Source organism: Pan troglodytes, chromosome 9, assembly GCF_028858775.2.
Source record: "Pan troglodytes isolate AG18354 chromosome 9, NHGRI_mPanTro3-v2.0_pri, whole genome shotgun sequence".
NCBI classification, from domain to species: Eukaryota; Metazoa; Chordata; class Mammalia; order Primates; family Hominidae; genus Pan; species Pan troglodytes.
This window is the reverse complement of record NC_072407.2, coordinates 71,673,419-71,742,784: the sequence shown is the minus strand read 5'-3', so window position 1 is coordinate 71,742,784 and position 69,366 is coordinate 71,673,419. Positions and strand designations below refer to the sequence as shown.

Below are 69,366 nucleotides of genomic sequence, written 5' to 3'. Positions count from 1 at the left end.
TGGAGATTCAGAAGAGAATTCTAGCGGCCGCAGGGACACCGTCCCAGAGCGGCGAAGAGAGGGCCCCGGAGGGAGGCGGCTCTGCGGCTCCCCGGAGGAGCTGGGCCGTCCGCGGCGCAATGGCGGCCCCCGGTGGCGGTGACCGGAATGGGGCCCGCGCAAGGCCCGAGGGTCAGGGTGTGCAGGGCGCGGTCTGCAAGGTGCCTTCGGTGCCCCTTTACCCGCGCGGGGCCGGGGACTCGGAAGCCGCGAGGTTGCCCTGAGCGCACCCAGCAGCTGCGCGCTCACGCTCGCCCCTCCCGCAGTCTGATCTGATGGTTGACCAGCTGCCCTCCACCCTGCCCCCTGCAACTTTTGCAGACAAGCCCCCAGGAAGCAAAAGAACATCGGCTACACGCAAACATCAACAAAGCCCCTACTGTGTGTGCCTGGACCTCAGCAAAGGGCAAGGGAGAGGCAGGCTCCATCACCTCCACAACTTCCTGTTCCTGTATTCGAATTTATTATGTTCACTATATTTATCTATCAATACATTTCTTCTGTTTCCTATATGCAAGTATTCATCCTCATGTCGATTCTGAAAAGGGGGTACCAATATCACTCCCATTTTACAGATGAGCAAACTGAGGTGCAGGAACGTGAATTTCACTAATGCTGTCAAGAAACGTTTGGAATTTGGCAGGGCACAGTGGCTCACGCCTGTAGCCCTAGCACTTTGGGAGGCCAAGGTGGGTGGATCACTTGAGCGCAGGAATTCAAAACCCCATCTTTACCAAAAAATATAAAAATTATCCAGGTGTGGTGGCATGCACCTGTAGTCCCAAATACTTGGGAGGCTGAGGTGGGAGGATCGCTTGAGCCTAGGAGGCAGAGGTTGCAGTGAGCCGTGATCGTGCCACTGCCTTCCAGCCTGGGTGACAGAACGCGACTCTGTCTTAAAACAAACCAAAAACCAAAAAAACGTGTGGAGTGGTGGAGACTGCATCTCAGAAGCCAAAAATCCCTGGCTTCCTGGACCAGCACAGCCCACTGACCAGAGGCGGACATGGGAAGGCGGGTAAGGAGAACTGCTCACCCTTTATTGCACCAGACTTCATGCCAGAGACCCCATACTGGGCATAGCTGGGGGCACCAAGGTTTAGAAGGAGCCACAGTCCTGCCTCTGGGATGTTGCTGTCCAGTTGGGAAGGGGAACGGTCAGTGCAGAAGAAAGAAGATGGAAACAGCAAGGCCACTCCTCACAGCTCTCCCGGTGCGGGGGAAGGAGCCCAGCAAGAATTTCTGCTCCACCAAGGGCGGAAAGGAGGAAGCTCCCCCAGGCTGCGGGGATGAGAGGGAACATGTGGAGAAGGAGGGGCTGCAGCCTCGGGAGGGGAGGCGGAGGGCAGAGGAGAGGAAAAGCCAGGGAGGAGCCTGAGGCCGGATGAAGGGGAGGCCGGATGAAGGCCACAGCCCTTCGAAGACAGACACTGGAGCCCCAGGGCTAGGGCTTTCTTTCTTCTTCTTCTTGCTAGAGCCTTCTTTCTTCTTCTTCTTCTTTTTTTTTTTTTAGACTCTCGCTCTGTTGCCCAGGCTGGAGTGCAATGGCACAATCTTGGCTCACTGCAACCTCCGCCTCCTGGGTTCAACTGATCCTCCTGCCTCAACCTCCTGAGTAGCTGGGATTACAAGCACCCGCCACCACACCCAGCTAATTTTTGTATTTTTAGTAGAGACGGAGTTTCACCATGTTGGCCCCAGGCAGGTCTTGAACTCCTGACCTCAGGTGATCCACCCGCCTCGGCCTCCCAAACTGCTGGGATTACAGGTGTGAGCCATCACACCCAGCTGCGCTAGGGCCTTCTAAGAAATAAGGGGTGTAGGTCAAATGGGGGACTCTCTTAGAGCCTCCCGGGGGGGTGCATGAGTCCTACACGCTCCCACCTAGAGGGACAATGCCTCAGGCCATGGCAGGGCTGGGTCCCCGGTAGCCACTATGCATCCTCGGCTGCCTCACTTCCCTCTCCAGGGTTTCACCATGCTGGCCAGGCTGGTCTCAAACTCTTGACCTCAGGTGATCCACCCGCCTCGGCCTCCCAAGGTGCTGGGATTACAGGCATGAGCCACTGCATCCAGCAGGTGGCAGCCCAAGCCCAGGTTGGATCCCTCATTCCCCCTTTCCTCTTCACAAACAGGGAAATACAGCTAGCCCTAAGGGGCTGGGCCCAGTTTTGGTAAACGGTCTTTGAGCTCTGGAAAGAAAACTGTTTATCCAGGCACCCTCTCTACTGAGATGACCCAAAAGCCATGGGCAAACACCACAGCAAACATGGCCTGTCCCCCTCCCATGGCTCAGAGGGGCCTTCTCCTCCCACTGCCACGCTGCATTCTCACCTATTCACTCAACAACCATTTACTGAGCACCTGTTATGTGCTACACCCTGTGAAAGTAAGAGCTACACTTTCGGTATCTGCTAAGATTCAAACTTTCATCATTTATTTTAAATCTTTATTTACTTCAGGAACCACAATTTTGGAGAAATTATTATTTTCAGTAAAATGTGGATATGACATATCTCTTTGACAGCATCTATTGTGTTTTACATTTTGTTCAGTTGGGTGAGGAGAGGTGACTGATATATTCCACCTGTTACATACATAGAATATATAACATAATATATAATATACACATTAGATAACAACTCTCCCTTCTCTCTTTCTTTTTACATTGGAGAAGCCACATATTTACAGGGTTCAAAATAAAATCCTAACAGCATTAAAGCATTGTGGCAGAGACAGAGTTGACCAAACGTCCGTGGGCTCATCTCCATTTCCCAGGCTCCCCTATAGTTTGGTTAGGGCCTTAGGACTGGTTCTGGTCAATGGAATGGAAATAAAGTGTTCTCCTGGGACAAGGCAGCTAGGAGCTAGCCTGCTTCCTCTGTCTCTTCCCCTACTGGGGCAATGAGGGGGCCTTGGTTCCTGCAAGGTGAAGGAGAGCTGCCCCACCCATAGTGGACTTCGTGGAAGTGGGAAATAGCCCTTCCTGGTTAAGCCACTGAGATGTCAGGGCTTATTTCTTATTGCAGCACAGCCTGGCCTAACCTGACTAATGCAAGTTAGACAGTGAAAAGTAGGCCTCCTCTCAGACTTTCAGTCCGCTCCCAATACAGGTACTGTTGCCACATCTTTGTGTCACTTTCCCAAAATGTTATCTCTTCTCTAGATGCCTGAACAAGACTCCCCTGGGAGCCTTAGGGATGGGCAGAGGCTGAGCACTGCTGGCCAGAGCCCTTTGGCAGCCAGGTGGGTGCCCAGAGGAGCCCTGTTCTCAGTTACTGCTCACAGCACCAGACCTCCACCCCAACCCAGGTCTCCTGCGCTAGGGCCACCAGGGAAGCAGGTAGAAAATGGCATTTGACAGGCTCCCAAACCCAAGCACACCTATTAGAGAAGGAGCAGAGAGGAGGCGCAGCTGGAAAGATCGAGTGTAACTCAAGCCTCGCATTCTCCTCCTCCTGCCTACCCCACAGGGTCAAACTTGGATTTGAGGCCTGCCGGCAACTTGCCTCCTTTTCCGAATGTGTTATTTATTTATGATGAATAGAGCATGAGATGAAACTTTAGTTCCTTGAAGTGAACTGTCATTTAATGACTTCCTTTTCAGAATTTAAAACTGCTTCTTTTTCTTCCGGACTATGAAAGCCGCACTTGCTTCATGCTTTTTTTTTTTGAAGCAGGGTCTTGCTCTGTCACCCAGGCTGGAGTGCAGTGACATGATCGTGACTCACTGCAGCCTGGACCTCCTGGGCACAAGTGATCCTCCCAAGTCAGTCTCCTGAGTAGCTGGGACTACAAGCGCATGCCACCACGCCTGGCTAAGTTTTGTATTTTTTGTAGAGACAAAAACATGGGTTTCACCACGTAGGCCAGGCTGGTCTCAAACTCTTGACCTCAGGTGATCCACTCGCCTCGGCCTCCCAAGGTGCTGGGATTACAGGCATGAGCCACCACATCCAGCAGCTTCATGCTGTAAAAAATATAAACCCGAATCACAAAATACAGAAACATACAAAGGAAAATAATTAAGATGACACATAATCCATCACCCAAACATGACCACTGCAACCTCAGGGGTGTGGTCCTTGCAGATTATTCTCTACATAGATAAAAACCTGTTGCTTTGCTCGAGGGCCTTTTTCTTGAACCAAATTAAGAACAAATGATATTTTGTTTTTAACTTTTTTTTTCTAATAAAACGGATGTGTTTCCAGGTTAACAACTATAGATCTATATTGTCAGGTTTGGTTTGGTTTGGTTTGAAAACTACTTAGTATTTTGCTGCTAGAAGAAGTCCACCAAAATGTTAATGGACACTATACCTAGATTTTGGAATTGTCGTAATTTTTTTAATGACCTCTTTTTTTTTTTTTTTTTTTTTTTTGGAGCATGGGACTACAGGCTAAAAATTTAAATATAAAATTTAAAAAAATGTATTCTGGTAAGTAAACACTGTTTAACATTAAACTTCGATGAACTTGTTTTTCACTTTAGTTATATTGACCTGGTTTTTCTTTGAACTCTCACAAGAATGTAAGCAATATTTATACTTTGTTTACTTATTTATTTATTTATTTATTTATTTGAGACAGAGTTTTGCTCTTGTTGCCCAGGCTAGAGTGCAATGGCAAAGTCTTGGCTCACTGCAACCTCTACCTCCTGGGTTCAAGCGATCCTCCTGCCTCAGCCTCCCAAGTAGCTGGGATTACAGGCGCCCACCACCATGCCTGGGTAATTTTTGTATTTTTAGGAGAGACGGAGTTTCACCATGTTGGCCAGGCTGGTCTCGAACTCCTGACCTCAGGTGATCCACCCATCTTGGCCTCCCAAAGTGCTGGGATTACAGGCATGAGCCACCGTGCCCGGCCAACATTTCTATTTTAAAAATGCTTTTTTTCTTAATGTGGTAGATTCCTGGTAGGTGATCATATTATCTCCTTTATACCTTTTGTTATAAGTTAAATATTTACTAATAGTGTTTTGAAACCACTGAAATAAATACAATTAGTGAGCCACCACGCCCAGCCAAGGGGAGATATTAATTCAGATTCTTCCTATGCTTTTTATATGTTCAGTTGCTAAAACATAAAATTTGCAACTTATTTAAGGATGTTGACGTAAATATTTGGACTTTAAAACTGACTTTTTCTACTTTCAAAGGAGTGTGTGTGTGCATATGTGTGTGTGCATGTGTGTGTGTATCTGTGTCTGCATGTGTGTGTCTGTGTGTGCATGTGTGTGTCAGTGTGTGTGTCTGTGTGTGTCTGTGTGTTGGTGTGTGTGTCTGTGTGTGTGCATGTGTGTGCATGTGTGTGTGTCAGTGTGTGTGTGTCGGTGTGTGTCGGGGGGGGTGTGTGTGTGCATGTGTTTTTAAACAGCATCTCTCCTTTGTTGCTCGGGCTAAAGAGCAGTGGCACAATCATAGCTCAATGAAGCCTCAGCCTCCCAAGTAGCTAAGACTGCAGGTGTGAGCCACCATACCCAGCTAATTTTTAAATGTTTTGTAGAGACGGGGTCTCACTATGTTGCCCAGGCTGATTTCAAATTCCTAGCCTCAAGCAATCCTCCTGCCTCGGCTTCCCAAAGTGCTGGGATTACAAGAGTGTGCCACTGCATGCAGCTCCAAAGGCCCTGCTTTAACAATCTGGTCCTTATTTGAAAATAAAGCAATTTGTGAATAAACTATTGGAAATCCAGGATAATGGAATCAGGCTCTTTGCCTTTATTTTTTATTTTATTTATTTATGTTTTATTTGAGACAGAGTTTCACTCTTGTTGCCCAGGCTGGAGTGCAATGGCACGATTTTGGCTCACTACAACCTCTACCTCCCAGGTTAAAGCAATTCTCCTGCCTCAGCCTCCTAACTAGCTGGGATTACAGGCATGAGCCACCATGCCCAGCTAATTTTGTATTTTTAGTAGAGACAGGGTTTCACCATGTTGGCCAGGTTGGTTTCGAACTCCTGACCTCAGATGATCCACCCACCTCGGCCTCCTAAAGTGCTGGGATTACAGGCGTGAGCCACCACACCCGGCCCTTCTTTGTCTTTAATGCTAAGACAGTCTGGCTTCAAAATAAATATTTTAAGAACAAACCCGATGAACAAATTGATGACTGGGGACAGAAAATCTCCCCAAAGCTTTATTTCAGATTAATAATTTGTATCAATAGTGTTGATTTTTGTAGCACATATAATCGTTCAAGGCTTTGCAAATATTTTTGAAGTTAGAAATTAAAACCTACGCTCTTCTGTATAAGCCTCCATGGCCATGGGCTTTATTCTGTAAGTGGTCATTTATTTTTCTCACCGCGTTATCTATTTTCCTACGCCAAAAGATATATTTATTTTATTTTATTTCAGCTAATGAAATTTATGCTCAAAAATGTGTTTTAAATATGTACTGATAAGAGAACAGTTCCCTTATTTGGGAGGTGTTTGTAATCTAATGTTAAGTGGGCAGGGAAAAGGATATTACATTGTTTATATATTAAATTATGTTTATATGAAAATTCAAGGGAAAAATAATAAAATTAGCAAAAATCAGTTGGTGGACAGGGTGAACTTTTTTTTTTTTTTGGCGTGCTGTCTTTCCCTTTTTCCTATATTCCAAGTGTTTTGTGATTTCATTTGCTTATTTAAAAAACCTAAAAATTAAAGACATCTTCAGAACAAAATAATACGAAGTCTATTTAATTTCATCCACCAAAAACATTTTTTTTATGCTTATAACATAACTTATGTTCATTGTGCAAACAAACATGAGATGTTCCAAAAAATATAAATGAGGACATTAAAAAATCACTGTCATTCCAAAATCTAGCTATATTCTCTATGAACATTTTGCTGTACTTGCTTTCACTCTTTTTTCTCTTCCTTTTTTCTTTTCTGGTTTTTTGTTTGTTTGTTTTGTTTGAGATAGGGTCTCGTTCTGTTGCCCAGGCTGGAGTGCAGTGGCACGATCACGGTTTACTGCAGCCTCAATTTCCTGAGAACAAGCAATCCTCTCGCCTTAGCCTCCCAAGTAGCTGGGACTACAGGAGCACACTACCGCGCCTGGCTAATTTTTTCTATTTTTTTGTAGAGATGAAGTCTCACTATGTTACCTAGCTTGGTCTTGAACTCTGGGCTCAAGCAATCTTTCCACCTTGGCCTCCCAAAGTGTTGGATTATACGTGTGAGTCACCTCACCTGGCTACTCTCATTCTTTTGAAATAGTGTTTAGTGTGATTGGAATTCGAGTATATGTAGAGTGTTTTTTTTTTCTTTTTCTTTTTCTTTCTTTTATGTTTTTGAGATGAGATTTCACTCTGTTGCCCTGGCCTGGCTGCAGTGGAGTGGTATGGTCATAGCTCACTGCAGCCTCACATAGAGGATTTTTTTCTCTTTTTCTTGAAATATCATGGGCATTTTACATGATGTTACTTTTGTTGAAATATTATTTGTAATGGTTGCTTAGGAGTCTTCAACATGAATAGCCTATAATACATGTCATAATTCTACCATTTTGTCAATGTAGCTGCTTTCCTTGCCTTGCCTTTTACAAATCGTGTTGCACTGAACAACACTGTACATAATATTTTGACTTGTCTTTGATTATTTCCTAGAGATGAAGTCTTAGAAGTGAAATGACTAGGTCCAGGGGCAAAAAAACTTTTTTATTCTATTTTATTTTTGAGGCAGAGTCTCATTCTGTCCCCCAGTCTGGAGTGCAGTGGCACGATCTCGGCTCACTGCAACCTCCACCTCCCAGGTTCAAGTAATTCTCCTGCCTCAGCCTCCAGAATAGCTGGGACTACAGGAGCGCACCACCACACCCGGCTAATTTTTGTTTTTAGTAGAGACGAAGTTTCACTGTTTGGCCAGGCTGATCTGGAACTGGTGACCTCAGGTGATCTGCCCACCTTGACTTCCCAAAGTGCTGGGATTACAGGCGTGACCCATCACGCCCAGCTAGTAAAAACAAACAAACAAACAAACAAAATATATATATATATATAATGCCCTTCCTATGTTTTTGAACTGCCTGACCAAGAGGTGTCTTCAATGTATGCACTTGTGCTCATTAAGAGTATCTTTTAATTCTAAAAAAGGAGAAAAAGAACTTAAGCTATTTTAAAAGGTAAAAAATGCATCTCATTATTCTTTCTCAGCATTGCTTGGTTACTAGTGAGGCTGCGTCTGCTTTTCCTGATGGGCCAGCTGTTGCTCTTTCTGTGAATAATGTTTCAAGTCCTTTTTTTTCCCCATTAGGATGTATTTATTTAAATAAATACATGTATTTAAATAAACTCTTTACCAGAAATATTATTTCTTTAGTTACAATATTTATGACAAATATTTCCCCATATTGTTCTTTAACTTTAAATTTTGTTTCTTATCACTTTTGGTACACACAAGTTTGCATTTTTACATGGTAAAATGTTGGTTTTGCTTGCTGAGAATTCCTTCATGGCTTTTATGTGTTAAAAGAGCATCTTCGTACTTGTCTGAATGTTCCACCTAGATTTTTTAATGTACTTTATTTTATTTTATTTATTTATTTATTTTTATTTTATTTTATTTTTTTTGAGATAGAGTCTCGCTCTGTCACCCAGGCTGGAGTAGAGTAGCACGATCTCGGCTCACTGCAAGCTCCACCTCCCAGGTTCATGCCATTCTCCTGCCTCAGCCTCCCAAGTAGCTGGGACTACAGGTACACGTCACCATGCCCCACTAATTTTTTTTTTTTTTTTTTTTGTATTTTTTGGTAGAGACGGGTTTTCACCATATTAGCCAGGATGGTCTCGATCTCCTGACCTCGTGATCCGCCCGCCTCGGCCTCCCAAAGTGCTGGGATTACAGGCAAAATGTGCTTTATTCATTTATTTATTTAGAGATGGAGTTTTGCTCTTGTTGCCCAGGCTAGGGTGCAATGGTGCGATCTCGGCTCACTGCAACCTCTGTCTCCTGGGTTCTCCTGCCTCAGCCTCCCGAGTAGCTGGGCTTACAGGCATGCACCACCACGCCAGGCTAATTTTGTAGTTTTAGTACAGGCGGGGTTTCTCCATGTTGGTCAGGCTGGTCTCGAACCCCCTAACTCTGGTGATCCACCTGCCTGGGCCTCCCAAAGTGCTGGGATTACAGGCGTGAGCCACCGTGCCCAGCCAATGTGCTTAATTTTTTTAAGTTAACTCTTTAACTCATCTGGAATTATTTTGACGAATGGTGTGAGGCATAAATGGAACCAAGCTTTTCCCAAACAACCAATTTTCCATTATAGTTATTAGTTAATATTTCCTTTCTCCAATTAATTTGTAATTCTTCTTTTTACCACATGAGAAGGCTTTACATCTATGAGAGTCCATTGTCTGGGCCATTTACTTTATTTCACTGGTCTGTCACTTCTTGAACCAACATACCACAATATTTATATTGACACTTTATCTTTTCATATCTGATATGAAAATCATTCTTTTTTTTCTAAAACATCTTAGTTATTTTTATTAGTTTATTCATACGGATGAAAAAGTTTAGGATTTTGACACATTTTACCAGATCTCATGGAATTTTCTTTGGTACTGCACTTGTTCAGTTTTCCAATCCTCAATCATGGTAGAGCTGTAGTTTTCCTTATATGGGTCCTGCTCAAATTGTTAGAAATTCTTATTTCTAAGAAATGTATTATGACTATCATAAGGCGATTTTCCCATCACCACCCCTGCTCAGGTTACTACCAATTATTGTTGGAATAACAGAAAGTGTTTTTTTCGCTATTCATCATACACATAGCTACTTGCTGCGATTATGGATTCTGAGAACGTCTTAGGTGACTATTTGGGTTTTCTAGGTGGGCCATCATATCTGCAAATAGTAGTATTTCTGCCTTTCTTTTTTTTTTTTTTTTTTTTTTTTTTTGGTATTTCCACTTCTTGCTTCATGTTTTACTGCATTGGCCAGGGCTGGTAGAAAGATGTTCAGTGGTCACGTGAGGTTTTACTACTGACTTTTTTAGGAATGCTTCTGGTGTTTCTCATCTGAGTTCCGTTGTCGCTTAGACTTTGAAATCGCTTTTTAAAAATCGTGTTCAGGAAGCACATCTCATGGAAATGACAAATATGAGAACTAAAACCGACAAATTTCTCCCCAAAATCCCACACGCAGAGCCTCCTGGCCCGGAGCCTCCTGAGGCGTCGGTTCTTTGATGACTTCCCATTTCTTTTCCCTTTTTTTTTTTTTTTTTTTTTTTACGGAGTCTGGCTCTGTCGCCAGTCTGGAGTGCAGTGGCGCGATCTCGGCTCACTGCAACCTCCGCCTCCCAGGTTCCAGTGATTCTCCTGCCTCAGCCTCCCGAGTAGCTGGGATTACAGGCGCCTGCCACCATGCCCGGCTAATTTTTGTATTTTCAGTAAAGACGAGGTTTCACCATGTTGGCCAGGCTGGTCTCGAACTCCCGAACTCAGGTGATCCGCCCGCCTCGGCCTCCCAAAGTGCTGGGATTACAGGCGTGAGCCACCGCGCCCAGCTGATGACTTCCCATTTCTTCCTTGGTTCTTTCGGAGCCACTTTGGGAAATTCGGTTCTATCTGCAGTGGTAAAATACAGGTCGGCTCTCCCCGCGCGCGGCCAATGGACGCTCCCAGCGCGGACAGACAGGCCCTTTGCTGGAGCTGGGCAGGGCGAAAGGACCCCAGGGCGGGGCTTCAGTCGAGTCCGGCCCCGCCCACCGCTGCAGCCGCGCATGCGCCATGTACAGGCTGCTTTGGACCCTCCCGCGTGCCGTTCTTACCCGGCCTGCCCCGCGCCGCCGCTTCCGGAAGTGGGTCTCGTCTCCTCCCAAGCGGAGTAGTTGTGCCTGAACCTGCCGTGTCTGCTACGGCACCGCAGGGCTGCAGAAACCCGGGGGCCAAGGGCGGGCTGCTTGCCGCTATGGCTGGCAGTCAGGACATATTCGATGCCATCGTGATGGCGGATGAGAGGTGGGTGGTGAGGCCGGGCCCGCACCCCGCTCTGTCTGGTCGTCTCCCAGCGGCTTCGCCGCCGGCTGCGGCCCAGGGCGGCTGCTGGAGCCTGGCGTCCCTTGGGCGTGCGCATTGGGGAGCGCCTGGTGGCCGTGGACGCAGGGACAAGTGTGGGCCTGATGCTCTGGTCCTCTTCTCCTGGCCCGCTCCGGCGGGGCACGTGCCCAGCTGCTCTTCCAGACCCGCCTTCCCTGTCAGGGCTGCCCCAAGCATCTGCTCAGCCTGGTGGTTCCCCTCCTCCGAGGCCGCCCCGTCCTCTGGGAGGGCAGACCTTTGCCATCTGGGAGCTGCCTTTTTTTCTGGTTCCTTAATCATAGGACATACGGCAGTATTCATGGATGTGCTGATAGATGTACCCGACCACACCCCTTTTCCTCCAGAGCCCCTGGGGAGCCCCTCGTGCTGCGACAGTGGGGGAGCTGTGAGTTGCCTCCTGGCTGACTTCCAGTGCCCGGCCCAGAGGACACGTCCATAGATGTTAGTTAAGAAAGCGGCCGAACATTTAGCAGTCAGTCGCTGACGTTTATTTAGCTCGCGCTGTGAGTCAGACACAGAGCTAAACGTTCCACCCTGGTTATCTACTTCAGCCCTACTTAGTGAGTGGATCCTATTATTCTTCGGAATTTACAGACTAGGAGGCACAGTCAGTTTCCAGGGTCACACAACTAATAAGTGGGGAGCTGTGCACCCTGCTTCATGGGGCGCTGCAGCCCACTCCTTGCACGTTTGGTGACTGCAGGTTAAGATAGTGCTAGTTCCACTGTTGGGCCTCAGGGTCAGTGCTACTCCGGGTACCAGTCGGAGAACATTTTGTGGTGATCTGATGCCATTTCTCTCTGTTGCCCTACCCATGTGATGTCAAACCGTGTGTATGTTGCAGTTTTTTGGAAGCGGTTGACTTGGGCTAGTGCTACTTGAACACTCACAGAACTTTGGCCCCCTAACTCTGGCTGCAAACCAGACTTACCTAGGAGACTTTGAAAAGTAGATTCCGGGCCAGATGCGGTGGCTCACGCCTGTAATCCCAGCACTTTGGGAGGCCGAGGCGGGCGGATCACGAGGTCAGGAGATCCAGACCATCCTAGCTAACACGGTGAAACCCCGTCTCTACTAAAAATACAGAAAATTAGCCGGATGTGATGGTGGGCGCCTGTAGTCTCAGCTACTTGGGAGGCTGAGGCAGGAGAGCGTGAACCCAGGAAGCAGAGCTTGCAGTGAGCCGAGATCGCACCACTGCACTCCAGCCTGGGCGACAAAGCGAGACTCCGTCTCAAGAAAAGAAAAGTGGATTGCAGGCCAGGTGCGGTGGCCCTCACTTGTAATCCCAACACTTTGAGTGGCCAAAGCTGGAGGATCGCTTGAGCCCAGGAGTTTGAGGCTATAGTGAGCTGTGATCGTACCATTGCACTCCAGGCAGGGCAACAGAGACCCTGTCTCAAAAAAAAAAAAAAAAGGAAGAAAGAAAAGTAGATTCCAGAGCCTTGCTCCAGACGTACTGAATCTCTGGGGGTGAGGCTTTTGAGTTAATATCTTTGAATTTTCCTTGTGTGTTTCTAGTACCCTATCAGGTTTGGGAATCCCTAATTTAGCCCTTTGTTGTAGATGGAGAAACTGGGCTACAAGAGGTACAGTGACTTCCAGAGGCAAATAGGAAGTGGTAGATCTGGGACTGGAATCTGTGTCTTCTGACTTGAATTTTAGGCTTTTCCTCCTTTACTCTGGTTTGTCTTACTGGGTCCGGGTAATACAAGAGAGAGAAGTTTTTCTGGAGAAAGTATTCTTTCTCCTGTTGATTTGATGAAGCATACTTCTTCTTCACAGGTTTCATGGGGAAGGGTATCGGGAAGGCTATGAAGAAGGCAGTAGTTTGGGTGTGATGGAGGGAAGGCAGCATGGCACGCTGCATGGAGCCAAAATCGGGTCTGAGGTAAGTGGGAACCCCCATCTGGAGATGAAGCCTCTTCATTTACAATTTATAATTTATTTCGATATTCAGTGTGATGGAGTAAGAATTGTCAGGCCTTTTAAAATCACAGTGCCGGATGGGCGCTGTGACTCACACCTGTAATCCCAGCACTTTGGGAGTCTGAGGTGGGCGGATCGCCTTGAGGTCAGGAGTTGGAGACCAGCCTGACCGACATGGTGAAACACTGTCTCTACTGAAAATACTGAATTAGCTGGGCATGGTGGTTTATGCCTGTAATCCCAGCCACTTGGGAGGCTGAGGTATGAGACTCGCTTGAACCTGGGAGGCGGAGGTTGTGGTGAGCCGGGACCATGCCATTGCACTGCAGCCTGGGCGACAGGATGAAACTCCATCTCCAAAAAATAAACAAAAAAAATCACAGTGCCTTTGCATGGTAGTTAATGGACTAGATGGACTGTTGCTGGAGAAATATTCTTAGTACAGAACCAAGATTGCATTTTGCTGTAGGTAGATACAATTAAATTATGCATGCTGGATAAAAGAAAACAAGTACCTGGTCTCCTGAGTTTACTTGGGAGTGTCATGGTGCTGGCTCATGTACTAAGCCAGCTGAATCATTGTCCAAAGAATGGGTGCCCTCTGTCATGTGAGAATATTCCATTTATGTTTACATTGAAATTTCATTAACTTCATGATTTTTTTTTCTCTTCTTGCCCTTTGTCCTAGATTGGCTCTTACAGATAAGTGGCCCTTAGTGGCAAAGTCTGAGTTGAGGCAGTTATGACTATATTGGATGTTCGATGCTGTGAAACAGATCACCACAAAATTCATGGGCTTAACACAGCAAATATGGATGATCTCACATGTTTCTGAGGGTTGGGAACTCAGGAGCAGCTTTGCTGGGTGGTCCTGGCTCAGGGTGTCAGCCAGAGCCGTGTCACCTGAAGGCTTGACTGGGCTTGGAGGATCTGCCTCCAAGGTGGTGCTGTCACCTGACTGTGGGCATGGACATCTCCATGGGGCTGCTTGTATGTCCTCATGACATTCAAGAGCGAGTGGTCCAAGAGAGCTGGTGAGGCAAGTGACACTGGCTTTTATCCCTAGACTCAGGAGCTTTGTGCTGTTCCTCCACATTCTGTTGGTTATGAAAGCCACCCTGGTGGAGTGTTGAGGGACCTGCACAGGGCATGGGTACCAGGAGATGAGGACTGGGGCATCTGGGAGGCTGGCTGCCCCACCGATGACCTAATTTCCTAATTTCCATTGCCTAATGCTCAACAGGTGCTTCCAGAACAATAGTGTGAGAAGCACCGCTGCCTTCTGCCCCCACCTTTTGTTTTGAGATCTTGGTAATGAAAGTGTAGCTAGTTGCTTATTAATTTCACTCTTAAATATTTTTCACATTCACAGATCGGGTGCTACCAAGGTTTTGCTTTTGCATGGAAATGTCTACTGCACAGTTGCACCACTGAGAAGGACAGGTAAAGGTGAAGATGTCTTTCTTTCTCAGCGTAGGAACCAGGAGTTCTAGTTCCATGGGTTACCAGCATGCCCTTGAGTAATCAATCTGTCTGTTCCTCATCTGTAAAATGGAGAAAATTATCAGTGTCAAGCTTGAGTGTTGTTAGGAGATTTAACGGAAATACTAAATAGAAAGTGCCAGGCACATTTTAGGTGTTTGGTGAACACTGGCTGTTGTTGCTTCTCAAGAGTTCTATGCTCCTGCCTTTTACCTGGAGTCATTAGTGCACCGCATGGCTTTTAGATACCCTACCAATAAAATAATGTTGACATTGATTGTATTTTCGCATTCACCTTTCCCCTGAGCTTCTAATAAACAAATTAGAACAGTTTTGTAGCACTTGGGCTCAGAGATGAGGACACCAGTGTCATCAGTTTTTTAATGTAGCCAACTAAGTCTGTTAACAAGAAAATGCCTTTAAATGTGTTTAACTCCTTTCTGGAACTTGTCAACACTCAGTAAGTGTTAGCTGTCATTTGAATTGTTTTTAGCCTTTAAAAACTCTTCCCGGCCGGGCGCAGTGGCTCACTCCTATAATCCCAGCACTTTGGGAGGCCAAGGCGGGCAGATCACGAGATCAAGAGTTCAAGACCAGCCTGGCCAATATGGTGAAACCCTGTCTCTACTAAAAATACAAAAATTAGCCGGGCGTGGCGCCGTGTGTCTGTAGTGCCACCTACTCGGGAGGCTGAGGTTGAAGAATTGCCTGAACCCAGGAGGCAGAGGTTGCAGTGAGCCAAGATCATGCCACTGCGCTCCAGCCTGGGCGACAGAGCGAGACTCCTTCTCAAAAACAAACAAACAAACAAAAACTCTTCTTCCTGCATTGTACTTACTGAAGCCCCATGTGATCCTGCTTTATCTATCTTCATTCTGAAGCTGGAAATGAACCCTTGAGATGGTTTGGATACTCTGCTGTTCATGGGCGGCAGCAAGCGCGGGACCTGAGCTGGTGCTCTGCGTCATTCTGACACCTGGTGGCCTCGCCTAGCGTGGGAGGGGCACAAGGAGAGTGGATAACTCTCTCCCTGACTACGTGACTTGTGCTTTTATTTGAAATATCTTGAATTTCTAGAAATACCTTGAATATCTTGAATATTCAAATGTTTAAGAATGAGGATGCTTGCAACTGATACGGGTAGTTCTTTCTGCTCCGTTTGTACCAGCAGTTGGGAGTCGATGGGATTCTGGGTTAGCAGAGGGGCACTTGAGGACATTTTCCTCCTGGTTCTCAGGCAGCGGCCGGCAGTTGGGGATCCCAGGGGAATCGCTGTTGGCAGCCTGTGCTGCCACTAGGTGGCAGTCAAAGCTGAGCGTGGCTCTCAACTCCAGGCCACAAAAGGATGTGTGTTCTTGGAGTTCTCCGCCTGTCTCCCTTCTCCCATAGCGGCAGAATCTGCCGGCTCCTGGAGAAGTGCTCCGCTGTGTGCCAGTGGTCCCATCCCAGGAGGTTGCCAGCCCTTACCCCAGAGCAGGGGTTTGCTGATGTCTGAAAGCAGCACACTCAGTCTAGCTAACAGAGAAGAACCGCTTTGGTTGACGAGGAGCTGGTGGAAGCCCTGCCAGACCCCCCTCGCAGCCGCCCTCATCCCATCCAGTAGTACCCAGAGGTCTCTTTGGAACCTAAGGCTTTATTGTAGAGCAGTGGTTCACGGATGTTTAGATCTTATATGTCAGGGTTTTTTTTTGTTTTTTTTTTTTTTTAAATGGTGAAGGGCTGATATTGCATGTTTTACCTGTAAATTTTTCCAAATAAGGATGTTAAGAGAAAAACACCTGCCACCGCATTGTCATTCAGCAAAATGCTGGGCATTGTAACACCAAAGAAACCACGGAGAGCGGCATCTCAGGCCAAAAGATGGTGCTTTCCGTTGAGTAACTAGCTTTCCAGTAAACTGCGTGACACTTCTGTCCCCAGCTTCAGCAGTCTGGTGAAACCCTCCTGCAGACCAGCGCGCACCAGGGCTGAGCACGGGGGCTCTGGCACCATCACTTTGTTTCATTAGCCCTGAGCTGCTCACACCTGCCTGACGTGTGCCGCCTCTGATGGTGCGCCCGGCTGGGTGTGTCTGAGCAGCATCGCTGACCAGAGAAGTCACCGCTTGCCAAGTGGAAAGTGCGTGGTCCTCTGCATCGGGTTAGCATACAGCCACCTCCCACGTTTTGGCGTCTCCCTTTGGTTTCCCTGGAAACCAGGTGCTTTGTTGCTAAAACTGACTTGCTTTGACCTTTCACAGTTTTGTATTTTCTCAGAGAGGTAGCCATGGTTAGCTCTTGTAAACTGGATGCTGCTGGCAAACTTGCTCTTCTCTGTATCCAGGAGCACCAGCTGTTTGCAAGTACACAGGAGGTCTTGGTTGCTTTGAATTGCTGTTGATTCATCCTAACCGTCAGTTCTTTAAAATGCCCGTTAATCGAGTATCTTGCCTACTCTGGCCACTCACATGGTCCAATGCGGCATAGAGGCAGCATGCTTCTCAGGACCACCTGTGGTTCATTGAAAAGACCTGGCCCCACGAGATGTACACATGTGTAGATTATTTTTAAAACCCTGCAGGTGAGAGCCCTGATCTCTAGGATCCAGAGGAAACCAAGAGACCAAGAGACTAACATTTATTGAGCACCTACTCTGTGCTAGAGTCCAAGCTTCATGTCAATATTTTTTTTTTTTTTTTTTTTTTTGGGACGGAGTCTCACTCTGTCCCCTAGGCTGGAGTGCAGTGGCACAATCTTAGCTCACTGCAACCTCCACCTCCCAGGTTCCAGCAATTCTGTCTCAGCCTCCCGAGTAGCTGGGACTACGGGCACACACTATCACGCCCATCTAATTTTTGTATTTTTAGTGGAGACAGGGTTTCACCATATTGGTCAGGCTGGTCTCGAACTCCTGACCTCAGGTGATCCACCCTCCTCGGCCTCCCAAAGTGCTGGGATTACAGGCATGAGCCACCGGGCCCGGCCCATGTCACTTATTTAATCCTCTTGAAAGTCTGTGAGGTTGCTGTTACTCTCTCCATTTAAAAAAAAAAAAAAACAAATTAATTTCTCACCATCTGGAGGCTGGGATGCCCCCCATTTTACAGATGAGGCCAGCAGGGTTGAAAGCAGGTAGAGAGGTGTTGGGGAGATGTCATGCCCAGGGCTGCTGTCTCCTGAGTGCACAGCCTTTCTGCAGAACCTCCTTGCCTCCCCAGCAAAGCTGTTTCCTCCCTGGGGAGGGGACAGTACTGATTTCCGCCTTTGGAGGGAGGGGTTTGGTGGTTTACCTGCAGCTGAACTCTGGAAGGCTTTGAGCACAAAGATTCCAGATCCTGGAAAATCCCCAGACCCAGAGCAGGCCTGCTCGTGCCCAGCCCCAGTCCCTCTTGCCCAGTTCTGTCTGTTTCTGCATGTGTGACCTCGAGAGTCAGCAGGGCTTCTGGCTGCCTCAGCCCCTCGGCCCCGTGGTCGGAATGGAGGCGTGTCTGTAAGCTAGGCATACACTTGCTGTCGAGGTACTGGGTATGGGCCTAAGCACGTTGCTAGGTAAATAAATATGATTTCGTGTAATGAGAAAATAATCATCCAGCTTTTGAACGAAGGCATTCTTAGCGCACCTGCTGGGTTTCAGTAAGCCAGCAGCATAGCTGTTGCGTAAGTTGAGCCTGTGGTGTGCACATGACTGAGAGTCTGTATTTCTGTGCTTTACAGCAGAAAGATGAAGGTCTTAGAATCATTGATTGGAATGATCCAGAAATTCCCTTATGATGACCCTACTTATGATAAACTCCATGAAGACTTAGACAAGATCAGAGGAAAATTTAAACAGGTGCGTGCACTGTGTGTTTCCTCCTGCTGGGAGCACCTGATTGTGCCTTTCCCAGGTGGGGCAGCGCACTCCCGGGGCCGCTGCGGCAATGGCCTGGGGCTGCGTGCACCACGGAACTGTCCGTAGAGGCGCCTCATCCTTGAGTCGCAGTGCAGGAAAACTGAAGACAGTCCAGAGAATAGGAGTTAGAACTCATTTATGGGCTGGCCACGTAGACAGGAAAAGCTATAGCTAGAGATAGAGTTATCTTCTCATTTTTCAGTAAAAATGCACAAGATTAAAAATTCCATCTCTTTTGTGTTTTCAGTTTTGTTCGTTACTCAACGTTCAGCCAGACTTTAAAATTAGTGCAGAAGGTTCCGGACTTTCATTTTGAGGAGGATGGATGAACAGAGACCGAACGTCGAGAAACAGATGTGTGTGTGACGTGTTTAGAAATGCGGTGAAGGGCCAGACGGTGCTGGGAAGGCAGTTGTTCAGTGGGAGGGTGAGGGTTCCGGTTCGGCCGTGGGAGGGCTTCCTTCCCTGGGGTTTTCTGCCCGTGTCACCTTGGTGCCCGCCTTGGGGCCTCTCCACACACGCCCTTTGTTGGGCTGAAGCCATCCCTGGCAGAGCCCTCGTGCATTGACTTGACGGCCTCTCCGGCAGCACAGGCCTAGCTGGTTCTGGGTTGGGGTTGGCTCTGGATAGGGTCAGTCACCAGGCCTGGACTGAAGGCAGTTGTTTTTATTATTATTATTATTTTTTTTTGCAATGAGAGAGATGGTTGGCCCTGAATGAGGCTCATGGGAGGTTTGGACGGGTGCTGTGCCGCATGTCGAGGCCGATTGTGTGCCAGGCGCTGCGGGACGTGCCTCCCGTGTGTTATTTAATCCCTTCAGGAGCCCACAAGATGGGTGTTATTCTCATTTTACAGAGGAGGAAGGGGAGACGCGAAGGGATTGCCTGGTCTAAGGGCACCCAGCAGCAGAGCTAGGACTTCCGCCCTAAGGCTGTGCCTCACTGCCACCAGGCACAGCCGCCTCCGGAATGCACAGGCGAGTCCCTATCCTCCCTCCCAGGCCACATGGGTCCTGCTGAGCCTCACGGAGCACAGGGGAGTCCGTAGTGGCCAGTTTGCCTGGGCATCTGGCTGAGAGGAAGAAAGGCCAGCCTGATCCTGAGGGGACCCAGACATATCCTTTGCACTGTCCCTAGAGGGGCGATGAGCTTTGCAGCATTAAAAAATGGTGAAGGGGGGAAATATTTTGAACCAAAGACCAAATGTTAGGCCGCCGTTACATTTGCAGAAGCTTTGAGAACCATGCGTACAGCCTCCTGCATTCTCCCCTCTCCTAGGAGCTCTTTTGTCTCTGTCCTTACGAGGCATCATACAGAGGCAGTGGGGTGGGCACAGATGAGCGGAGTGGATGGTTCAGTGGGTCCCCACGAGGCGAGTGGTGGTCATATGTGATGGCACATGTTCACACACCCTCCTGTGTACACCCCAGGGTCACCGAAGTCCCCACACGCTGGCTCTCCACACCCCTCCTGTTCCAGAAAGCATGTCGGAAAGCAGTCCAGGAGATTATTAAGGGGTCGCCATGAATCCACTTCGGTTTTAAAACCATTCCCGAACATCCTAGTGGATTGTGCTGTGCTGCCTAAGCTGCTGGCTGCAGGAGCCAGAGAAGTGACCCCCGCGGGAGCAGCGGCAGGTGGACCTCCACGGTAGCTCGCTTTGTTTTTGTTTTGTTTTTTCTTTTAAGACGGAGTCTCACTCTGTCGCTGAGGCTGGAGTGTATTGGCGCGATCTCGGCTCACTGTAACCTCCGCCTCCTGAATTCAAGTGATTCTCCTGCCTCAGCCTCCCTAGTAGCTGGGATTACAGGCGCCCCCCACCATGCCCAAGTAACTTTTGTATTTTTAGTAGAGATGGGGTTTTGCCTTGTTGGCCAGGCCGGTCTTGAACTCCCAGCCTGAAATGATCCACCTGCCTCCATCTACCAAAGTGCTGCAATTGCAGGCATGAGCCACCACTCCCGGCCTGCTTTTTGTTTTTGAAGACAGGACTTAGGTCTCCTCCTCCCGAACTCTAAACCTGCGTGTGTGGCTGTGCACCGCTCGTTTGTAGCCTCACCTCAGGTCTGGGGAAGTCTGCGCTGGCATCTCCTCATTGTGCCTTCATCAGAGCTGGTGCCTTCGGGCCAGAAAGACTCTCATTCTTTCTAGATGGTGGGATCAGGGGCCTTTGCTGTGTTTCCCTTGGTGGATTTTTGTGTTTGTAAGTTGTCTATTTTGATAATGTATTATTTTTATAACTGGAGAAAAAGTAAATAGCATATTTTAAAGTGAAAGTTTGTCTGGGACCATTTATAACACAACGTCATTTATAACACGGCATCATTTATAACACAACATCCAGCCAGTTTTTTTCTTCCTCCAGGGCATTTAGGATCTGGATATGAAGGAAGACATGGGCCTTAGATTTCCGCCAGCTCGTCTCCTTAACCCAGCGTAGACACAGCCACTGCGAGAGTGCGCCCATTGTGTTGAGGACTGGTCAGCTCCTGCTCACCTGGCCCAGCCACCTGTCAGCAGCTATTACTAATCCACCCTCCCCGAGACATCTCTATCCCCACTGTCCCCCACCTTCTCTCCCCTCTTCTCTTTTTTCTTCTCCCGTCTCTGTCTCCTGTTCTCTCTCCCTACTCCCTCTCTGCCTCTTTGGCACAGCTGGCTGAGCAGCAGACTGCCACTTCCTCCTCTGGTTTGCCTCACATGGGAGCCAGGGCTGCCTCCTCATCTTCAGGATTCTCACACACTCTGCTGACCTGCGCCTGCCTGGCCCCTTTCTAGAGGACGAGACCCAGTTTCCAGGAGCCCTTGGTCACCGCCGACATTGCAGTATGGACAGAGCCCACTGTAACAGGTGCTTCCATCGTATCCAGGCAACGCCATCCTCAGCCTTTACACAGGGAATGAGCATGTCTGTGTCTCCTCTTCTGCTAATGAGGTGTTAGTAGAGGGTCCGACCAGTCCCCAGCACAGTGGCCCACTCTTAGAATGGCTGTGTCTGCTGGGTTAAGGAGATGAGTTGGCAGAAAGTCCTGCGGGGGCTTCTGGGAGAGGTTACGTCATTCCAAAGAAAAGGTGCTGGTGCTATTTTGGACATCATCCTGTTGGGATGCGGCAGCTAGAACTGCTCCAGGCATCTTGCAGGCTGGCTACAGCTGAAGCCACCCCTGAGCCTGGCAGAGCGAAGAGCTAGGAAGAACCTGCGTCCTCGGTGCCACTGCTTGCTGTTCCCACCAGCCCTGAGCCACCTTGCTCGCACCTGTGAGCGCTACCTGTCCCAGTCCTGCAAGGCTGTGGCCCTGGGTGTCCGCTGTTTGCGGACAAAGTCTGCTTGCTGTCTTCCCCATCCCTGCCAGGCCCATCCCGTCCCGCTAGTTCCGGACATCAGCCTTTGTCCAGAGTGGCTTTGAGTTTGGGAGCTCCTGGGGTTGGATTGCATCCCTTGCGGTTGGTTTCCCAAGGCTCTGGCCTGCTCCTTCCTTCCTGTCAGAAGCTCCCAGTGTGTCATCTGCCACTGTCTCAGCTCAGGCTGCCACCACAGCACCACTGATGGGTGGCTTCAACAGCGGTCCATCTTCTCTCGGTTCTGGAGGCTGGAGTCCGAGATCAAGGCGTCACAGGGCTGCTCCCTCCTGAGGCCTCTCTCCTTGCCTTGCAGACAGCTACCTTCCCCCCGTGTCCTCACGTCTTTCCACTGTGTGTGTCCTCATCTCTTATAAGGACCCCAGTCAGATTGCATTCGGGCCCACCCTTACAGCCTCATCTGAACTTAGTTACCTGTTAAAGACCTCACTCTCCAGTCACATTCTGAGGCACTGGGGGCTAAGGCTTCCACATGAGTTTTGTGGGGACACGGTTCAGCCCCTCACAGGACTCTGGCTGTGGCTGCTGGATAGACTGCTGAATTGGGACTTGGGAGAAGAGAAAGCCATTTCATGTAAAAGTTGAAGTTATTTCAATTAGTTTTTTCTAGAATGTTAACATCTAGGCACAAGTAAGAGTAGTCAGTCCTCCACTGAACTCTCCACTTTGGAGTCACCTCTCAGAGTCACTGGATGGCCAAAGGGAACTGCCCAAGGGCCACACTGCTGTCCTAAAACACGACCACATTTCACTTTATTTTACATTCACCCCTTGACATTTTTTTCTCTAACCAGTGGCAAGAAAAGAATGAGGAGATATGGAAGAAGGGACAAGAGGCCTATTTGCTGAGTGGCTGCTGGTGGCCTGCCCTTTACCAGGATTATCCACCAGTGCTGGAGGCAGGGCTACCACCCTCACTTTGCAGAGATATGAGGCCCGGCTGAGAACAAGTCTAGTGGTCACAGTAAGTGGCCAACTTCAGGCTTGATGGGGCGCAGCAGGGCTTGAGCAGGTTGCATGAACGATTCGCTTCCTGAGGCCGTTATTTTAGACATGTCTTCTTCGTCAATGCAGAGGCTTGTTTTTCTGGGAATTTGCAGCCTGTCTTCAGGACCAGTCTTGCATCTGGCACAGCAGTCCCCAGCCTTTTTGACACCAGGGACTGGTTTTGTGAAAGACAGTTTTTCCATGGACAGGGCTTGGTGGTGGGGGATGGTTTGGGGATGAAACTGTTCCACCTCAGATCATCAGGCATTATATTCTTGTAAGGAGCACGCACCTTACATCCCTCACGTGTGCAATTCACAATAGGGTTCCCGCTCCTATGAGAATCAAATGCCACTGCTGATCTAACAGGAGGCGGAGCTTGGGCGGTAATCTTCTCTTGTCTGCTGCTTACCTCCTGCTGTGGGGCCCGGTTCCTAACTGGTCATGGACTGGTGCCGGTCCACAGCCTGGGGATGGGGGACCCCCTGATCTAGCAGACTGAGGCCAGATTGAGGTAAAAGCAGATGAATTTATGGAAAAGGATCCATGCTGGCAGCCTGTAGGAGAGGCAGTGCCTGGATGGGTCTTTAGCTGCCCCAGACCCCGTGAGCAGGTCTCTCCTAGCGACGCCTCTGGCACTTTGGGAGCCCAGGGGAGGGGAGGGAATGAGAAGGTGGGCAGAGGAGGAGATGACCTTCGTACTGAGCTTTGCGAGCGTTCATCTGGCCTCACAACACTGCAGAGAAGTCTCTCCCACTCTACCTGAAAACGCCAATGTAATCTGGAGATACCAAAAAGTGTCATGAACACGCAAGCTTATCCTAATTCCCACCGTTATTCTGGTCCTTAATGAATCAAATGAGGAACTGGTTTGTGACTCAGGAAACTGAAGTCACAGAGTTCTTGAGATCTGAGAAAAATGGGTCACTGTGTTTGGTGCTTCACAGGACGTGGGGCCTGCAGGCGAGGAGCCAGGCCTCAAGGGTTCAGTGAGTTGTCCAAGCCAGCGTGACTAAGGGTTCCGCTGGGACCTCTCAGATTAACTTCCAAGAAGGAAAGCCGCTCCTTGCGCATACACTTTTTCTTAACTCTTCCCGGCTGGTAAACTCAGGTGGCATTGAGGCCTTGGTGTCTACCCCTTGGTGACACCCCCATCAGGATAATGCCTTGGCTGTGTCTCCCTGGCACCCTTTACCAGAGCAGCTGGGCTTGGGTTGCAGGGATGGAAGCCTTTATCTCAGGCGATACCTGAACATGTAGAGTATGTGATGCTTGCTGAGCTAGAGGCTCATGGATTGATGTCCCTCTGCTGGTTCCAGTGAGTATGTGCCCCTGAAATTCGAGGGGACTGTGGAGGCTGCTTCCAGGCTTTGAGAGCCCAAGTCTGTTGCAAATTGAATTGTATCCGCAAAAGGAAACGTTGAAGTCCTAGCTTCTGGTACTTTAGCTTCTGTGACTTTACTTGGAAATAGGAAATAGGGTCTTTGTAGATTTTTTTAAGATGTAAATTGGGCCAGGCGCAGTGGCTCACGCCTGTAATCCCAGCACTTTGGGAGGCTAAGGTAGGTGGATCACGAAGTCAGGAGTTGGAGACCAGCCTGGCCAACACAGTGAAACCCTCTCTCTACTAAAAAGAATAATAATTAAAAAATTAGCCAGGCATGATGGTGGTGCCTGTATTTCCCAGCTACTCGGGAGGCTGAGTGAGGCAGGAGAATCACTTAAACCCGGGAGACGGAGGTTGCAGTGAGCCAACATCACGTCACTGCACTCCAGCTCGGGCAACAGAGCAAGACTTTGTCCCCCCCCCAAAAAAAAAAAAAAAAAAAAAAAAGATGTAAGTTAAGGTGAGGTCATACTAGAGTAGGGTGGCCCCTTCGTCCAATATGACTGGTGTTCTTTTAGTGGGACGGGAGCCAGTGGCACAGAGGAGAGACTGCCACGTGAAGACATGGGGCCGATGGCCCTGTGAGGACAGAGGCTGAGTTTGGAGCTGCGCATGGACCAGCTGAGAAGAGCCAAAGGTCGCCCGAAACCACCAGAAGCTGGGAGACAGCGGGCACTGCAGACACTGCTGGCCTCTGGAACTATGAGAGAAATGTTGGTTGTTTTAAGCTACTGAGTTTGTGAAAATTCATTACAGCAGCCACAGAAAACTAAAAGGCCCCTCTCCCTGCCTGGGCTTCGTTTGCTGGTCTGGAGGGTAAGGGTGCCGGCCACACCATCCAGACACTTCCGGCCTTGCATGTGGGGCCTCCTCAGGGATTTGCCTGGACTCCCCCAGGTCTCAGCCGCCACTGAGGGCAAGTGGCGGGAGCCCCCGAAAGGCGCTGTGACCGCAAGGCTCACTCTCCAAGAGGCCTCTGCCTTCTGGGAGGCGCAGCTGCCCTGCACAGAGGACTGAGTCAGGGTCCACCAGAGAAGGCTGGCTTGAGCCTCTCCCCTGGTCTCAGCCCCTGCAGGCACTATCCGGCCTCAGAACTTGGGAGATGGATGTGGTCAGGCCCTTTCTCCAGGTCAGTTTGGTCATACGCGTGCTCTGTTACACACAGAGTGTGTGCCATGGAAGAGGGACCTGTCCCTTCAGACAGAGCAGTTCTAGGCATACTTCTGGGCACTGGTGGCCCCAAGAGGAGTCATTCCCTGACCCTGTGGAACTCCCAGCTAAGCAAGACAGGCATGTTGAAATTCCAAGATCACATGGTAACTTTGTCAGTCGCTCCTGTTGTTTATATCAGTCATAACACGTTAGATCTAGAAGAGGTAGAAAACACACACAAGCGGCCGGGTGCGGTGGCTCACGCCTGTAATCCCAGCACTTTGGGATGCCGAGGCGGGTGGATCACGAGGTCAGGAGATCGAGACCATCCTGGCTAACACAGTGAAACCCGGTCTCTACTAAAATACAAATAATTAGCTGGGTGTGGTAGCGGGCGCCTGTAGTCCCAGCTACTCGAGAGGTTGAGGCAGGAGAATGGCGTGAACCTGGGAGGCAGAGCTTGCAGTGAGCCGAGAGCAGGCCACTGCACTCCAGCCTGGGCGAGAGTGAGACTCCGTCTCAAAAAAAAAAAAAGAAAACACACACAAGCTGTAATAGTTAAGGGTCTTTGAAAACCAAATGACACAGTGCCCATATCAAACTGACTTAATGAAGGACAATGATTGGCTTCTGGAACAAAAGGGGGATGACTTCAGGAGAGGCTTGATCCAGCAGTTTAATCTGGAGACCCATTCCCTGCTTTCCCTCAGGGCTGGCCTTATGCTCAGCCTCCCCTGTGAGGTCCTGGGAGCAGCTCAGTCTTCCCTTAGGGCTGCAGGGGGGCAGTACCACCCCTAGGCTCGTGTTTCCCTGCTGGGAATCCTAAGGAAGGGGGAAGCATTATCTTTTTCAGAAGCTCCAGAAAATGTCTCCTCAAGACTCAATGGCTCTATTTGATTTCTCACCCATCCATTAACTTGCTGCTCTTCTGGTGGGTGTGGATGTGCAGTTGGGTTTCAGCCTATGAAGACCTGGCCTGGAGCTGGGGATAGGGTCGGTCCCACGCAAACCACAGATCTGGGAATGGTGGTTCCCTGGAGCAAAATCTGGGTGCTGTCAACACCAGGAGGGGGCATCCGTGGTGTCAAGAAGACCCAGAACTGTCTACTTAATGGGCCAAAGGAGGGAAGTAAGATCGGCTTTGGTGCCACCACCCAGGCGGCCGCTGTGGCATGGGGGCCTGTGCTTCCAGACCTGGGCAGTGCGTGGAATGCTGATGGTGATTATGCGGATGCGCCGAGGGGATGATGGCGTTCCCTGAGTGATCACTGCACCCCAAGCTCAGTGCTCAGCAGTGCTTCACACACATTGAGCCATAGAATCCTCAGCACCCCAGAAAGAATTCAGTTATTGGACAGAGATTTATGGAGCCCCCGTTCTGTGCTGGTCGTTGTCGTGAGTAGGAGATGGAGACGACTCCCCATCATGGGCTGTGTTCTTGCAGGATTTCCCCATGTTATAGGTGTGAACATTGAGGCCCAGAGAAATGAGGCGCACAGCTGGAAAGCTGCAGATCCGAGATCCAACCCCAGGGCCTTTTACTCCAAAACGTGTGTGCTTAATGTGTGCCTATACATGCCGGTGAGTTTTCTTTTTAAACAGCTGGTCACCCTCAGATGTCCACTGCCGGCCTGTTTGGCTGCCCTTCTCTAGGCCAGCAGCCAAGACACAGTGCTGCCCGCAGGGGCGACCTACTGGGAGCCCCAAAACAGGTGGAGCTGGCGAAGCAGGGCCCTGAGCTGTGTGCGTGGGGCCTGGCTGCAAATGGCCCAATGAAGGCTCCGTGCATTTCCCTTTTTGAAGCTTGAGCCTTTTCTTCTCCATGAGGCTGACCCACCAGGCTGGCTTGGTCACACACTAGCTGTGCGGTCCTGGCTCAGTTACTTTACCTCTCTGGGCCTCGGTTTACTCATCTACAACAGGGGTCGGCAAACTACCACCCTCAGCCCGAATCCAGTCTGCTGCCTATTTTTGTAAATAAAACTTTATTGGCACACAGCCATGCTCACTCATTCACAGAGCGGCTGCAGCTGCTTTTGCACAGGGCAAGAGAACCTGTGGCCCGCAAAGCCTGAAGCCTCTCTCTGTGGCCCTTTCCGGAAAACCTGCCAATCCCTGACCTAGCAGATGGGATGATTGTGTGCGGGAGAGTGTAGGCTCTGGGAGGGCAGGGCTGTGTCTGTGGCTGCCACCAGAGTGTCCCCTCCCTGTCACCAACCCATGGGGTCGTTGCAAGACTCAGAGAGAAACTGTGTTCAGTGTTGAGCACAAGGCACGCAGTGCGTGCTCAGTAACCTCCAGCTGCGATTCCTCCCGTGATTAAACAAAGGCAAGGAGGACTGCCCCGACAGGCTCAGAGGGCCCGGGGTCTGGAATAGGAGCTGATCCTCGGGTTAGACCACTCAGCTCTTAAAGTGGCTGCCGGTTGAGAGGCTTATCTCAGCTGCCGCTAGGTGCAAATTAAAAGGATTAATGGACACCGCCGTCTTTGAAAGGCTCAAGGCCCACCGAAGCCCCTTCAGCAGAGGGCTCTGCATTCTCTCTTCCCCAGCCCTCCTTGTGTGCCCTCGTGAGTGGCGGTGACAATGCTCCCGGATGTGGGCCCCAAGGCCAGCAGCCCCAGAGCTGCCCGCCCACCCGTCCGCCTGCTATTGTCTGCTCAGGCCTGGCGGTGTGGCGCTGGGCTTGTGGGGCCCTGGCGGGCAGGGGACTGTGGGAACGGATTAGAGGTCCTGGGCTTGCTTTCCTCGTCTTGCATAAACTCTTGATCAAAGACATTCCTGGGATGACAGAGCCCTGTGAGCTGCGAGGCTGGCCCAGCGTGCAGGACGCACACCCCACGCTGCAGCCCCTGCACAGGCCTGCCCTTGCTGGCCCTCGCTGGCCCTGGCTGCAGTGCTGACTTTGGGGACTAGCCTTATGATGGGACTGGTGATGGAGCGGGTGCCAGGAGGCAACACAGCCTTCCCCACCAGATTCAGAGGCCAGGCCCCCAATGCTGGGCAGAGCGAGGCTGTGACTGCTTCCTGGGGTGCTTCAAGGAGGGTCACGCTGCATGCAGGGTAGCCGGAGGGATTGCTGGATGCATGCCACTGCTGCTGGGCCTGGCTTCTCTGGACTCCCATGGGCACTGCCCCACCCTCTGCACAGCCCTAGCCACTGTTATCCCACAAGCGCGGTCCAAAGTCCACGTGCCCACTCTGCCCAGCCTCCTTCCTCTGTCCCCTCAGGGCCTTTCACTCCTTGTGACAACTCTAGGTGCTTTCTGGGCTCCTGGGGAACCCCCGACCCTTCCAGCCATGGAATCAGCTCCCAGCATGCGGGTCAGGCTGGACCCATGGCTCTGCAACTCAGCCCAGAAGCTTGGGGCTGCCCTATAGGAGCCGACACGACCTCCCTTCCATTCGGCCCCCTTCCTAGGACCCACTGTGTGCCAGGGTGGGGAGACGGAGGCAGAGAGAAATCTGGGAGATTTCCGTCCTGGAGGGGCTCGGCCAGAGCAGGAAGGTGCCCAGGCATGACAATCCCGGACTCCCAGAACCACCTGCCTGCTGTGGGGTGGGGAAACCCTCAGAGAGCCCGTCCTCACAGTCAGAGCAGAGATGAAGGTTCCTGTGGACCGAGGCGGTGGGCCAAGCGCAGAACAGGAAGCTCGATGCAGTCTGGTGTGTCAGGAGCTCCTGGGCAAAGACATCGAGCTTACTGGGGTCAAGGCTGGGGAGAGATGGGGCTGAGTCCCAGGGACCTTGGACAGAGCTGAAGGGAGATAGGAAGGCTTGGGGTTGGGGGCAGTGGATGAAGAATGGATGAGGACTGTCTGGCTGCAGGGAGATGGACCAGGAGGCAGGGCAGGGCCCCTCGTGAGCAGGTAGGGGTGGCGGGCGTGTGAGAACAGGCTTCTGTGAAGGGGCTGCAGGGAGAGCTGACTGCGGAAGGCTTTGTCTCTGAAGTTCCTCAAAGGTCAGTTTTTACCATCACCCTCTGGGTAGCGCAGATACTCCAACAAGGGACAAGGTCTCCACTGAATCCCAGGAGGGGTTGCAGGCACAGAGGTGATGTCAGTGGAGTTTGAGAGTTGGGAACAAGGGCCTAGAGTGGCCAGACGATGCCTTTGATATGGTTTGGCTGTGTCCCCACCCAAATCTCATCTTGAATTGTAGCTCCCATAATTCCCACGTGTTGTGGGAGGGACCCGGTGGGAGGTGATTGAATCATGGGGCGGTTTCCCCCATACTGTTCCCATGGTGGTGAACAAGTCTCAGCAGATCTGATGGTTTTATAGGGGTTTCCCCTTTCACTTGAGTCTCATTCTCTCTTGCCTGCCGCCATGGAAGACGGGCCTTTCGCCTTCCGCCGTGATTGTGAGGCCTCCCAGCTACGTAGAACTGTGAGTGTATTAAACCTCTTTTTCTTTATAAATTACCCAGTCTCGGGTATTTCTTTGTTAGCAGTGTGAAAACGGACTAATACAGCCTTGGAGCTCGTGGCATAACCACGATGTATAGACCCACCCATCACTGGGGGATGTACAGAACCCCCCATCGTGGCACAGCCAGGGGTGGGGGGTGTACAGACCCCCCCATCGTGACACAGCCAGGGGTGAGGGGTGTACAGACACCCCCATTGTGGCACAGCCAGGGGTGGGGTGTGTACAGACCCACCCATCACGGGATGCCACAGATGCCGAGACAGAGAGAATGGGTTGTGGGAGAGCTTGCAACTGCTTCACTCTGGGCCCAAGCCCTCTCTACACACTTGGCTGTGAACCCACCTGACCCACTCAGGGCCCCTGCCCTGCCCTGCCACCCTGCCTGAGCCCCGTGCTCGGCTCCATCTCTCCCAGTAGACATGTCGCTGCCTTTTGGCTCTGCCAGACCTATCAGCCTACACATCCCTCTTTCATCTTAAAAAACCTTCCAAACACTAAAGTAGATCCCTAGACCCATGTGCTCCTCTCCCTGCACAGCAAAGTGGCTCTCCAGCTTCTTCCCCACATCCTTGCTCAAACCTAACAGGATCCGATGGCTCCCTTGCCTGCTCCGTGAAACAACCAAAGGTGCCCTGTGCGATGGTCGGAGCTCTCTGCACAGGCCTCCTGCTACACCCATGTGCTCTCGGGGGATGAATGTAAACCCAGCTGCAGGCCGGGGGTGGGGACATGGCTTCCCTAGGACCCCAGCCCTGACACAGGACCTGGCCATTGCCTGGAACTGGACAGCCGCAATGGTGCAGACCTGGTCCCTGCCTTCAGAGTAATTTGCCCAGGAGAAAGGAGGAGCTGGGCCTTGTGAGCCACCCGAGTGGCCACCAGTGTCACCTCTGGCTCCGACTGTCCCTTGAGCTCTTTCTGATGTGACCTGTCAGGGGCACCCTGCAGGCTCCCCCACCCACTCAATATAGGACTCCCTCGAGGAAGGCTCCCAGAGTCCCCACCCTCAGGGGAGAGGCTGGTGGAGACCTATAGGGGCCAAGCGTTTCCCTCCACACCCCACCTTCCTCCCAGGGCAGGCGCCTGTGCAGCCAACACACCGACCACCCCGGCCCCACTGTGAGCCCTGGGAGGAGTGCTCTACAAGGCAGGAAGGGTAGACAGCAGGTGCTTCATAAAGGCCATGGAGATTCAACCTGCAGCTGACAAGTAGCACCCACCGGTGGTGTGGGACCTGAGCTTCCACTTAGCTTGGGATGAGGACAAACCAGCCTCACAGATGGGTTCAGGAGTAGTGACCAAGGTCCGCGGACACCTTCCCAGGGCACTCCCGCTACCCGCCTCCACCCCGGGGTTTGAAGTTAAGTTCAGTCACGTGCACCTGAAATCCAGAGGTGGGCGTCATGGGTGTCCTATAAGGCGGCCTCCAGGTCCCCACGATCCCAGTGAAAGGCCACCCTGGATCATGGCCCTGACACAGTGCTTTGCTCTCCCGGAGCCTGGCGTCGCCAAAGGACCATGATTCATCCAGAGCAAACAGCAGTTTGCGCCAGAAGAGGGTTAACGAATGCCGGCTTTATTTATTTTCCTATCTGCAAATAACCCGGGAAGACAAACTGGTGGGGCAAGGAAGGGGGGGAAGATGTTCCCCATCAATGGGCACCGCTCACGTCACCCAGGCCGGAGCTGTTGTCTCACGTGGTTGGAGGTGGGCTCACCCAGCCAGGCAGCCTGCAAATTATTCTCTGGAGCCTCCCGGGGACAGGACACCGCCTCCCACCTCACACACCTGTGCTGAGGGCTTCCTCCCAGTTGGGAGGGGTGTGCCTGCTCCTGGCTGGATTCTGTCCCCACCCCCGGGGATGTGGCAGTGTCAGGAGACATTCTTGGTTGTCACGGCAGGTGGCGTGACTGTCATCCCGGGGATGGAGGTCAGGATGCTGCTGAACTTCCCACAGCGCACAGGACAGGCTGCGGCCTCCCGCATCCACCGAGCCTGCCACCCTGCCCTGGTTCTAGGGCACCAGGACACGCGTCCCTGGCTCACGGCCAGCCCAGGAAGCAAAGAGGCAGGCACCACGCTGGGGTTTTACCAGTTTTATTTCTAGACTTTCATGTTTGTCTTTTTGTCTTCTGCTGGAAACATGCCGGTTACATGTTGGTGCTGGGAAGCGCCGTGGTGCAACCAGAAACGCACAGACCCAGCCGCCCGCCGCCCAGACCCTCAGACTTGCGCGTCACAGGACAGACTCTGCTGTGCCCCGTGCACTTGCCACCAGCCTTTGGCCTCTCGATACACACAACATCCAGGACTTGTGCCCTTGCCCCATCACGACAGACAAAGCGTCCCTCAAGGCCCCCGCGTGGTTCAGACAGACGCCGCAGCCAGGATGGTTGAGGTAAGCGTGAGCCGTGTTCTGGAGGGGTGGGGCAGGGTGGGCCTGTGCCCGAGATGGCCTCCGAGCACAGGATGACCCTGCCAGGGCAGGGCCCCAGCCACGCGGGCCCGCAGCGGGGTGCAAATTCTTTTGGTTCGGCAGCTTGCTAGGTGACCCGGGCACACAGCACTGTGAGCTGGCTTCATTGAGATTTGGAGTCTCTTTAAATTAGCATTATGCTGTAATTAACAAAACAATAACAAACAGAACACTAGTACATAACAGATTAAACATACCCAAAACTTGAACAAATTCCAGAAGCTATTCCAATCATCCCGAATGAGAGTCCTACAGGTACAACGCCGTGGTGGCACGTAAGACACACTTGTTATAATAATAATAATAATAATTATGCAACTTCCATAGCTACACGCAAAGAATAACACAGCTGTAAAAACTACTATGATGCTACGCCCCCGATCAGATGAAGTGCCCAGCATCACAGGCGCAGGGAAGAGAAGAGGGACACAGCCTGGTCTCCGGGGACACCGGCGCGGTTCTCACGCACGCGGCCTCGGGGCCGGCCCCCGCCAGCCTGTGTGGGATCGCGCCCGCGTGTCTGCCCGCCAAAGCAGGCAGAACCTGCCCGCTGGGTCCACCATGGCTAAGTGAAGCATGAGGTATTGTGAAACAGCAACCTTTTTGGAATAGAGCAGTAATCACATTAAGTCAAAATTGATCACATAAAAAAAAAAACTACAAAAAAGGCATCTGTAATACAATGTTCTAAGAGAAAACTAAAACTAGTACATGGCAGTATATGACATTGTAAAACAAAAAACTGATCCTCCAATAGCAGCAAACAATGTGAAAGAGATACACAGAAGCGATGTGAATATTTCCAAACCGTGCCTGGAAGTCAACGGTAGCAGCGCAATAAGAAAATGGAGCTGCGGCCTGTCCCCGGTGTGGGCACCGCCCCTTCCCCTCGGGAGCCTCCTCCTCACACCTCCTCCCGCCTGTCCTCCCTCACACGTCAGCCTCCACACTCTTGCCACCTCCCTTCAACACTTCCTAAATAAAAATTACAAGAATTACATAGCCAAGATGTGCAAATTGTCTATTTTGTCACTAGGTTTTTTAAAGGAAGGGGCAGGGGATAAGAATTCATCGGAACCGAACTTACGTCGAGTACCCTAATTTTCCTTGTGACACCCATGCCTGTCCAATCAGATGACTTTGGGAAATGCCAAACAGGCTGAATCAATGTCTTTGTGTGGTTTTTTTCTTCCAGATTGTTTTTTTCTCACCTATAAAAGGATCTATCTTTAAAAATAAACTGTATTAAATCTGCAACATCAAGGGCAGAAGGTTTGTGTGTGTGTGTGTGTGTGTGTGTATCTGTGTGTTTAAATCAAGGGGAGATTGCATTTATAAATCATACTGGCCTTATGAACATCCTCTGCAATAAATATACTTTTTAGCCTTAACTATAAATTATATATTTTAGTGTTTAAAAACCTTCCGGTGTGAAACATCTAAGATAACCCTTAAAAACCACCTGTTCTCTAGGTAAACCTCTGAGGTCCCTACTTTCAAACACCAGTTGGCACCAAAGGATTCCTAAACTTCAACTTCTTTAAAGAAAAGGAAAGGAACTTATCATCCTGGCAATGTGAGAATGCAAACCTTTTTCTTCTTGACTGGCACGCAGCCTCCCAAACACCCCACCTCCACTGCCACCACAGTGGCCCACACTTGCCTCAAAGTCCTGCTTGCACACAAGTACATGGATATTCCCAAACCATTCCATTAGAAAACTGCCCTCCCTGCACACACAACAAAAACAGCGCTATTTCCTACACCTATTGGACTGAAAGTGCTTGGAAATGGAATGGTTTTAGAATATGGAGAAGAACACAAACCAAGTAGCTGTGGGTTGAACCTGGACGTGAGCTGGCTGCAGGGCCGTTGGGTAGAAAACCAGCATCTCATAAACAGGTCACTACAAAAATAGGAAGAGTATAAAAATAGAATATATTATGTCACTATTTCGTCTTCTCTTTATAGTAGCGTATTGTAGGAGTGGGACAGGTGGCCTTTCCCGACCCTGCTACGCTGGCTGGTGCCCGACAAACCTCCACTGGATGGTTTGTCACTGGATGGTTTGTTGGGGTGGTGGTCACAGGCGCAAAGGACATGCACACGGGCACGCTACGCTACTGTAACCAAGAGGTGACTTCAGCCATGAATAAGGTGAAGAGGTTACACATCTACCTACGGAATATAATAACATACAATGACTTATAAAGTGACTACATGCATATGAGCAAGCAAAGTACAGAGATGCCTAGAACCCCACTACAGCTGTGCTTTATCAGGAAAAGCACAAGAATACGTTTTTCTACCTAAAACCCTCTTCTACTTTAAAAATGGTTTGCTGAATTTTTCTATGTTTTTAAAATGTTTTTATGCTTTTTTTTAAACACGTAAAGGATGGAACCTAATCCTCTCCCGAGACGCCTCCTTTGTGTTAATGCCTATTCTTACAACAGAGAAACAAGTACATTAATATAAAAACGAGTTGATTATTGGGGTATAAAATCCTCTATCATCTGTAGCACAACCCTCCTCCCCCACCGCTCAGGGTTATGCAAATACTATTTTTTTCTCTCTCTCTCTTTTAAAGACAGTTTTTGGGTAATCTTTTTCTTTTGCTTAAGTCAGAGATGGAAGGGAGAAAGAGCAAAGGAAAAAACAACCAACAACAAGGAGAATGAAGCTTTCCCTTCTGGTATCAAAATGCTCCGGAGAGGAGGGACTGTCAGGGGAGCACCTGGGGCCGGCTCCGCCCTCGCTGCGGGTGGCGGTGGCGCCCGCCTGCCTGGAGCCCTCAGATGTCCACGTCCCGCACGTCGGTGGGTGTGCAAGCCAGGTCCACCTCCTCCTCCTCCTCTTCCTCCTCCTCGGCGGCCTTGGGGTCCATGTTCTGCTGGGCCTGGCGCAGGCTTGACTCCAGCAGGGCTTCGATCTGCTCCTGGCAGGCCCGGAGGCAGTCCTGAGAGAGAGAGGGTGGGGAGAGGCGGGAAGAGGGGGTCCTTAGAAGGGGCCTGCAGCGAGGGCCCCTTCCCAGGTGCCATGACCTGGAAGCCTTTATAAGAGCAAGACTAAGCCAAAAACTGTTCCTCGGCCCATGCTGCCTCCTCTGAACCTGAGCGAGATGTGGGAGCTGCCATCACCTGTCAGGACACTCAGGACCAAACGCCTCCACCTCCCACCTGGTCTCTGGAGCCACAAGACACCAGATGCTCGCCCGCCCACCCTGCACACCCCCTGCCCGTCCCCATGTCCAACAGCGCCTTCACCTCCTGTTCCCACTGGCCGTGCCAGCTCCCTGGGGAATTCAGTGCCATCTGATCTGGACAGGAGGCCCTTTGAACCCTGCCTTTTCAGCCTTTTCAGACTTAACCTCTCCATGTGGCAGGCCTTGAGGTGAACCTGGCCTTCCATGATCAATGGCTGTCGAAGCCTTGGGCCGTGCATGACTGAGGATGAATGCTGGGTGGCCAGGGGGACCTGGACCATTGATCCCTCCCCTCCATCCTCTCCTGCTCAGGCCTGTGCCCTGGGGCCAGCCATCAGCCTGGCACAGCATGCATCCACCCACTGCGGCCACGGAGGTGCTCGCCCTCGGGTGGAGTGCGACGGACGCTCCTGGAAGTCCTGCACCTCCACCCTCTGGGGCCCCAGACTCCCTTGGCAGCATCCACGCCACACTGTCAGTGGGAAAGAGCAGCCGTGAAATCTGGAACGCCACGCCCAGCCAGGGGCCTCTCCTAGGCTCCACCACGGGCAAGTCCCAGGCAGCCTGAAGTGGCTGCTTACTGCCCGGGGGCTTCTGGATGGAGAACCGGCTCCATGTGTTGGGGCTGTGTGTGTCCCAACTGCCAGGAAGCCACACTAGGGCTTCAAGCCAAGTCTCTAGGCAGCCCAGGAAACAGACCTTCCACAAGGAGCAGGGCTGGGCCACAGCCCCACCACGTGCCGCACAGGTGCCACTTAACTCCCAACCAGAAGGGGCTGGACAAAGGCATAGCACGACAGGCGATGACCCAGGCCAGAAGGACTTTTAGGTGGACCCCTGAGGTCATGACATTTTAGCGCCTGTACCTTTATAGGGAGGGCTTTCCTCTCCCGCCCTTCAGATAAATTCTCATCATGGCAAATGAAGCTGGCCGGGCTGGCAGCACAAACAGTCCCACTGTACAGATGGGGAAACTGAGGCCAGAGGCCTGGGGTGAGATCCAAGATTCCTGACGTTCAACCTAAAACACCAGCCAGCTTCAATTCTCAGCCCCAGGGGCCTGGCAGCTCCATCCAGGGATTCTTCACCTGCAGCCCGTCCCTCGCCCATGACCCACTCCAGGGTCACACATGCAGCTAGACTCCAGGACCTTCCTTCATTCCTCTGGCCCCACAGCTGCCTGCAAGGCTACCCCGGTGGACAAAGCTGTTCTCCCACAGCCAGAAGCTCCAAAAAGGCAGCACGCTCCTCCGCGAAAAGTCACTGGTGTGTGGCACTGCGCACCCGATTTGCACGGATGGACATTCCACCCACCAAAGAAAATTCTAGAACACGCCCTAGAAAATGCAGGGGCCTCTGCTGTGGATGGTTTTTCTGAGTCTGGGCTCAGCTACGTTGGTCACTAGCTGATCAGGCAGAGTGGACTCCGCCTCGGGTAACTTCACCCCGTGTGTCAGCTGTGAGACATGTGCCTCCAATCTAGTTAAGATGGTCTCTACTCAAATAAGGGCCAGCGCCCAACTTCCCACAACTGCCCGAAGACAGCTACATCCCAGGGCAGTCACCCCTGGCGGGGAAGCGGTTTTCACTCAGGGCGTGGAGTTCGAAATGAAAAGTGCAGACGCGAGTTTCATTTTGATGGAGGGGCTTTCTCTTTGCTGGGCTTCTGGAGGCCTCGATGGTGTTTCTGAGCCATTTTCCTGAGAGAGCTGCGGGCTGCTGGCCTCCACCCTACAGCAGGCGAGGACACCTCACCACCCCCAAAGGATAACACGGGGCAGGGTGCAAGGGAGGCCATGGCCGAGAACACAGAAGGGAGGCCCCTGCCAACTTCGGTGTCCCGCGGCAAAAACGCTTCTTCCTCTTCCGAGACACACATGGGCTGGGCAGCCGCTACTCCCGGTGTCCCCGGGACAGAGGCACCACTAGGCAGGGGACAGGCAGGTGGACCCTAGATAGCATCTGCTGAGACCCATGCGGAGTCCCCGGGAGGCTCGAGGGCAGACCACCAAGAGGCGGCCCAGGCCAGAGCCAAAACGGGTCTCGCAGGCCCACCCAGCCCCAAGCTGGGGTCAGGCGGTCACTCCCTCACACACCGCGGGGCCGGCGGCTGACCCGGCCACCTCTCTGGTCTAATTTGGTAAATGCCACAAACCCTTTTGATTGTCATTTTAATTCTTTCTTTAAGAAAAGACTCGGGAATAAAACAATGGCATTTTTAAGAAGAAAGACACAGTCATCCCAGGGTTTAACAGCAGCAGCCTCTCAAAGAGGCCGTAAACAAGGCTGTCTGTATCCGCCCGTTGTCCGGTGTCTCGGACCTCACAGGAGCCCTTTTCAAGCATCTATTTATTGGCCACGCACATTGTGGCCCAAACAAAGCTCGCCTGGGCCTAACCCCACACACCATCACCACACGGACCATTGGCTGGGGCCGCCTGGGGCCTCCGTCCCAGACGCTTCGCCCAGAAACTCTACGGCTCCTGGAAGCCCCAGGGGACGTGAGAAGCCTGTGAGAATCTCCCAGCCGGTCAGTAAGTTCTAGGAGCAGTGGAAGAAGCCGGTGCCCTGTCAGTCCATGGCCTGGGGTCCGAGGGGCCCAGCCCCAGCCCCAACCTTGTCACCCTTGGGGGCCTTGGCACCAGCCTCGGCATTTCCGTGGCACTAGGTGTCTCCCCCTGTAAGCCCCGGCAAGGCTTCCTGGGACATCACCCTCACTTACCGGGTCACACTTGATCACTCTGGAGAGGAAGCGTGTGAGGCGGTAGTAGGACAGGAAGTTGTTGGGGCTCCTCAGGTTCAGGCCTTGCACTGCGGCCACCACGCTCCCCGCTGCCACCATGGAGGGCGGATTGGAAATGAACTTCACATCTGAGGCAGAAGGAGAGAGGGAAGGAGGCTGTGAGCAGGGGACCCTCTCAGGGCCCCCGTGATCCGGGCATCCCTGTGTGCTGGCTCTGAGCAAGCAGCCCGGCCTGAAGGGAAGCACTCGGTATCTGAGGCTCCACATCCAGGCCCTCCCCAGCCTCCAGCCATCCCTGGGCACTTGGAGAGCAAGAGCCTGGCCCACGGACCCTCCTGGAACGTCAGCCCCACTGTTGACTCAAACATAACCAAGGAAAGAGAAAGCCACGGGAAGACACAGGACAGGTGACGGGGACATCACTGCCTTCTCATCCTTTTAGCATCTTGAGCCTTGTGAATGTTATGACGTATTCACAAAAACAAAATTAGATGACGCAAATATGAGGACGTAGAGATGTCGCTTCTATGACCCTAACCCTAACCCCAAGTACCTGCCACCCCCCAGCAGCAGGGATTGCAGACAAGTCATATTCTGAAGGGACATCGCATGGCTGAAGCCTAGGCATCCACCCGGGCCAGGCCACGGGGCTGCAGGGTACTGATGAAGCCATTCCCTGTGTCCCTTGAGGGGCAAGCCCTGGCCGGCAGCCTTCAGGGCAGCTGTGATGGTGTGGCTGCGGCTCAGGCCCTGGCGCCAGGAGAGCCCGGCTTGGCTCACTCGGGAAGGAAGAGCTCTTCCAGCAACCCATGCCCCTTACCATGGGACCATGACTGTCACAGTGACCTTCAGAGCACAGACCAAGTACACCCCAACTCCACCCGGGCCCTCTACTCACAACTCTCCTATTTCTGGCCGATGACAAAAACACTTTTCTGGGCCATCTGATGTAGCCCAACAATTCCAGTGACTTCCCAAGTAAGGGAAGAGGTGTGGGGTTCCTAGCACCAGTCACCATGGGACTGGAGGACTGGGCCGGGAGCCGGGCCCCAGGAGGGAGCAGCTTTCCCAAGAAGGCACCAGTGCCCTCACCTGGGGCTTCCTGGGGACTGTCCCGCACATCTGGGCCCACTTCCAAGAGGGACACCAATCTAGGGCGGCCCATCAGCCTTTGTGGTCTGCACAAAACTCCCTCTGGTCACTGCCAGATACTGGGCTCATCCGCCTGCCAGGCTGCAGTAGTGGGCGTCTCGGGGCCTCTGTGACTGACCTCCTAGACAAACAGCAGACTGGCTCTTTCCACAGAGAGCCCTGCCACCAATTACGTCCTGGTTTGTGGCGGGGAATGCCGGCCTCCCCTCCTCAGGGCAGTCATGCACCTACCGTGGACAGGTGGGCCAGTGTGGGATGTGCCTCTTGGCCTGGCCCCCACCCCAGCGGAGCCTGGGGGCAGCCTTTTGTCACACCCATGAGGAATTCTGCACAGGAACCAGGGGCCCTGGGCTGGGAGCCGGACGTCGGCAGGGATGAGTGTGGCATCTTTGTCGGCCCCATCGCCTCATCTCGCGCCACTGAGCGCCCGGGAACAAGGGGGGTCGGGGGAGCTGAATGGGAGCCGACCCAGGCACAAAGGGAGAGGGGCCCCCACGGGCCGCCAGGGGTGTGGCGGCCCATCCGAGACTTCATCCCGAGAGAATAAACAACTTCGGCCTTGTTAAAGAGAGAGGGCCGCCGGCGAGGGGCTGGGAAGAAAGGCAGCCACCCTGAAGGGGAGACAAAGCCGGCTGCTGGGCGCCGTAACAACTTAGAAAAAGAAATCCTTAACGAGCCGAGCCACCTCTTTTCCCCTTTAAATAGGAGCAGTTCCACCCAGTCTGAGAGCCGGGAGCCATGAATGAAAACCTTCTCATTGAGGCAAATCAGAACCGCACACAGAAACCGCTTCTGCAGGGAGCGACAGGTTCTAGCTGGCCCCGCACCTTGTGCACCCCCCCCCCCCCGTCTCCAGGGGCACACACAGCGTGGAGTCACTGGGGCCACGTTGTTTCAGAAGCTCGTGCCCCCACCCCAGTGTGTGGTGCTGTCTGTGTTTAGATTAGGAGCCACCCAGAATTAGACACCAAAGCTCCAGGATTTGACCCTATCTGCTGCCTGGTTGTAAAGGGAAGTGACAGCTGTCCCGGAAGCTCCTCGGCACTGGACGTTCCTCACCTGGCCTCCCGCGGAGCCAAGGGCGCACCTGCCCTGAAACCCCCATGCGTGAGTGTATGCAGCATGTGCACACCTGCTGGGGACCTGGGGCCAGGGATGCCTAGTGCAGGGAGAACACCCAGCATCACCTTTAAATGTAACCCTTGCCACGTGGAGGGCAAAAACACCTTCTTAGACTCTTGCCCACGCCTCCACCTCCTTCAACCTGTTTCTGACTTTAAGCAGCCGTAAGTCACTCTTGTCTCCACAGATGTCCAGCAGGACCAAGGCACTGGCTGCTCAGTTACGTTCCATGGGGTGGCCACGGGTCAGGACCTGGAGCACTCTGCAGGGGTGGGTCCCCTGGTCTCCTGCCCCTCCCTCGGGACCCACCCTGGAGTGGACTCCACAGTCACTGAGAGCACGTGCACAGCTGGGTCCCCAAGTGTCCCTCCTCCTTCACCCACCGCTGGGGGCGCCTTTGCAGACAAAGGGTGTGCAGTAGTGGGAAGGACGAGAATCTGCACCTGCCCACTGCCTCCCACTAGCACCCAGGGGTCCTGGGAGGGGAGCTCCGCCGCTGGAGCCACCCTGTAGGGAGGCTGTGCAAGAACCACGCCCCACGTTCTCTCCAGGAAACTTTGCATTTCTCTGAAGCCACTTTCAGCTCCATAAAAGGCTGTCTGGAGTCTCCGGAGGCCTCTCTCCTCTGAGGAGCACCAGCCAGAGAATGCCTCCCTGTCTGCCGCATGCCCCCCCACCCCAGACCCATCCAGACTGGTCGACATCCTTGGCATCTTCATCTGCCCACCTTGGGGACTCGCTTGGAAACATGTGGGGGAGGGGTTCATGCCCCAAGCAGGTGGAGGAGGTGGGGGAGGCCTCATGCCTAAACCAGAAACCATTCTGGAATACCGGCTGCGGGCTACCAGTGTCAGAAGGGAGCTCTGAAGTAGGCTTGGGGGCCTCTGCCCTCTGGGGAGGGGAGAAGATGCTACTGCCTCTTTGATGCCCCGTGGGCCTTGTGGCCTAGGTCACCTAGAGTGAGCCCCCAAACAGATGTGACAACTGAGGCTTGACCAAAGGTGGGCCACAGCAGAGCTGGGTGGGATGGGGCCATGCCCCCCCATGAAGGTAACCAGGCCTCCTGGGCCAGGGAAGGAGGCGGTCACAGGGGGGTCAGAGGCAGGGCTGGGGACAGCAGGAGGCGGCACCCTGTGTATGTGCGAGTCTGTCCCCACTGGGTTCTGGGGCCAAGGCCATGTCAGGGAGGGGCCTCTGGGGCCATGCCAGGGGAAGTGAGGACTGGGTGCTTCTGCTGCCCACGGTGGCGGCCCAAGCTGAGAGTGCTCTGAAGCGCCCCCTCAGGGCTCAGCTGAGCCCGGCTGGCTGGCGGCACCCCTGGCAGGGCCTCAGGCAGCCGAGCTCCTCTGCTGGACACCCCTGCACTCGGCTGCCCAGAGCACGTGGTGCAGGCAGGCCGACAGCTCTCCCCGCCCCTGGAGGCGCCTCTGGCAGGTAGCCCAGCCTGGGAGAGGCCAGGAGGGGGCCTCTGCAGCTCAGGCTCCTTAAGGACACAAGAAGGGCTGGAGGTGGGTGGAGAAAGGAGGCAGCCCTGTGGCCAAGGTAAACCCCTTTCAGCATGGAGTGGCCACAGGCTGCCTGGCCTGAAGGACGAGGCCAGAGTAACGGGACACAGGCAGGCTGAGCCGTCCACACCAATGCCCAAGGTACTGCATGGTGGCCGTGAGGGAGCAAATCCCCCTCCATCCAGCGTGACAAACAATCCAGGGCCTCTGCTCACCAGAGCTGGAAGAGCGCTCTCCAGCGCAGGAGGGGGTCTGGGGACATCTTCCCAGACAGCACCCAGGTGGAGAGCAAGAAGCCGGCCAGGGTCACCTAAGGAGCCGGCTCTCAAGGGGAGGCCGGGGGCTGCCGGGCCTGCCCTACCTGTGGCACAGAGGGCAACGAAGGTCTGCGCGTGTTTGCGGATGATCTGTTTGTTCTCCTCCGCCTCTGGCATTTTGGAGAGGAAGTGTTCAATGAAATCGTGCGGGGTCATGGCGGCCAGGTTCCACTTGAGCTTGTTCACCAGGAGCAGCTCCATTTGCTGCGAACACAGGGTGAGCGGCCATCAGGGGAGGTGCGGGCCGGCCCCGGGGGCGCGGAGAAGCCGGCAGCACGGGGGCCGGGCCACGCCGCACCTCCGGCTCAGAGCACTGGCCCCTGCGTCTCGTGCGGTCCTGGACGTTGGAGGGGAGGGCTGGCGAATGCTGGGGAGTCAAGGGAGCTGGGGCAACACGCAATCCCAGATCAAAACAGAAAAGGCGCCCGCCGCGTGAAAAGACTCTGCAAGTGGAAACAAAAAGACCTCCCACCACCTGGAACTGGAGGCTCAGCGCCGAGCGCGGCGCTCCTCGTGCAGCCGCTGGAGGGCGCGCGCCGCCCACTTTTCGGCCACACCGCGGGGCGCGAACGCGGTGGGAGTCGCAGGCAAGCGCACACAGGGCGGCGGGACGGGGGCGGCTAGGATCCCGCCCGCTCCCCGGACAGGGACGCCCGGCGGCGGGGCCGCCCTCCCTCGGAGGAGCAGATATGTCAGAGGCGGGCCGGCCGCCACCGCCTGCACCTTCCCCGGCCCTGCGTGCGGCTCGCGGGGGGCGGGGGGCGGCGGGGTCCAGTGGTTACCAGCAGCTCCTCGGGCCGGATGGAGTTGTCGGTGTAGATGCACAGCTTTTCGGCCGTCAGGGGGATGGTCTCCTTCATCTTAGAGGCCACGAACATGCAAGTGGCCCCCAGCAGCTGCAGGCGGCTCTTTTTCACGGGCTCCAGCGACAGGAAGCGGTCCAGGTAGTTCATGGCCAGCGGGAAGACCTCCTCCTCGCACTTCTGTTCCTCGCAGACCTACAGAGGCACGGGGCCCGTGACCGCCGCCGCCAGGTCGCGCCCCCCCCCGCACGCCCCCGCACCCCCCATCGCGCTTGGCAGGGCCGCCAGGTCTGGAGGGCGCCGAGGGGTCGGGGCTGGGGGCGGCAGGAGCTTCCCGTGATGCGCCCCCTCCCCCGCGCGTCCCCAGTACCCACCCTCCCCGAAACTGAAAGGGAAAGTCCCCGCGAGGCTGGCACGGTGGGGGCGGGAGCGGGCACAGCTGGGCGGCGTGCGCGGCGGCGCGGGCTGCCGGCCCCCGGGACCCTGGCCCGCCCTGGAGCTCCGTGGTCCCTCTGACTGGGGGTCGACACCCACTGGGGTGCGGGGCCGCGGAACGGGCCGCGGGGTTGGGCGCCGCGCCTGCGAGACACAAAGGTGGCGTCCCAGGCCGCCGCGCCGCATTTCCCCAGACGTCATCTTTTCAAAAAATATTTAAAAATATTAAAAAAATAACTAAGTGCATAAAAAAACCCTGAAAATGACCCTCGGGCGACCCTTTACCCAGGCCGGGGGTTGGGAGTTCGTTACAGGCTCCAGGGGGAGCCCCAGGAATTCAAACTCCGGGGCCCCCCCTTCCCCCTGGGCGCGGGCGGCGTTTCCCTCTCGCAAGGGCACCACGCCGCACTTTCAAAAATTATTTAAAAATACTTGCGGGCCCCTCAGGCGCCCACCGAAGGTCTGAAAATGTGCTCCCAGGCCCCCGGCTCGCTCGGAGAAGGTCCTCCAAGCCGATATCCCTGCAGACGGGGATCAAGCCCTGGCGTCTTGGGGGCCACGCGACCTTGCAGCTCGCCGTGCTCTCCGGCCCAGGCTGCCCGTTCGGGGCGCCCCGGGACTCGCTGCTTGAACAAAGGCCCCCCCTTCCCTAGCGGGGTCCCCCCAAAACTACCCATGCCGCGTCCCTGCGCCCCTCCCGCGGGCTCCCGGCAGCCGCGCGGCCCCTAGCTGCGGCCCCAGCGCCCGGCGGCCGCTCCCCGCCCCCACCCTGCCCCCAATTATTAATAAACACTTTTGCTTTGCAATAAAAGAGCAAAGATGGCGCATAATACTGGCACGAGCGGCCTTTGCATACGTGTCCATGGATATTAATTTAAAAATCAAATCTATGCCCCCTCCCCCCGGAGTTGGCGGCTCCCGGCCGCTGAGGCGCAGCCGGGCTGGGGCGCAGGCGGGGGACACAAAGCGCACCCAGCCTGCCAGCCCGCACCCTCGGGCCCATTGGGGTGCCCCTGGCACTGGCTTCTCCCGAAGGCACCCCTCCCCGACCCCCTTCTCCCCTCCCACGAAACGCAACTTCTAGCACCCCCACCCCCACCCCTTCCTCCTTCAGAAAATACCCACAATTTTTATTTTGAAAATACGGATCCCTAGCAACACCACGGCAAACTTCAAAGTTCTAGCGGGAGAGAAGGGAGGGGGGTGAGTAGCAAAGAAACGTGGGTCTGGGCAACAAGTTGCAGGGAAGTCTTAAGAGAGCCGCCCGAAGCCCCGCACCTCCAGCATCCAGGTGGCGACGATCTTCCGCATGGACGGCAGGACCTCCTTCTGCACACATTTGAAGTAGGACACCGAGGGCGCGCAGGTCTCCTCCGCCTTCAGCATGGCCCGCAGCACCCGGTCGTTGAGGAGGTTGGCATCGGGGTACGCGCGGCGGATGGTTTCCACTTCGCAGCACAGGAGCTGGTGTTCCATGGCTGGGGCTCTTCCTGGGCAGCTGGGGAGGGCTGTGGGTCCTGGCTGGGTCCGCGCTCGGCTCTCGCTTCTGCTGCCCCGCGCTCCCTTGCGCTCTTCTGCCCCTCGCCGGAGCGTGCGGACTCTGCTGCTCGCTGCTACTGCGCCGACAGCCCTCTGGAGGCTCCAGGACTTTGCAACTTCAACAAAACTCCCCTGTAGTCCGTGTGACGTTACTGTTGTTAAGCAGAGATCAAAGCCGGGCAGAGAATGGGAGCGGGAGGGGGGCGGGGGCGGGCGCAGGGGGAGGGGGCGCGGGCGCCAAACGCCGGGAGCAGCGAGGGGCAGAGCCCAAAAGCCATCCCTGAGGCGCCGCGCCTGCCCTGCGGCGGAGTTGCCCCTGTAGTCCGGTTTTCATAGAAATGCAAATCGCCCCGCTGCAGCCTTTCTCCCCGCCAGGGAAGAGGGGTGCAGGGGGCCCCGTCCGCCTCGAGTGGGTCCCCCGGGATTTAGGGGGTGAGGTGGAGGTGGCTCTGCAGTAGGGGACAACTAGGAAGGCCGGCAGGCCACACGCAGCCTGGGGAGACCACGAGAAGGGGTGACTGGGGCGCGGCGACACCCCATATCCAAGCCGGCAGAATGGGCGCATTTCCAAGAACGCCACGAGGGCACCCACGGGCGGACAGACGGCCAAAGAATCTCAGCGACTGCATCTTCTTTCATTTTCATTAACACGTGTAAATTGCAAGAACTAATTTAGCATGCAGGGACGGGGAGGACCGGGCACACAACCCCTGTGCAAGTTTCATTCCGGCGCACAGGGGCGTCGTTGCAAATGCCCAAGGGGGTAACCCTAAAAGTTAAAGGGATTTCAGCTTAGCGTGCGCTCGCTCAAAAAATAAAATAAATGCCCAAAAATTCCAGCAGCAGCCCAAGATGGTGGCCAGCATTTCCTTCATCTTGTCCTTCTAGCCTGGAGACTCTTCGGGCTGCCTTCCTACCTTGACCAGTCGGTCCTTGCGGGGGTCCCCAACTGCACCCCCTCCCTTCCCGTGCCGGCAATTTAACCGGTAGAAACACACCTCTGAATGGAAAGCTGAGAAACAGTGATCTCCATTCTGACTCATTTTTTTTTAATTAAAAAAGAAATTAAATTGCTGGAAATATTAGTCCCCTCTGCCTGGGACAAGACCACCGGAAGGTTCCTAATTGGTTTTGTTGGGGGTGTAGACGTCCCTTCACCTTTAGAATTTGCCCTGGGACTGAATTCGTGAGTGTGAGGGGGCTGGCAGGAGCCGGCATAATTCAGAACAATTATCAATTAAACGAGTGTACTGATCTGATTTTTAGCAAAATCGATAGGTGTTCGTGGTTACATGAGAGGGTCCCCAATATTATCGCAAACTTAAGCAGATGTAAATTAAAATACACAGTTTTTAAAATTACAGGTTCTGTCTCTTTGGTGCGTTAAAAAATAAAAGGACATTTTACTGTCTTAACTTTTGTTTTTATTTTTACAGTACCTGCCCCAAATTAAGAGAACTGTTCATTTACTTCCTTTTGAATATAGTTCAGTGTCATCAAACCACCGTACCCTCTTAACAGTAAAAGCTCAAAGAAAACGGATAGAAAAAGCCCTCTCCCCTTCGCCAGGGTGCTCACAGCAAGATGCGAACCCCCCCCCCCCCCCCACCACCTTTCAGGGTGAATTCCTCCCGCGCCCCCTCCCCCGCCGGGAATTAGGATTACTAATATTCCGGGTCCTGGGGGGTAATTACCCCCGGATTCCGCATGGGGAGCGATGGGTTGCCCCAGCAGGGAGCACCTACGGTCGTGCCCCCCCCACTCCCCGAGCACCCACAATCGCGTTGGCCCCCGCATAGCCAAGCCTCAGAGCATCAGCCCGCGCACCAGGGCGGCCCAGCTGCTTTTTCATTCATAAAATCCCGACCCGGCGGCCGCCTGGATGATTTATGGGGCCCGGAGCTATCACCCGGCCTCTCCCATCCGGGGGGGCGAGGGGCCCCGAGCCCCGCGTGCGCCCTGGCCCAGCCCGAGGCGCGAAGCGGGCCGAAGTCGGCTAGGGGCAGCAGGGCATAAAGAGGCTCGCCCACTCCGGCAAAACCGGCTCTGGGTCCAGGAGGGAGCTTCACCCCCCCATCCCGGGCGCAAGACCGAGGAAACTGGAATTAGCATGAGCCAATGGGGGCGCGGCGCTGTTACTAGGCGGACCCGGCAGATCTCGACTAGGAACTTCGTTGATTTCCCGGCTCAGGGACGAGCGCAAAATTGCAAGCCCGGTTAGCGAGCGTAAAGAGCCGTCCAGGAACCCGCGGGGGAGGCGCTGGAATTTGGGCCCCGGCGGGGAGCGCCAGCTGCCCAGCCCCCACCTGGGGGAACCCTGCTTGGCGGCCCCCGGGTCCCCCGAGGGGGCCAATACCTCTGGGCTTTTGAGGGTCATTGCTTCAAGAAGCGCAGAGAAAGCATTTTGATTTTATTTTTTCCAAAGAGAAAAGCAACTTTAAAAAACTTTTCTGTTGCAGTTTTACTTTACACTGTCTTCTTAAAACCCACCACGAAGCAGGAACTGCGGATTCTGGGCTCATTTAAAGTGCTCTGTTCTTATTTCTTGGTGACCACTTGGAGACAAAGGGCAAGTGGCCCAGTCGGGAGGGTAACCACGTTGTTTGAAAGAAAATCCAAAATTAACTGAAATCACCTTCACGCTTTCCTCGCCCCCTGGCCCCCGCCCTGGTGACCGCGGCCTGGGCGGATGGTCGGTCAGGAGAAAGCGAATTCCGCTGCAGGCGCGTGTTCGCCACCGTCCCTGGCTGTGGGAACCTTCATTCAGGCGGGGGAAGGGAGCGCGTTCATTCAGGAACCGGCGCGCCGCGACGCAGACCCCGGGACTCAGCGCGGCTGCGCGCCGCGGGGCTCGGGGCTTGGGTTGGGGGCGGGTGGTGCAGGGACCAGTCCCGACCTTTCGCCGGCGACCTCCCGCACCCGCTTTTCCACCAGGGCGGCTGGCGGGCGGGCGCACCCAGGTGGGGTCACCTGCAGCCGCATACCTGGCGGCGACTTGAAAGGACTTGGCTCAGGCTCCGCGAGTTTTCCATTGTTAAGCCCTTAAGTCGCCCGGGAAAACGCTTCCGAAAGCCGGCCCCTGGGTTCCGAAGGCGCTCGAGCTCCCCTTCCCCCCACACTGCTTGCTTTTGGGGTGCGCGTGGCGGCCCACGTGCTATGGCAGCTCTGCTTCGCTTACGTAGCGCCGATCCCGGGCGCCCCAAAACTGCGAGGTGGGCCGGGGCGAGCTCCAGCCCCAGTGCCCACCCGAGACAGCCACACGCTCGGCACATGGACAGCCGCATCCCCGCCCCATCGCCCCAACCGCAGACGTGCGTTTCCGCTCCAGATCAATTAGTTTCAGCCACACACAGACCACCCTGCCACCGCCCCTCCCGTGCCCCAGTCGTCTGTCCGGCGGGCTGCGGGGAAACGAGACCCCTCCCCTAGCTCCGAAGGCTGCTGGCAAGGTGTGCGCTGGAGTTAATACGCAAACCCAACAGGTAGGGGGGCGGCCCTGGCTCCAACGACGCATCTGGGATCCCGAGGCTGAAGGCGCAACTCTTGAGGGTTAAAGGCGATTCTAATTCCTCGACTCCCGCCCCTCAAAACGCATCGCCTGGTACCCTGAGCAATATGAACCCCCAAATCCACCAGGGATTCCCTGGCCTTCCGGCTGGCCCCAGCCCCTCTCAGACCAAGCGGTGGGGAGTAGGCGCCCAGATCGAGAAGAAAACCACTTCCGACCACAGGAGAGAAAGCTGGCTGGGGGTGACCTCGGAGGTCACGTTCGGCCCTCTCCCCCGCAGTCAGGCCTGGCCGCGGCCCACCCGAGGCTGAGCAGACCCCCGCGTCGGACGGAGACGCAGGGCTTCGCTGCGGGACTCGCGGGGCCTAGGAAACCTGCGGCGGCGGCTCGCGGGAGCCGGTTTTCCGGCGGAGGATCCGCGCTGAGGCCCTCGTGGGCTCCCACGGCATGCCCCACTCCGGAACTTGCCGCGCCCTCCCCCGCCCTTTCCGGAAGACTGCGGGGAGGACCCCGCATCCCCGCGCCTCTCCAGCTCGCTCCTCAATGCCCTTGGAACGCTTGAAAGCGCTTCCATCCCTCGCTTTGGCACTTGGGGGTGGGTGGAGGGACAGCGGGGTCGTTATTACGGGGCGCCTTAGAGTTCTGGTTATCCGGACACTCAACAAGCAGGGGAGGGGAGGGAAAGGGAGTTTTTTTTCCAGGTGCGGGTAAACGGGTTGCGTACCTAATGCCCCGCGCCCTTCCCCTGGGGTCCCTGGAGCCCGTGCCTTAAGGGCTGGGGGCAGGACTCGGATTCGGACCCCTTAGGGAATTCTGGGTTCTCAGGGTCTGAGGGACTGATGGGCCGCGCTCGGTCCCCAAGCCCCTTCTGGGTGTTCACGCGGGGCACGACTTGCCCATCGAGTTCTGGGTGGCAGGGCCAGGGCCGGGGTGCGGCTGGGAGAGGTGAGGGGAGGAGGCGAGAGCGCGCGCCGCCGGACCCTGGGCCGTGGCTCGGGAACCGCGCGAGGCCGCGCCGCGCATTCCGCGCATTCCCGCCGGGCCTCGGTTCCACCGCCACGTGGTTGCCCTGCGTCCGCGTTTACCGTAAGGCTTAGAAAAAGCGCGCATTACGGTTCCGGAGCGCATGCAGACCTCCCAGGACGCTGAACTCGAGCGCCAGTCCAGCTGTGGTGCCGAACATACTCCTTCCCTGCGGGTAGATAGGGGCTGCTTTTTTACGTAATAAGGCGGGTTGTACTGCTGGAGCGATAGCATGTTCATCTGTAAAGACGGGCAGGAAGGAGTGTGCTCGGCCCTACTGGAATCTGTAATAGGGCGACTGTCCGGCTGAAGAAAGTGACAGAACCGGGCCGTGACCATTCCACCTTCTCAGCGGTGGTAAAGCACCAAATAGCAGCTGCAGCCTTCCGATGGCGTCCAGTGCACTGTGGCTGGAAAGCTCGGAGCAAGAAGGTGCTTAACAAATAGGAAAACGTCCAGAAACTGCCTATAGCTACCTTTTATTTTTTTTTTTTTCCTGAGGGTCACTTTAAGATAAAGAATCTAGTGCATCCCTGGACCCTGAGGCCGACCTTAACCAACAGGATGCCTGCCTGGGCTCATGAGGTTCAGGGCATGATTGGGGCCCCCTGAGACCCAGGCTAGGTTGTGTTGCCTCCCCAGGCTTGGATAAGTCAGAGGAATCCTTAGGCCCCTCCTGGACCATCTCGCTGAATCCTGACTTAGAGAGCTGTCCCTGCTATCCTATGGGAGAGAGACAGGTTATGTGCCCTAGGGTGGAGGGGGCTGCATTGGTCCCCATGCTTCTAGATACACTTCTAGCCCCGAGCAGCACCAGTTCACCCAGTCTAAGGGAAGCATGGCCATTTGCTTTGAGATCCATCTCCTGTAGGGTTTGGAGAAAAAGCCTTCACTCACCACACATCCTCATCTTCTCACTTCTATAAGGTGTTTCCTCCAGCCAACTTATAGTTTCACACTCTTAATCTCAGGGAAATGCGTTTAATGGTAAGGAAACCGAGGCACAGAGAAACCAGGTGCCTTGTTCAGGTTCACAACATTGGCAACGATGATGGTCTGTAGCCATGTCATGGACACTGTCAGAATAAATCCAGCTTGCTTAGAAGCTGATAAAGATAAAAATCTACTTTTTCAAGAATTCATGCAAAGCCAAACCACTTTTTTTTTTCTCAAAATTTCAGGCAGGTGGCAGCCACATTTATGAAACCGAACAAGAATGTCACATACAGACCTACATCTGCCACTAGTTGTGTGGCCTTGGACAAATCTCTGTCCCCATCTGTAAAACGGGCTGTGATCGTTTTCTTCGCAAGACCACGGTGAGGAGTAATTAAGGTAATATGTAGAAAGCATTTAGCACAGGGCCTGGCGAGTGTCAAGGCCTGCTCGATTTATTCATTCATGTATTTGTTCTTATGCAGGATGAAGGCCATGTGCCACACGCAGTATGTGGAATTAATTACACATTTCAGTTTATATGCAGAAAGAGGATTTTACAAATGACTTTATAATCTGTCAGCTTGCTTCTCTATGCTGACTTCTCCTGAGCTGTTTGTGGACATGAGATTTAAATCACGGAACAAACTTTTACATGAAAAAAAAAAAATAACCGCATGAATCCTTCCTTCTTTCTTCTCTCCTAACTCTTCTTTCTCTTACTCTGCAAAAGGAGTAGAAATGTTGATTTAAAAAAGAAGGGCACAAGTGTCAATGCCAGGATGAGAGGCAGAGCCATCGGGAGGGTTTCTGCTGGCCCCAGAGGGTCGGTAGCCCAGGGCTCTGCCCTGTCTCTGGATGGACTGGCCAGGTTCCTGGCACCCATTGTGTAATAGGAGCCATTCTGCTCAAGCGGGAGGGGGCAGTCACAAGGGACGCTGGCCAAAGGTGTGGGTCAGTGAGTGTCACTGCTGGAAACAAAAAGACACGACTGTCAAGAAGCTGCCAAGGCCATGTGAGCTCAGGGCCTCGACACGGCCTGCCAGGCCAGCCTCTGCTCTTAGTATCTTGCTATAGGGAAGGGAGAGGGGGCTCCTGGGACCGCCAGCCTGGAAAGCATTCCTTGGGCCCCCAGGCTCCGAGCATTGGTTCTCTGCTGGCCCTCCGGGCTGCGGGTTGGTATACTTCCAGGCAAAGGCAAAGGAAGCCTGAGGCCTTCCCTTAGCTGCCTTGTCCTGGGCACATATATTGTTTACTCCATCCCTTTTGAGTTATTGAAAAAAAAATCTCTGGAATCCCTTTTGTAGCATCCCAAGAGGGGAATTATAGCTGCAAGAAGGGAGCCACTGAAGGTTATTGAGGGCCAGGGGCGTGGGGCCGGAGCAGCTTGCTGGGAAGGTGAACCTGGGCTTCTCCAAAGGGAGACAGATCCTGGAGCTCCCTTGCCCCCCTAGGCCTCTGCCTTTTAGTTGTCATCTGATGAAGCCAAGCTTGGAATCCACCCACCCATGAATTCCCATGCGAGCTCCAAGGTGCTAGACAGAGGCTGTTTGGAAAGAAGAGATGAGAGATAAGGACAGTAACTGGGGAGATGCAATGTAGAGGAGTCACGGGAGGAGGCAGCGAGTCACACTTCCAGGAGTAGGGGGTGGGCAGGGGAGAAACAGGGAGGAGATGGGAAAGTTAGGAGCCTCCACAGGGAAGCAGCCCTTCTCCCTAGACCCTGGCTGCTCCCTAGACCCCGGCTATTCTCTGGGCAAAGATACTGGTGAGTCCTGCTGGCGGTGATGGCGCGGCCCCCCGAGACGCTTACTGTGCTCTCCACCTGCCCCGCATCTTCACAGAGGGCATCTAATTCAATCTTCATGGCAGCTCCAAGGAGAGGCCCTTTATCCCCATTTTACAGATGAGGAAACCGAAGCCCAACACATCATTCAGCTGTGGTAGAGCTGAGATGCCTTCTCACTCTGACTCCAAAATGCAAGGAGAAAAACGGTAAACTCCAAAGCACCTAGAAATGGCAGGGTTCACCTTTTTATTTTTTTAAAACAACTTTATTGAAAAATAATTTACATACCGTAAAGTTCACTCGTTTAGAGTATATAGTTCGATGGATTTTGTTATGTTGGACAGCCACCATCACCATCTGAGAACATTTTCATCATCTGCCAAAGAAACCCTGTACCCATTTGTAGTTATTCACCCTTTTCTTCCCCCTTTTCCCCAGCCCCTGGCAACCACTAATCTTTCTCTGTGGATCTGCCTTTTCTGGACATTTCCAACAGATGGAACCATATGCTATGCGGCCTCTTGCATCTGGCTTTTTCCACTTAGCATCACGTTTTCAAGGCCCACATGTGGCATGTGTCCATGGTTCATTCCTCATTATGGTTGAATACTATCAATCGTATTGATAGACCACATTTTGTTTATCCATTCATCAGTCAATGGGCCTTAGGATGGTTTCTACCTTTGGTTACTGTGGACAATGCTGCCAGTGAACACAGAGGTACAAGTTTATGTGTGGATGCTGTTTTCATTTCTCTTTCACAAGGCTTATCATTTTTTTTCCCCTAGATACAGGGTCTTGCTCTGTTGCCCATGCTGGAGTGCAGTGGCACGATCATACCTTACTGTAGCCTTGACCTCCTGGTCTCAAGCAATCCTCCTGCCTTCGCCTCCCAAGTAGCTGGGACTATAGGCACTTGTCACGTCACCCAGCTAATTTTTTAATTTTTGTAAACATGGGGTCTCACTATGTTGCCCAGGCTGGTCTCAAACTCCTGGGCTCAAGTAATCCTCTGGCCTTGGCCTCCCAAAGTGCTGGGATTACAGGCATGAGCCACCACTCCTGGCCTTAATTCTTCTTATTATTATTATTAACCTATTTCCCCTTTGAGAAATAAAGTTTCTGTACTTTAAAAAATAGAGTTTTCCCACTTTTTGGCTATTATGAATAACACTGCTAAGATTTTATGTAAAATTTATTTTTGAAATAAACTTGACAGCATGATGTTATAAGATACATATACATAGTAAAATGGTTGCCATAGTGAATCAGTGTAACATACCTGTCATCTCACATAGCTACTTTTTTTTGTGAACAGAGCAGCTAAAATCTGCTCACTTAACACAAATCTCTTGTTTCTGGACTTTCTATCCCGTTCCACTGGTCTCTTTTTCAGTCCTTACCCCAGAAGCATCATGGAAGCTGTACGCTATGAATTCTTGATATCTGGCGGGCTAAATCCTCCAACCCACTTCTCTTTTACGGTTACCCTGGCTACTCCTGGCCCTTGGGGCTCCATAAACATTTCAGAATCAACTTACACATGTGCACACACACAATGCTGGAATTTTGATTGGGATTGTATTGGATCTATAGATCAATTTTGAGGGAATTGACACTTTTACTAACAGAGTCATTCAATTCATGGGCATGATATAGACCTCTGTTTATTTAGATTGTCCTTAATTTAATTGCAGGTGTGTGTGTGTGAGTGTGTGTGTGTGTGTGTTGGGTGTTGTGCATCTTTTATTAGATTTCTTCTTAAGTACTTGATATTTTGATGTCATTATAAATAGTATTATTTATACATTTCATCTTTTTTGATCAAGATTTTGAATTGGGAGCTGGTGGTGGGAAGAATCAGAAAAGGTAGGAAATGTCTTCTAGTGTAGAACTGGGTGAGGCATTCAGGTTTATGAGCAGCAGTATCTGTGCTGCCCATCATAGAGCTGTGGGCTCTGGTGACAAGGTGGTGTGGGCCGCTGCAATTTTACTGGAGGGTCTGGTGTTGGGGTGGGGAGGGGTAGCCCTGGCTTCTCATCAGAGAAGATCTGCAGCATGCTTCCATTGTGATTCGTGCTGTCTTGCCTCCCTTGTTCCTGCCTATCTTCTGCATCTGATTTTCCTTTTCTGCTGAAATCTGCCAGCATTGGTTTCTGTTGCTTGGAACCAAACACTAGGATGAGGAGGACACCAAGACTGATCACTTTTGCAAGTTGCATAGAGACCCGTTACATCATTGACAATTATCCTATTTGCAAGAGATACCCTAGAGACAATCTCATGTTCAAGAAGAGGGGAATGGTAAATTAGGGTGTGTTCACTGGATGGAAAAACATTAAATGAAAAAAAGCAAGATACAAAAGATAAAACCAGCATCAATTCAGCAAAATAAATACATAGCTGGTTTGAAGGACATATAGCAAAAGAGTAGGAGCTGAGACTTGGGATGATTGGAGTGATTTTTCCTTTTTTTTTTTTTTTTTTTTTTTTTTGTCGAGACAGAGGCTTGCTCTGTCTCCCAGGCTGGAGTGCAGTGGCGCAGTCTCAGCTCACTGCAAACTCCACCTCCTGGGTTCAAACGATTCTCCTGCCTCAGCCTCCCAAGTAGTTGGGATTAGAGGCATGCGCCACCGTGCCCAGCTATTTTTCTTTTCTTTCTTTCTTTTTTTTTTTTTTTTTGTATTTTTAGTAGAGACGGGTTTCACCATGTTGGCCAGGCTGGTCTCGAACTCCTGACCTCAGGTGATCCGCCTGCCTCGGCCTCCCAAAATGCTGGGATTACAGGCATGAAGCACCACACCTGGCCAATTTTTTCCTTTTCTATACTCTGTTATGTGCTTTCACATACTGTATTCTATTTTGAACAAATACTACCTTTATAGTAGAGAAAAGAATCCAACCAGAAACAACTTCAAAAGACACCCAGGTATTTTCCAGGTCCCAGGCTCCCTGGCTTTCCTGGGAACACCTGAGCCAAATCCCATGTGTTTTATTGGGCAGTAGCTACATGAGATTCTCTCCGTCATGGAGGGAGGAGCCCCTTGCCCAGCCCCCAGTTACCAGGCTCAGGAGGATCCTAAATTCCCCATGACCTCCTTTCTAGCAGGCAGTGGAATGGGAGGCTGGTGTTTCAGGTAGAGTTTAATTGGTCTGGTCCCAGGGCAGATGCTGCACGTAAATACAAAGGCAGGCCTTCGTGTCACTGGATGATGACAACTTAGGAGCACAGGAGGCCTGGATTCTGCCTCCTAAGATGCAGGGCATGGGCTGAAAGCAGGAGGAAATGGAAAGAGAAATGACAGTTATAGCATCAACATACAATGCTTTTGGCACAGGGCCGGTGGGGTGGCTGCTGAGTAAGAAGCAGTAAGGCAGCCGTGTTTTCCTTAGCATGAACTTTGACCATGCTACCTCTAAGAATTCATGAAGTCCTTGGGAGACGTGTGTGTCTGATCCAGCAGCAGCCTGCTGTCTACTAGGGCAAATCAGGACACTTTGAAGGCTGCTAGACCTCCAGAGTCTCCCTCAATTCCTCCCAGGAGCATTGTATTCACAGATGGGAAAAGGCAGTGCTGCAGGATAGGGTTCTGGGTGGCAGGCATTGCTCAGTGCCCTTTGATATCTTTAATACTCTCCTTCTTCCATAGCAATAGAGTTTTTAACTGGGCACCTACTACTCAGCTAAAGACTACATTTCCCAGCATCCCTTGCAGCAGGGGATGGCCATGTGACTAAGTCCTAGCCAGTTGGCTGTGAGAGCAACTGCTGATTGAAACTCCTGGGTTGGGGCATTAAAAGGCAGGGGCATGCTATCCCCTTCTCCTTTTCCTCTTCCTGATGAGGCGCAAACATGGCAGTGACTTTTCTTGAATGATGTGGATGAGGAATGTCACATTGATGAGGGCCCTTTACTCAATTATAGAGTAGTGCCACCATACCAAGTTTTGTACATGAGAGGAAAAAATACATTATGCCTTATTTCAGCCACTTTGTATTCGTGATATTGGCAGTGGGAGTGGTTTCCTTGAAGACAGGCAGAGATTGGAAGGGCAAGAGGCTTGAAGGGGGCAGTGCTCTAGATGAGAGGAAGAGACTTGGAATTGCCCACGCTGGGTCTTAGGGCACAGGGACAGGGATGAGGGGGCCCTGTGCAGGGCTGAACTTCCTGTCGTGCTTCCCAGGAATGATGGGCAGTGACTCAAATTGTGGAACTTAACTTGTTCCCTTCCACACTATGATTCCCTTAGGTCTCCTAGCCCTCAGTGAGGCCTGTCCTCTGCCATGAAGATTAAGAAGCAAGAACAGTGATGCCACAGAGACACAGTCAATGGCAAAGTGGTAGTGGCCCTTAGTGGGGTCAGGATTTTCGGGGAGGAGCAGGAAGTCTGAGAGCAGAGCTGCCAGGGGAGAAATCAGCTTTGCTGGAAAGGGAAGGAAGTTGGAGAGGAGAATGGGTCATGGGGGGGTGCGGGGGGTTATTTTCTTTTCAACGGGAGAAATAGCAGCAGACTTGTTTGTTGAATGGGAACATTCCAGGAGAAAGGGAAAATGATGCAGGGGAGAGGCAAACATTGCAAAGCCCTTCAGGAGGCTGTGGGGCGGGGCCCGGTGCACAGGCAGAGAACTGGCTCTGGCTGGGAACATGAATGGTTTGTCTGCATTCATGGAAGAGATAGGAGAGTCAGTGGTCATAAATGCAGGGATGGGGAGCTTCTGGGAGTGTGGGGCGTGTATGAGGACAAAGTACCCAGACAAGGAGAAAAGTCCCAGTTCTGAGGGATGAAGCGGGACCCAGGCTGAGCCACAGCAGTGGCAAGGGACAAAGGAGGTCCAACAAGGGCTAATGATGAAAGAGGAGACAGAAAAGCTGGAGAGTTTTTATTTTACACTTTTTTGCATTTTTCAGTGCTGATCATGAATTTTTTGTGTTTTTCAATGCTGATCATGAATTTTTTTTTAATAACAAAAAAGAACTATAAAATAAGCTCTGATTTTAAAAGTTGTGGCAGACAGTCTCTAGAATGGCACCCAATAGTCCTGTCTCCTGACACTCGTGCCCTTGTGCAATCCCCTGCTCCTTGAGTGTGGGTGAGGCCTGTGACTTCCAAGGAAATGTGATGAGACATCTCTTCCAAGACTGGGTTCTGAAAAGGCTGTGCTGTCTGCCTTGCTGGCGGTCTTGGAGCCCTTGCCCTTGGAGAAGCCAGCTGCTATGTTGTGAGTTGTCCTCTGGGTGGTCCACATGGCCAGGAACTGCAGTCTCCAGCCCACAGCCAGCAAGGCCTTGCAGGCTGCTGACAGCCACGGGTGTGAGCCTGTAAGTCCATCCTTGAGATGGCTCCAGCCCCCCAAGAGCCCTTTATTGCAGCCTGTGAGAGACCCTGAGCCAGGGGACCAAGCTAAGCCCCGCGCCAATTCCTGACCCACATCACCTAGGTGATAACAAATGGGCATTGTTTTAAACAAGATTTTGGGGCAGCTTGTTACACAGCAATGAATAACTAATACAAAAGGAGAGGCATGTTTCCAGCTCCTGATTCAGTCCTTTCATTTCTAAGCAAGCATACAGGCCTGTCCTCCTCCTTGCCTCCTGGGTCTGCCGATGGATTGCCCAGCCAAGCAAGGCTGTGCGGTGATGACATGTGCGGCTCTGGGGCCAGACCCCGGGCTTCCAGTCTTAGCTCTGCTGCTTGCTGGCTGTGTGGTCTTAATTGAGTTGCTTTCTCCATGTGCCTTGTTTTACTTCCCTGTAAAATGGGGCGATAACAATGGGAGGACTTAACAAGTCAATTCCTGTAAAGTGCCCTGACCTAGGGCCTTCACATAGCTGGTGCTGAAGAAGGTGTCAGCTGCTGTTACGCTCATCACACAGCTTGACGTCGGGCCTGTGAAGCTTGCCGTATGTCACCATTCCCTTTGCCCACCTGCCTGACAGGCTACACTCAAGGACTTCTCTCACGATGCTACTCTGCACTCAGGCACCCTCAGTGGCTCCCCGGGGAATCCTGAAGGTGTTCTAAAATCACTACCTGGCGTTCCAAGACCCTCTTCACCCAAGTCAACTTTTCCCCACCCCCGGGGGCCTACCACACCTCTTTTCCAGCCCACGGGACTCAGCTGTTCTTGTAGTGGTGCCCCTGCCCCCAAGTGCATGGCACCTGGACCTTCAACACAAGACCCCACCGCGGTCCCACCTCGCCATATCGCAACCAGCTGCGCACAGCCGCCACCCACAGCTGCCGACGTGTCTCAGGCACCATACGTGTTGCTCTACGGAAGAGTGACTTCCTCCAGAGTCTGTGACCACCCATTCCCTCTCACTGCCATCCTGGGCTCTCTAGGAGCTCAGGAGAGGGAGGGATCCCACGTGGCTTCTCTTTGGAGAAGGCGGGCTGGCTTGAGATTTGAAGCAGGCGTGGAGTGCCAGGAGGTAGGGGGTCTGTCTGCAAAGGCAGCTCGTGAGAAGTCATGAAAACACCGAGATCATGTACTTCCAGCTTCTCATGCTAAGATGCTCAACTCGAGCACCATGGCTGGATGGAGCCGGACTCCCAGGGAGCCTCAGCCCAGGCGGAGGCTCAGCAGGCAGCTCTCTGCTGCTTTCTGTATTTAGTCGTCGTTGTTTTCGCTGTTGTGGGCTTTTTTTTGTGTTTTGTTTTTTGTTTTGCCATAGAACCTTGACTGGCAATACACAAACCTCCTCAAAAGAACATGAAAAGGAAAATTAGAGGGAGACTGCTGAGGTACTTTGCACAATTGGAAAAATCAGCATTCTCCCTGTTGCAGAGTTCACCGGCACATCCACTCAACTCTGATTAAGGGGCCTTGGTGTTTGTGGGGGCGTTCGGCAAGAGGCCTCTGATTGGGAGACAATTTTGTGGCTTCAGCCTGTAATTTGGGTGCAAGGGATCAGGCACAGTTAATGTGATAACCTTGCAAACCTCTGCTTGTGACCGAAGCGCCTGGCCACCACGAGCCATCATTAAAGACATGCTGCAAACACTCCTGAGGCTGGGAAGGGCCAGGAAGGTGGCGCTCTGGAAGGCAGTTGGGAAGAGCCCTTTTATGGCTGGTGTTGGGAGTTTGGAGATAAAAGTCACTGGTCATGTTTATCATCTAGTTCTTTTTTTTTTTTTCTGAGATGGAGTCTTGCTTTGTCACCCAGGCTGGAGTGCAATGGCGTGATCTTGGCTCACTGCAACTTCCACCTCCTGGGTTCAAGCGATTCTTCTGCCTCAGCCTCTCAAGTAGCTGAGATTATAGGCACCTGCCACCGCACCCAGCTGATTTTTGTGTTTTTAGTAGAGACAGGGTTTCACCAGGTTGGCCAGGCTGGTCTCGAACTCCTGACCTCAGGTGATCCACCCGCCTTGGCCTCCCAAAGTGCTGGGATTACAGGCATGAGCCACCGCACCCGGCTATCTTCTAGTTCTAAATGCACCCTGCTATTGAGTTTCATATTTGCTAGGTATCAGTGTTTGATATTATCCATGCCCTAGACCAGGGGTGTCCCATTCTTTGGCTTCCCTGGGCCTCTTTGGAAGAAGAATTGTCTTGGGTCACATATAAAATGCACTAACATTAACATAGCTGATAAGCTAAAAAAAATCCCCCCAAAATCTCATAGTGTTTGAAGAAAGTTTACGAATTTGTGTTGGGTCACATTCAAAGCCATCCTGGGCCGCATGAGGCCTGTGGGCCGTGGGTTGGACAGGCTTACCCTAGACTATAAATGTTTTGAGGCAGGAGGGAAACCACGTGTGTCCTGGGGTACTGTCCACTGTAGGAGCTTTGCACAGATGTGTTGGACCAAGGAATGAAGGAATGAATGGACAGAAGTGTTTAAAAACATGTTTTGGGCTTGAAGAGTGATGGCCATTCCAGGTAGGGTGATGGCCCCAAGAAACCTTCCTGAGTACCAGGGTCATTTGAATGTTACCAGGAACACATGGGTTCTTTTTGGCTAATGACTGCTTTTGTGCATTTTTCTGGATTCCTAAATCACCGAGATCAGAAGGCTACTGAGAAGACAAACTCTGTGTGTGTTTGTGCGCGCGTGTGTGTGTGTGAGAGAGAGAGAGAGAGAGAAATGTGGAAAATCAGGAGGGGTGGGGTGGAAGCAGGATAGGGTGAGGGAGGGAGAGAGGGAGTAGTGGGGTGGGGTAGGGGAGGGATAAATAATATCCACAGCCGAGGCTTCCTACCCCCTCTCTGCTCCTGCAGGGTACACCTGGGCTCGCATTCAGCACAGTGTCTTTGCGAGCGTATGCTACACGTTGGTGTCCGTGGAGTCTTTGAGGCTCTGATTTTATACGATATTTCTTTGGTTCAACTCCTCCCAACCCGTTGTGACCAATATGGGCTGAATTCCTGCTGCCCCTCCATTTGGCTGGGAGGAGACTGGAAACTTTCAAACAGAAATGCGTCCTAGGAAATTGAAGGCAACCAAACCAACAGAATGTAAGAATGAATAAGACATGAAGGAGTTTATACAGCGCAAATTCCTTGTCCTAACTTTAAGATTGAAGCAGGGGTCAGTTAGCTGAGCTGATACCATTGATGGGAAACCAGGCTCCAGCTTCTTCCTCTTTCTAAAGGTTAGCAAAGATACACAAACATCCAGCACTAAATATACTTTCCGGTTTGACTTCGGGCATGTGATTCTTGATAGCATCTCTGGGCTAGATGATAATGGAGTTCGGTGGGTTTTCCCAATTAAACAGGGACCATTGAGCAGTGGCCGCCAAGGAAATGGGTCTCTAGTGACAAGCCACAGGGCTCTCTGTTACAGTTCAACTCTCTGCTCAGTGACTTAAGTAAGAAGTCTACAAAGCCTGCTTATGTAACTGGCAAACAAGAGAGAACTTACACTCAAAGGACTGTTACTAAATGCAGATGAATTGGATAAACTTTCCTCGGCTGGCAAAAATCCAGGTTGTTTCAGAGATTTTACTTATACCAATAACATCTTAATACAAAATGCCTTTCTTGGCTGGGCGTGGTGGCTCACGCCTATAATCCCGGCACTTTGGGAGACCAAGGTGGGTGGATCACGAGGTCAGGAGATGGAGACCATCCTGGCCAACATGATGAAACCCCGTCTCTACTAAAATACAAAAAAAAAAAAAATTAGCCTGGCGTAGTGGTGCACGCCTGTAATCCCAGCTACTCGGGAGGCTGAGGCAGGGGAATCGCTTGAACCCGGGTGGCAGAGGTTGCAGTGAGCTGAGATCATGCCACTGCACTCCAGCCTGGCGACAGAGTGAGACTCAGTCTCAAAAACAAACAAACAAAACCCCAAATACTTTTCTTATTCTCAGTCTGATTGCCAGCAGCCTAATGCTCTGTGAGCTGTTAATAAAGTTACCATGACAAAGATTCTGGGGTCAAATTAATTGAGTAAATGGTACATAGTTTTGGAGATCCACAATGCACATTAGCAGGTAAAAGGCACTGACAAGTCCTGAAATATAGAAACATCCGTGTTTGCAATCACAATACTCTTTCTATATAATATCTATCAACATCCTTTGGAAGTATTCCAGAAATATTACTTGGAAGATGCTGCCCAGAACATATTTTCCAAAGTGATACAAAAAGGTATAAATAGTTTGTCTTTTTTTTTCCTCAAGAGCCAAGAAGGGCTGTCAGAATATTCTCGAGAAACAAAACCAAATTATAGCGGGCACCTCAAACAATGTGGAAACCTGTTTCCCTTTAGTCCTCACAACACAGGTTTTGCTTCCTTCAGCTGGTTCGCAGGTGTCTAGTGATTTTCGTATTGTTTTGAGTTGTATTTTCTTGAATTGCTAGTGACGCTCTGCATTTTTTTCATGGGATGCTTTGTTGTCCAAATTTTTCCTGGTGTATAAATTGCATTTTTTTCTTCTCTGATCACTCATTAACTTGAAACTGGATCTTGAGCTTGCATATTTCATAGCAATACTTCATATATCTGGACAGTTACCTTTTTACTTACATTTATTACACATTTTCCAATGCTGTTGTTCTAATTGTGTTTTATTGTGCCTATGATTCTGTAAGGAGTTCACAACTTTTCTTTTCTTTTCTTTTCTTTTTTTTTTTTTGAGACAGAGTCTTGCTCTGTCACCCCAGGCTGGAGTGCAGTGGCCCGATCTCGGCTCACTGCAACCTCCGCCTCCTGGTTTCAAGCGATTCTCCTGCTTCAGCCTCCAGAGTAGCTTGGATTACGGGTACCTGCCACCATGCCCAGCTAATTTTTGTATTTTTAGTAGAGATGGGGGTTTCACCATGTTGGGCAGACTGGTGTTGAACTCCTGACCTTAAGTTATCGGCCTGCCTCAGCCTCCCAAAATGCAGGGATTATAGATGTGAGCCACTGCGCCTGGCCCTAGGAGTTCACAACTTTTTAAAGATGCTCAACAGACCCCCATCTTGTCTCTAATAAGATGTTTTCGTTTCTTTAGTCAGAGTTTGTTTCCTTTACACAGATGGGCAAAAAATGTGATTTTATTTTCTTCTAGCTTGTTAAAATAAATTAAAAAAATAAAAAGAATGTTTTCTCATCACACAAATAATACATGTTTATTATAGAAAAAATAAAAATAATTAAAAATAAGGGGTCCAGGTGCGGTGGTTCACGCCTGTAATCCCAGCACTTTGGGAGGCTGAGGCGGGCAGATCACCTGAAGTCAGGAGTTTGAGACCAGCCTGGCCAACATAGTGAAACCCCAACTCTACTAAAATTACAAAAAATAGCTGGGCTTGGTGGCCGGCACCTGTAGTCCCAGTTACTCAGGAGGCTGAGGCAGGGAATTGCTGGAGCCCGGAAGGCAGAGGTTGCAGTGAGCCAAGATCATGTCATTGCATTCCAGCCTGGGTGACAAGAGCGAGACTCTGTCTCAAAAATGAATAAATGAATAAATAAATAAATAAATACATAAATAAAAGGAAAAAAGCACCTGAAATCTCGCTACTCAGACAGTATCGGTAATATTTTTTGTAGATCTTTTCAGACTTCTCTCAATGTTTAAATATAACAAATTAAATTTTTTCCCCAGGATGAGTAAATTCTGGATCTCTCTTGTACCACATGGTGACTAGAGTTAGTAATAATGTATCACATACTTGACAATTGCTAAGAGAGATCTTAAATGTTCTCACCGCAAAAGACAAAATGGTTAACTCTGTGAGGGGATGGATATGTTAATTAGCTTCGTGTCAATGATACCTCAATAAAGCTAGAACAATTTTAAGTAAAAATGTAAAATAATATAGCGGGCCGGGTGCTGTGGCTCACATCTGTGATCCCAGCACTTTGGGAGGCTGAGGTGGGAGGATCACTTGAGCCCAGGAGTTTGAGACCAGCCCAGGCAACATGGTGAGACCTTGTCTCTACAAAAAGTCAAAAAATTAGCCAGGCATAGTGGTGTGTGCCTGTGGTCCCAGTCACTCGGGAGGCTGAGAGTAGGAGGATCACTTGAGCGTTGGAGGTGAGCCATGATCATGCCACTGCACTCCTGCCTGGGCGACAGAGTGGGACCTTGTCTCAAAACCTAAATAAGTAAATGAGTAAATAAAAAGAGGAATTTGGGGATTTCTCAATCAATTCATTACATTCCTAAAAGTAACAGTGAAAAATCATTTGGCCTTTACTAAATGGTGTGTAGGAAAAACAGATCTCTGGAAAGAAAAGCCCTGATTGGTGCATTTGTTGACTGCTTGATGGAAATACCCACACTGTGGCCACTTTCCTTCCTTTCTTCCTTCCTTCCTTCCTTCCTTCTTTCCTTCCTCCCTCCCTCCCTCCTTCCTTCCTTCCTTCCCTTTCTTTTCATGGAGTCTCGTTCTGTTGCCAGGCTGGAGTGCAGTGGCGCAATCTGGGCTCACTGCAACCTCCACCTTCCGGGTTCAAGGGATTCTCCTGCCTCAGTCTCCCAAGTAGCTGGGACTACAGGCACACGCCACCACGCCCAGCTAATTTTTGTACCTTAGTAGAGACAGGGTTTCACCATGTTGGCCAGGATGGTCTCCATCTCTTGACCTCGTGATCTGCCCGCCTCGGCCTCCCAAAGTGCTGGGATTACAGGCGTGAGCCACTGTGCCTGGCCACTGTGGCCACTTTCAAGCTATACATGACTTAACAAATGGCTGGCAAATTTTCTGAATATTTAAGAGTTGTCTCTTGCCAGCTGGCAGGGATAAATTTTTCATCTTTATTATGCTGCTTCTTCCTAACAGGAGCGGGAAAAATTCTGTTTTTTATTTATCTTCCTTTATTTCTCCTATTAGGGTCTCACAATGCCCTTTGGGTAAGCATCTTATGTCGCCAATTAAATGGATATACAATTATTTGATTTTTAAATTGCTCTTGAATTCTCTTTTATTTTACATGCATTTTCTAGTTGCATTATATTCATATAAGATGCACTTGATTAAATGTCTTCTTATGTATCTTATGGAAGTAATTTACTGGTACTTTTGGTTGCTTTCCTAGGTTTATAATCATGGCTAAAAGACAATTCACATTTTAATGTCTTCTATTCTTATATTTACATGTTATTTCTTTTTCTTATTAGATAGCTTTTGCCAGTGTTTCTAGTTTTAATTTAGTTTTATATTAAAATAGGAGTGGTAACCAGACAAACGAGAGCATGTCCAGATTTTTAGTGCTAATGACTTTCTATTCCTTAAGCAATAATTGGCCTTTTTTTTTTTTTAAAGAGCTAGGGTCTTGCTATGCTGCCCAGGCTGGACTGCAGTAGCTGTCTACATGCATGATCATAGCTCACCGTGCAGCCTAGAATTCCTAAGCTTAGTTCATCTCCCTGCCTCAGCCTTCTGAGTAGCTGGGACTACAGGCAAACACCATAGCTGGGACTACAGGCACACACCACTGTGCCTGGTGGCTTTTGGTTTTAAATCCATAATCTTGGCCAGGTGCAGTGGCTCATGCCTGTAATCTCAGCATTTTAGGAGGCTGAGGAGGGAGGATTGCTTAAGCCCAGGAGTTTAAGAACAGCTTGGGCAACATGGCAAAAACCTGTCTCTACAAAAAATGCAAACACTTAGCCGACTGTGGTGGAGTGCACCTGTAGTCCCAGCTACTCATGAGACTTGAGGTGGGAAGATTGCCTGAGCCTGGGGAGGTAGAGGCTGCAGTGAGCCAAGATTGTGCCACTGCACTCCAGCCTGAGTGACAGAGCAAGACCCTGTCTCAAAAAATAAAAAATAAAATTCCATAATCTTTATCATATTTAGAATAAAACCTGTCCCACAAATTTGTAGTGACTTTTTTCAAATGCCTCCTTGATATTTATTGAGATAATTAAATGGACCTTGCTATTTCTCATGCTAATATGATAAATCATGTAAATCATTTTCCTGCTTTAATGCCACCGATATAGTCTTGGGATAAACTCTTCTTGGTTGCTATAGACCCTTTTTTTTTTTTAACTGGCAAGAGTCTCTGCTTGTATTTGGAATTTTAAGATAAACCTTTTATTCTGAAATAATTTTTATTTTTTTGAGACAGAATCTCGCTTGTCGCCCAGGGCCCAGGCTAGGGTGCAATGGTGTGATCTCGGCTCACTGCAACCTCCACCTCCCAGGTTCAAGAGAGTATCCTGCCTCAGCCTCCCAACTAACTGGGATTACAGGCATGTGCCACTGCACCCAGCTAATTCTTGTATTTTTAGTTGAGACGAAGTTTCACCATGTTGGTCAGGCTGGTCTTGAACTCCTGACCTCAGGTGATCTGCCTGCCTCGGCCTCTGAAAATGCTGGGATTACAGGTGTGAGCTGCCATGCCCAGCCAATTCTGGAATAATTTTTGATAGTACAGAGTTCCCATATACCTCTCACCTGGTTTCTCCTATTGTTAACATCTCACATAACCACAGTACATTTGCCAAAGCTAAGAAACCAACACTGATATATTACTGTTTGATATAGTTTAGCTCTGTGCCCCTACCCAACTCTCACCTTGAATTCTAATAATCTCCACATGTCAAGGGTGGGGCCAGGTGGAGATAATTGGATCATAGAGGTGGTTTCCACCATGCTGTTCTCATGAGAGCGAGTGACTTCTTGTGAGATCTGATGGTTTTATCAGGGATTTCTTCTTCCACTCAGCACTCATTCTCTCTCCTGCTGCCCTGTGAAGAGGTTTCTTTTGCCATGATTGTAAGTTTCCTTAGGCCTCCCCAGCCATGCAGAACTGTGAGTCAATTAAACCTCTTTTCTTTATAAATGACCCACTCTTGGGTATTTCTTCATAGCAGTGTGAGAATGGACTAATGCACTGTTCATTAAACCCTAGACTTCACTGGATTTGGCTAGTTTTCTTATTTGTGTTAGGATAGCCAAGGTCCATGTTCATGACTAATCTTTAAAGCTTCGCTGTTCTTAGTTTGATTCAAAACTCTAATCGTGTCATACTCCCATTGTGTCCCCCATTTTATATATATTTCTAATAGTTGATTTAGTGGAAGGATTATTTGTTCCTTGAAGGATACTAATTTTTCATGGTTTGAACTAAGTTGATAAACATGTGTAGAAGGTTAATATACTGTGATAATATTCTGTGTTCTTTGCTGTTCTAGAAGAATCCAAAGAAAACGAGAGCTTTTTTTTTTTTTTTTCTGTTTCCTACTTCTCCTTCCAGAGGGCAAGTGATACCTTGAGATAAGAGAGATAAGAGGACCAAGCTGCTCTGGCCCCAGGGAAGGGTTAAGACACTTTTCTTGGCTGGGCGTGGTGGCTCACGCCTATAATCCCAGCACTTTGGGAGGCTGATGTGGGCGGATCATGAGGTCAAGAGATTGAGACCATCTTGGCCAACATGGTGAAACCCCGTCTCTACTAAAAATACAAAAATTAGCCGGACGTGGTGGTGCTCACCTGTAGTCCCAGCTACTTGGGAGGCTGAAGCAGGAGAATCTGTTGAACTTGGGAGGCGGAGGTTGCAGTGAGCCGAGATCATGCCACTGTACTCCAGCCTGGTGACAAAGCGAGACTGTGTCTCAAACAAACAAACAAACAAACAAACAAAACAGACACTCCACTTTTAGAAAAGGGTTGAAATTTCTCAAGGGTTAGAGGAAGCTCTAGGGTTTGCAACAGGGCCTGGGAAGGAGTGGCCTAACTAAATGTGGCCAGACCTGACAGACAAGATGGAGGCTCTATTTAAAAGAGGGGACATTCCAAGAGTGGGAAAGACCCTTGCGGTGTTCCTCCAGAGCACCCAGGAAAGTAGCAGGTCTCTGAGAAGTAGGGGAGAGAGAAGGAGACAGTTTTGGGGTGGGGCTCACTTCTTAGGATCCCTGTGCATCCTGGCATAGCAGGATGGAGCCCACCTTCACGTGGCCAACGAGAGCCACTCCTGGGCAGCCCAGATGGACCAAAGACCAGCGTCCTCTCTCCCACCGTGGAACCATGTAACTTACCAAATGCTTGTGTGACCCAGATGATGCTAACTTTCTGGAATCCCAGGATTGTCCTTGAACCTGGCCTTTCTTCTGTGGACATGCATTCCCTCAGTGATCTCATTCAGCTCAGGGATTTAAGTCCCATCTCGATACTGACCACCCACCCCCACATTGATGTCTCCCACCTGGAAACCTCCCCTGGTCCCCACATTCATTCATGGGACACCTGCCCCTGCCACCTCGTGAATGTTTCAGGCTTCAGGTTAATGAGACGTACCAAACGTGTTCACAACTGAACCCCTGATCCCCTCCCAATCTCAGCTGGTGGAGACTCCATTTCTCTAGTTGTTCAAGCCCAAACCTTGCAGTCATCCCTGACTCACCTTTTCCCCTCACACCCCATACCCACCCCCTCCCAGCTTTCCCTTCAGAATATTCCTAACCCCGACTGCTTCTCAGCACCTCTTCTGCTCCTTTTCTGGCCTCAGCTGCGTTGTCTGTCACTGGGATTATCGATATAGTCCCCTAGCTGCCCCTCTGTCTCTGCCCCCATATCAGAGTCAGGCTGGTTTCGCTGCAGTAACAAAAAACCCCATCTCAGTGGCTGGAAACAACAAAGGCTCTGTTCTCCTTCGTGCTGGGCACCCACTGTGTGCCAGGGGGCTCGGGGCCCTGGGCGCCAGCTGGTCACCATGCCAGAGGAAGAGAGGGTGTGGCTGAGCTGTCCTGGCTCTGAAAGTGTCTACTCAAGGGACATCACCCTTGCGACATTTTGTTGGCCTTTGAGTGGGGAGGATAGTGCAATCTATCCTGTGTCTGACATGAGACAGAGCTGGGACATCTGTGGCTGGTCCCAGTGCCCCTCGTCCCCCAGGACATTCTCTGTTTCACTCAGAGAAAAGATCAATTCCTTCTGCTGCCCTGAGGTCCTGCACCATTTCTCCCTACCCTCAGTGGGTCCTCCCCACTCTCTCTGGCCTCTGCCCCTACAGTTTCCCCCACACTCACCCTGCTGAGCCCGGCCAGCTTCTCTGCTGAGCCTCTGATGCATCAGGCACACTCCTGCCTCAGGGCCCTTGCACTGGCTACTCCCTTGACCCGGAATGCTCTTTCCCTAGCTAGCTGCAAGGCTGGCATCCTCCTGGGCTTGAACTCTTCAAATGCTGTGCTCTGGATGTGGCTGTCCCCATCCATCCCATCTGATGCTACAGGGCACCCCCTGCCCAGTGCACCCCACCCCCTTGCCATTATTTATTTATTTATTTATTTTGAGACAGAGTCTCACTCTATCACCCAGGCTGGAGTGCAGTGGCTCAATCTTGGCTCACTGCAACCTCTGCCTCCCGAGTTCAAGCAATTCTCCTGCCTCAGCCTCCTGAGTAGCTGGAATTACAGGCATGCAGCACCACGCCTGGCTAATTTTTGTATTTCCAGTAGAGACGGGGCTTCACCATGTTGGTCAGGCTGGTCTCGAACTCCTGACCTCGTGATCCGCCCACCTCGGCCTCCCAAAGTGCTGGGATTACAGGCGTGAGCCACCGCACCCAGCCCATTTTCTTTTGCTCTGTGGTATGCATTGCTTTCCCAGCATGCTCTGTAATGTATGGTATTTATTGTGTAAATCCTTGCAGTAGACCGTGCACCCTGTGAGGCAGGGCCTGGGTTTGGGCTCAGCTGTGCACCCTGCAGGTGCTCACGGAAGTGGCTCTCTGCCAGTTTGTCGAGTGGA

General features: G+C 51.7%; 3 protein-coding genes across 6 annotated transcripts; 2 read left to right on the top strand and 1 right to left on the bottom strand.

Moving 5' to 3' along the window:
- Nucleotides 1–10,762: 10,762 nt before the first annotated feature.
- Nucleotides 10,763–20,631, top strand: LTO1 (LTO1 maturation factor of ABCE1). 4 transcript variants are annotated; one of them, XR_008538084.2, is made up of 7 exons: nt 10,815–10,996; nt 12,860–12,965; nt 14,376–14,446; nt 18,178–18,295; nt 18,603–18,711; nt 19,212–19,332; nt 19,786–20,631. XR_008538084.2 is itself a non-coding variant. In XM_016921435.4 (6 exons), the coding sequence occupies exons 1-5, from the start codon at nt 10,947–10,949 to the stop codon at nt 18,669–18,671; spliced, it is 414 nt and encodes a 137-aa protein (XP_016776924.1). In that variant the 5' UTR covers nt 10,763–10,946; the 3' UTR covers nt 18,672–18,711; nt 19,212–20,631. The 4 variants fall into 4 exon arrangements, 3 of the variants coding, with proteins under 3 accessions (XP_016776924.1, XP_016776925.1, XP_003313237.1); XM_016921435.4 differs by having other exon boundaries at nt 10,763–10,996; nt 19,212–20,631; XM_016921436.4 differs by lacking the exon at nt 19,212–19,332.
- Nucleotides 20,632–28,202: 7,571 nt separating this feature from the next.
- LOC101058294 (uncharacterized) lies at nt 28,203–29,089 on the top strand. Its single transcript, XM_063784240.1, has one exon. It carries the CDS (start codon nt 28,297–28,299, stop codon nt 28,999–29,001), a length of 705 nt encoding a protein of 234 aa, XP_063640310.1. The 5' UTR covers nt 28,203–28,296; the 3' UTR covers nt 29,002–29,089.
- Nucleotides 29,090–31,752: 2,663 nt separating this feature from the next.
- On the bottom strand, nt 31,753–45,098 carry CCND1 (cyclin D1). The gene is made up of 5 exons (XM_016921434.3): nt 44,708–45,098; nt 42,974–43,189; nt 42,236–42,395; nt 38,075–38,223; nt 31,753–35,106 (listed from the first exon to the last, which is right to left on the bottom strand). Exons 1-5 carry the CDS (start codon nt 44,903–44,905, stop codon nt 34,942–34,944), a joined length of 888 nt encoding a protein of 295 aa, XP_016776923.1. The 5' UTR covers nt 44,906–45,098; the 3' UTR covers nt 31,753–34,941.
- Between the last annotated feature and the right edge of the window lie 24,268 nt (nt 45,099–69,366).

Bases quoted from the DNA above. Each gene is read 5' to 3' on its own strand.
- LTO1 (XM_016921435.4), top strand. From the start codon at position 10,947: ATGGCTGGCAGTCAGGACATATTCGATGCCATCGTGATGGCGGATGAG. The intron at 10,997-12,859 runs GTGGGTGGTGAG...TCTTCTTCACAG, and splicing joins ATCGTGATGGCGGATGAGAG to GTTTCATGGGGAAGGGTATC. The intron at 14,447-18,177 runs GTAAAGGTGAAG...TGTGCTTTACAG, and splicing joins TGCACCACTGAGAAGGACAG to CAGAAAGATGAAGGTCTTAG.
- LOC101058294 (XM_063784240.1), top strand. From the start codon at position 28,297: ATGCAGGGTAGCCGGAGGGATTGCTGGATGCATGCCACTGCTGCTGGG.
- CCND1 (XM_016921434.3), bottom strand. From the start codon at position 44,905: ATGGAACACCAGCTCCTGTGCTGCGAAGTGGAAACCATCCGCCGCGCG. The intron at 43,190-44,707 runs GTGCGGGGCTTC...GTGCCTCTGTAG, and splicing joins TCGCCACCTGGATGCTGGAG to GTCTGCGAGGAACAGAAGTG. The intron at 38,224-42,235 runs GTAGGGCAGGCC...CTTCTGCCTCAG, and splicing joins CGTTGCCCTCTGTGCCACAG to ATGTGAAGTTCATTTCCAAT.